The sequence below is a fragment of the Protopterus annectens genome, chromosome 15.part0, assembly GCF_019279795.1.
Source record: "Protopterus annectens isolate FY-2018-M chromosome 15.part0, PAN1.0, whole genome shotgun sequence".
In the NCBI taxonomy this organism is placed as follows: Eukaryota; Metazoa; Chordata; order Ceratodontiformes; family Protopteridae; genus Protopterus; species Protopterus annectens.
In genome coordinates, this window is record NC_056749.1 from 311,349,331 (window position 1) to 311,421,419 (window position 72,089).

The following is a 72,089-nucleotide window of genomic DNA, read 5'->3' on the forward strand; positions in this document are numbered from 1 at the left end:
ATGCCTTAGTGAAATTATCTCAGCTTATGTACTCCATTCCACATCATTATAAATAAGTCATAACCAGACAATTTGCTTCCAGTCAAGGATTTGTAGAATAACTTTTGACAAAAATATTTTAGTGTTTGCCGATTCCCATTCAACAGACTGGATAAATACACAGTTAATATCAGCTGTGTTTCATGTGACAGAGTGATGACAGACACTGCAAGTACTTTTAAGATCCTTTCTAGGAACAGATATGACTAGTACATGGTAGTGAATGACCTGGACATAAAAACCTGAGAGACATGCATACCAACACATTAGAACATTTTATGCATATGATGGATGCAGACAAGACTCTAGCCATGAGTGGAAACCTTCCTTCACGAAGAAAGATGCTTAGGTATAATATACCGTACCAGAATCCTTCACCCACAACCAAAACTAAAGAACATGGTCTCAAGGCTTTATCAAGAACTACAAACAGTTCATCAGATGGTCCTGACATATTCACCATGACTGTAGCTTATAGGCCATCTAGGGCAGTAGCAATGCAGTAAAATATATCTCTTCTTTCAGTGCAATACATGGTGATGCGAATTCATAAATTAACCACAGTGCAATACACGAAGGTCCATAGTGCAGTACTCTAATATTCACAGTGCAATACTCAAATGTCTTTTTCTGTGCAAGGATCAATGCAATGACTTAACCAAGTACCTGTGCAATACTAAAGTGTCATGGAAGTAACTGTTCAATGCAAAAAGTGTTAAAATGTGTTTCTAATTATATGCAGTATTAGTCCATCCACCTGCATGTTTGTAATAGCTAGGTGTTATATGTGTAAATGTCTGTGAAAATAGTCTATATGTTGTCTGCACATCGAGTCTGGAGACACGGAATTTCATTCAGTTTTTGCACTTGTGTGATTTCTGAATGACAGTAAAGTTTACTTTGACTTTAGACTTGGGTGCTTAGTAAACAGAGTCATATATTCTCTCAATGAAATTTTCCTTCATTTATTTATCCCTAAGCTTAACCATGGGATATGTTCTTAAATTTTAGTGGACTGATATGGTTATACCCTTAAAAAGATTGGCCCTAATATGCAACATGGAAATCATAGACCGATTAACCTTATTGCCTGTTTTCTCATTATAGATCATATTGTAACTACTCTTAATTAATTATGATATCAAGAATCTCATAAGCTTGACCCACAATAATTTCATTTCATCAAGGGGTGATCATCCCTATTATAGCTTGTTAAGTTTGAGTTGGTACTGCATACTTGTTTATATAGCTTATCTCAATCTGGCCATAGCATTCAATACTGTACCACAAGCTGGAAATGCAAGAAAACTAACTACATTAAATATACTGGATGACAGAGAAAACCCACAAGGTCTGTGTGGCAGATACCTCTTCAAATAGTGTTAATGCAATGAGAGTCCACAGAGTTCTGTACTGGGTCCTCTCTTCAGCATCTACTTCTCTAATCTCAAAACTGATGAACAGTATCTCGGGTTAAGAAAATTTGCAGACAACCGAAGACTGTATCTAGTTGACAACCCTCCTTTTCAGATAAGCATAGTATTTATAAAATAACTTACCCTAGTTAATAGCTAATGTACAGATATTGAACTTCAACAAAATGCTAAAAAGTATACTAATGTTTCTTTCAGAAGACAGAACTTACCCAGAGTATAAGTAAACAAATAGATAATCGGGGACATTGGCACTTGAGCTGAAATTTCCTTCTCCATCGGTAATCATGTAGTGATTGTAATTAGAAAATCTTTCTACTTAATGCATTAATTGCCAAATCTATTTTGTCTAAATTCAAACATATTAACATTCCCCTGTATTCAACACTTATATTGATTATACATAATAAAAAGTATAATACTCCTTTTAGAATGCATCTCATTTGACAGATGAACAAATTCAAAAAGCCCCATTGATCCCCTACCGAAAGGATTTCTGATCTTAACAACCATAGAGAATCATGCTGATCGGTCAAACTGTCCCACAAAAACAACTTTCCATGAACTTTAGATGAAAATGTTTTGCTGTGGTCAAGCTTGTCTGCACTCCACATGTGGGTGGACATCAGTCAGAGCTTAAACTTAAATATACCCAAAAATAAAAGTCCACATGCAAGTGAAGTGAATGGCTGTAAAATATATCACTCTCAGTCTTCAAAGAATTGGTTCCTTGTTCCAAACCACGATAAGAACACCAACACGCAAAATTCCAGTAAAAAAGGATTTATTGTATGCTAGCACTGTCAGTAAGCGCTTTCACCTCCACGGCTTTATCAAACTACAAAGTGCATAGTCAGTAAAAACATTTAAATACAATAAGATCAAACCCAATAGGTTCAAAATAAAACAATTAAAAATGACATCATTAAATGAGGACACACCTTTCCTGAGTTAACCCTTAGTGGTAAGCATATATTATGGTCTAAATATCCTCTTCCTCTTAAGGGCAGGTTGCACTTGCACTTTGTCATTAATGCCAGGGATTTTATCTGCCCTGAGCCTAATAATCCATTTAAGTTCACATTCTAAAAGGCAAGTATCTACATCCCCTCCCCTAATATTGGTCTTTAATTGTTGCAGTACACTAAATACAAACTCATGCTCAGCTCCCATTATTCTAATGTGTTTCGCTAAAGCATTACTGTCAGATCCAGTTCTGACTGCATATACATGTTCACGCCTGAGCTGCCTACTGGTCTTCCCAACGTAGAACGCTGTGCAGGAAACGCAACGGGCCAAATAGACTACATATGTACTAATACAACTTGTGTCTGTGGTGAACAAGAACAAGAACTGCGTTTGAAAGTGAATGAACAGTATAATAATGTGTTACTGAAGTACAAGGGACTGAATGCTTCAAGCGGTATTGAAAGGCTGTTGGACAATGTGAAATTGTTTGAGAAGCGCTTACTTGAGCAAAAGCGCAGTAAACTTTTAAGAGATATTACGGATTTTAAATGTGGCCAAGTCTTTACTTGGCCTCCGATGCACGGAGCAGTGTGAATACTTTTAATGGTAATATAAGGGGTAGGAGGGATTGGTCTAATAATGTAAGGGATGTTAATAATGTATGTTTAAATGAAAATGTTGTTAATGTGCCTACTGAGATTAATGAGGGCATAGTACAGCTAACTTGCACTTGAATGAGATTGATGTAGTGAACTCTAATAATAGGAATACCCTGAGCAACAAGGTTGTTATTAATAATCCTAATAATACTGATATTTTGAATGTGGGACCTGGGGCATAAATGTATCTGATGGTAGTACCAGTTCGTCCAAGGATACGTCGTCAACAGAAGTATTGTAACAAGTGAGAAAAGATGATGTACCCGTTGTTAGAAGGAAGGTAATGAGTAATGGAGGTAATTCCTTCCACAGGTATTTCTGTAAATGGTACGAACACCAGCCCCTTTCCCAATAGCCAGCAATGGACAATTAGAGACGGAGATCGCAGAGCAGGGGACGGAACAAGAGGAAAGGTTCAGGAGGGGAGCATACAGGACCTACCCTCAAGAGGATGTGGGAAAGGGTAGGGTCCCTAGTAATGAACCTTTCAAAGCGTGATCTCACTAGGTATGAAGAAGAGGTGTTAGATAGAGGCCTGAGTTTCATACCAACCAGAGACAGTGACATAACTGATTCGATAATAGACCTTAAATTATTTCTAAGCAAAGTACAGTTAAGAATGGACTATGGAGGGAATAATGAGAGGTTGGAAGGATAGATAGATTTCCCAACAGCTTGTATATACCCCTTTGCATCCGTTGTTAGAAACCTTTATAAGTTGGTGGAGAATGATTTGCATATGTATTATAATGATATGAAAAAGGAATGAATAAAATGTTAAGTACAACCTTACTTATATGCAAAGGAAGGCTCTGAATGGTTTAATGGAAGATAGTGACATTGTCATTAGACCCTCAGATAAGGGAGGACCGTAGTGGTCCTAGATAAAGAGTATGTACATAGCATGACTAGTTTGTTGGAAGATGAGGGATTTTATACTAAGATAAGTTTGAATGAGGTTGGTATGAAGTTATTTCAAGTGTTTGATGTATTGGATGATTTATATCAGAGTAAGATGATCCCTGATTCGTTGTTTAACTATCTGAAGGTTAGGAACCCTAAGATACCGGAAATAAAAGGCTAAGTCAACTATTCATCCACCCATTAGTGGCAGGACAGGGATGGTTTACGAACCTTTCTCCATCCTAGTGGAGTATTTTCTGAGGCCTTTGGTTGAGAAGAATAAGTATGTTTTGAAGGACAGTAAACAATTCTTGATAGAACTGTATGAATATACGAGAGAGCTACATGAACATGAGGAGTATATCTTAGTGACTTTGGATGTAGTTAGTCACAGTTATCCCTAATATTGAAGGGATTATTAGGTGTCAGAACTATATGAGGAGGAATGGTGATTTTGAAGAGACATTTATAGAAATACTAACTTTATTTTTGAGATAGTATGAAGAGTTGTATTATGGGCACATCATGTGCCAATAGCTACGCCAATATAGTAATGGCAGAATGGGAAGAAGAGGTGTTGTTCAAGATGGATTTGTTTGTAGAGAAAGTGCGGTTTACACTTTTCTTTGTATGGAAAGACGATGAGGCATCTCTAACAATGTTTGTTGATAAGATCAATGAGGTTAGTGGTTATTTGAAGTTCGTCTTGAATTATTCCAGAGATGAGCTTCCATTCTTAGATGTAAACATTATTAGATTACCAAGTGGACTTTTGAATACGCCCATATATAAATCCTGTTTTAGGAATAGCCTTTACATAGACGCTCAATGCACCCAAATTATGTTTTGCTAATATTATGAGAGGTCAGTCCATGAGGGCATCTAGATTGAACCCCAGCCCCCAAGGGTATGAATTAGAATTAAGAATAGGTTGATTGAGAGGTATGATCCAAAGGACATAATGAAACATATGATGGAAGTGGATGCAATAAGAGAAGGTTTAGCGAAACCTTACTTCTCAGCAAGAAATGAGGATATTAGGTTATGCCATACGTCAGCACAGGATGTCTTAAGGTTTCCATTATTTTATACCAGGGATGTAAATAAGGTCACAGATATCGTTAGACAGCATTGGCAGGTGTTGAATTTAGATGAAAGTCTGAGTAAGTTGGTGGGAGAAGGTCCACGGTTTACGATAAGAATAAACAGAACTTGAAAAGTAAGCTGTGTAATAGACCACTAACCAGGAATATGATGGTGAGGGAGCAAGTCCCTTGTAATAATTGTAATCAGTGTCATTTTATAGATGACAGGAAAGATTTTCAACACCCATTAACAAAAGTAGAGTATGTGTTCACCACAGACACAAGTTGGGAAGACCAGTAGGCAGCTCAATGTATATGCAGTCAGAACTGGATCTGACAGTAATGCTTTAGCGAAACACATTAGAATAATGGGAGCTGAGCATGAGTTTGTATTTAGTGTACTGCAACAATTAAAGACCAATATTAGAGGAGTGGATGTAGCTACTTGCCTTTTAGAATGTGAACTTAAATGGATTATTAGGCTCAGGGCAGATAAAATCCTGGCATTAATGACAAAGTGCAAGTGCAACCTGCCCTTAAGAGGAAGAGGATATTTAGACCATAATATATGCTTACCACTAAGGGTTAACTCAGGAAAGGTGTGTCCTCATTTAATGATGTCATTTTTAATTGTTTTATTTTGAACCTATTGGGTTTGATCTTATTGTATTTAAATGTTTTTACTGACTATGCACTTTGTAGTTTGATAAAGCCGTGGAGGTGAAAGCGCTTACTGACAGTGCTAGCATACAATAAATCCTTTTTACTGGTGGTGTTCTTATCATGGTTTGGAACAAGGAACCAATTCTTTGAAGACTGAGAGTGATATATTTTACAGCCATTCACTTCACTTGCATGTGGACTTTTATTTTTGACTTTTTATTTCAAGTTGCAGTGAAGTTAATCTGTTTGGTGGTTTGTGTTGGCTGTTTGATTGTTTAAATATACCCAAGTCCAAGGACACAGCAATGGGGAAAAAGGAAATCACCACTACTGAAAGTTGTTTTTGCAGTTTTAGTTTGATTTATCATCATTGGTAGAAATGGCTGTAGATGGACTGACAGACTCCAAACCTTAGTTACCATGGAAGGCTGAAAGCTCTGTCCATGTACACTGTCTTAATAGACACCTGAAGAGTGAACTCTGTTTACTATGACAGAGATCCAGCATTTGTTATCCTCTTACATCTCAGTAAGTCAAGCAGCATACCTAACACTAGAAGTAGAGACCTGACTCCATTAGAAGATGACCAAAATACAACAGACAGACAGATTCATTATTGATCACCCCACCAACGAGTTAAGTTCCTCTGCAAGTTAAACAGTACAGTACAATTCAATATTGTAACTCAAACTAAATCTTGGTGACTAGATGGGTACTTTCAATTTTACCCCAGGACAAACTATGAATCTATGAATCTATTAATAAGATGGGTACTTTCAATTTTACCCCAGGACAAACTGGTTTCTACCTGAATGAGAAAGAAGGGAATGCCTGAGGTTGGATATTGATAAGACAGCATGATCATTAGACTGAAACAGCCGGAAAACAATTCTAAACTTTGAGTCATTTGCATGATCTAATTTTCTAAGCTATCACTTTTTTATTACTGATTATTCTTTTATATATACTTTGTGAAAGTTTTAAGTGTTGTTGCCTCCTGTATAGTATATAGGGGTTATAAGATGACACAATACTTGAATTAAGCAAGATCTTGAAATCCTATACCTAAAGAAATTAATCTTTGTTTAGGCATTGCACTTTAAGCAAATTAAACTTGGAAAAGTAATTAGGTCTTCAAGGTAAATGTAATGCTTTTACAGCAGAAGCACCAGAAGAATAGAATACAGCTACATTTTTCAACTGAGTTTACTTTTATTAGCTGCACAGTGCCTTGAGTCCTAAATTCCTCTGCTACTGCTGTGACTACTCAAATGAATAACTCATAGCGTTTTTTTTTTTTTTCTAACAGTCATTTCCTGAAACTTATTTAGGGTAATAATTGTGGGATATACTTTCAAGGTAAAGGACCAAACACTGTACTAGATTTCTAGTTCTAGCCCTTTTGGTAGTTCTGTTTGAGCACTTGTGCAAGCAGTGTGCATATGCAGTCTGAATAAAATCCACTGAAGCATATTGGGAATCGTAGTTCTGTCATTTTCATTCACAAGTGGTCTGACTTATGATATTACTACTGAGCTCAGTAAGTAATCAGGCTAGGGGTCAAGAGCGGGATGAGTGATTTCCAAATATAGCATTTTAATTTGTTTTTAGGTAAATAAAAAAAATAACTTAACTCTGACCTAAGACTGCAAATATGCCATAAATACTGACCCTTTACTTTAAAATCCTATCTTTAAACACTAATTTAATGAAGTTCATGTGTAATGGTACTACTTTCAAAATATTTTAAATACAATAGAAACCATTTTGAACTACAATTAAGAGAAATACTTTTCTTTCAGGATTTACAAGTGATCATTCTTGCATTCTACTGAGAAAAAAAATACTTCATGTTATAAAAAGAAAAATATTGAATTTTTAATGGCTGCAAATAATATAATGCATGATTTTGTCATTGGGCTATCTCCACCCCTGCGCTGACACATTTGACAACTTTTATGACTTTCAATGAGCTTTATTACGATATAGCAACAACAACCACATTTATTAACAAGAAACTCAATATTAACACACAGTAAAACAACTTGGCACCACGAGAGACCATTCAGATGCTTCATAAACATTTTAAGGATACAACACCTTACAATTCCTAGGCACTACAGTAGGAAACTCATCATAACTTGAGAGTCTCACAGTTCTTTAACCAAAATTTAACTCTACTGGGCAACATAACACTGCTGACATGAACTAATGAGACTACCGACTGAAACACAATGGTGGGAGGTGGAAGGGCCTACCAAAAAACTACTATTAGGTCCCTTCATCCATCCTCAGGCTGTTCCACAGGCTGTCCATTCCTATGACACTCTACCACCATCTCCTAAATAAATCCTTCAAAAACAAAAACATCTGCACACTGAACATGTCTAAACCAATATCCCTAAGATTTATACCCATCACGATGGAACCAGGCCAGATCCCTATCCACAAAATTGCAATATTCCATTACAAAAAAAGTGGTTAACAAACCTAATTTTCTCCATTGTTTTAAACGTATACACTCCCCTCCATACCAAGTCAGAAATCAATGCCAACCAACTATCTTAGCTCCTGAAATCCCTGCACAGCTGACAAATCATGTATAAAAATATAAGGTACCTCCTTTTATGTATAGACCCAATGTCATTACCTCACAAATGTCTACCTATCTTGACTGGTTTACCAACTAGCTGTCTTACCTGCTCCAAAGCTGGTAACAACTGACTACACTACATACATTGAGAATCATACCACTGAACTTGCCATTATACAGAATCCAGTTACAAACTCATACCACCAAGACAAATTCTGTTTGTCTAGCTGTTCCATGAAAAAGAGAGTGACCAGATATGACTAAAACTACAAAATATCATAGTTTATTTTATTCTATACTAATGAATGTAATTAAAAAATGCCAAAGCTCTCCATCTCATTGCCCTTTTAACCACCTCCACAGACCTACCTTCCTCAGCTAAATGTGATGCCCTTCCGATTTTAAAAGAATGTGTGACATAATTATCTGCCCTCACTCCTTGTATGCTTAAAGCCAGTTATACCCACAAAATTAACCTTCCCACTGTTTACCTTCTTGTCATTCATATTCTGAAAAACTAACCCCTCCTGCTGCTTATCCCATACATCCCATTATTCTCAAAACCCCAAACCACCAGGTATAATAAACATACCGAACTCCTAGGCAGCACCATCTTCTTGCCCACTGCCTGCCTGAGCAGTATTTGATCGGCTTAGCCAAATCACTACTGCTGCCCAAGTAATTCTGAGATTTCCTGCTTCAGCTGATCCAACACTTCACTTTCCCAAAAAGCTCCAATATACATGAAGGTGGCCAATGTGGTCCACAACACAATCAAAATGAGAAAAAAAACACCTTGTACAAACCTGCCAACAATTGCAGCAACATAAGCCTGCCCAAAGGCAGCCCTCTCTTCACTTTTCTTTGCCATACTTTCTCTCAAACATTTAACAGCATCCCCACCTTCCAATCCTTAGTCACTTCCTGTAAAGCTAACAAATTTGCATCAGAACTCAAAGCTGCAAAGGTGAGCCTTAGCCGCCCTAGCTGCCTCTCCAACACTCTCTCTCTCCAACAAATATCTCAGCACTAATTCAACCAGCACTTCCTATCTAATGATAATCTACTAACAAATTGCTTAAAAATGACCAAAGACCATGAGTGCCAAACTAGCCAAGCCACAATAATGAACCAATATCACAAACCTCCATGTGCAGAAAAGTGTGGGTTTCCTGTGCTTTGGTACCAGCTGACAAAACCTGCAAAACTGAAAACAGGACAGGCTATCAGCCACAGCATTGCAATAGCCAAGAATATGCTAAGGTGAAAAAGAATGGCCGATGGTTAAGCCAAACAATATAATCTTTCGGAGTAATAATAATAATCATCTAGATTTTGCCATCTTCTTAATCAGATCTTATGCAACAGCTAAATTATTCAAATGATCTATCACTCTTCTGTTCCAAAAATCCTCCTCCCACATTATCAATGATGGCCAAATTAGCATCAACTCCAAAAAAGTAATGTTTCTGTGACCATCATCATTCTACTCCATTGGTCATCTTTCAACAAATCACCTGCCACTGAAATATCCTCCCGTACTTAAACCCCTTGCTGCATCCATAGACAATTCAGTATCCAACAAAGTAAATCACTCATCTTGCCAAAAACACTTAAATACAGGCTCAGAGAAACTCTAGCTACACATACATGTCTTCCCTGCCCTTCCTTCCAGTCTTCACAAATTGATACTTCCTCTTCACTCCCCATAACAAATTGGCCAAATCACTCACAAACGTATGCCCTGACCCAACCACTCTGCATGCAAAATTCAATAAACTAAGCACCTATACTGCCTTATAAACCCTCAACTTTTCCTATCAACCAGTAACTCTATCCTTCTTCTCACCTTCTCCAGCTTGTTGTTAAGCAGCTTAAATATTTTCAAATTTGCACCCAGCTTCAACCTAAAAATGCTAGTGTTTATCTGGAATATCCACTTTGTTCTTTGCTAAGAGCACCCCAAGCTCCTTGCACACCAAGTACTTTTATTCCCATGACCACCAATTCTTTACTTTCACTAATCAGCATAAAATCATCCAAATAATGTACCATTCTCACGCCACTTGCCCTCAGCTGCCACATCTAGTGCAAAGCTGTGCTGATCGTTTCAAATGTAGCACATCTAACGGCACAACCCATTGGCATGAACTTGCCAAAATAAAACTTTCCACTGTGGTGCATACTCAGTATTGGACAGGCCTGCTCCCTCATTGGTAATCTAAAAGGTGACTCAATATCCAGCTTAGCCAACCAAGGGTCCTTGAACATTCCAATCACTCTCATCACCTCTGATCTTTTTATATGGGTATTGATTGAATCACCATCTGGTAATGACAAATGTATTAATCTAATTTCTCTTGGAGATTTCTTGAGCACCAACTCCAGTAGAGATATGTAAAAAATTATTAAATGTGGGAAAAATCAAAAGGTCCTAACAACCTACCCACAGCTGACCCTTATCTAACAACTTCTGAGCTACTTCTTCTTTCCTTATTAAGAATGCCAAATTCTTACAGATCTGCCACAAACCCTCAACTTTAATTTTCACCTCAAAACAACAGTGAAACCCCCAACCCACCCACTCCATGGTGTAGCTCTGCAGTAACTGCCCTGACTCAGCTCAATAGGTAACTGCACCAGTCCCCTGACCAGTACAACTGCAAAAAGGGATCACTCCCCTGTTGCCCCTCTGCCAAATCCCCCCTCTCCCCTGACCTGGTCCTTGGCCTGTCCTGTAAGCATACAGACTCATACCACCTGGCATGTCTTTCTTCCAGCATTTGGCTACCAAATGTTAACCTGAACAACAAGAACACAAATGCAGAAACATACATTCAGATCAAGAGCACTTCCTCTCATTTAATGGTCAAAATGTTTCTACCTTACTCCCTGTTCCCTCCAACTGTTCCCTGACTACACCACCTGACCAATCTAGCATGGTCTCCATGCTGGTATCAGGATGCATATGCTCCTAAAACAAAGAACTAGCCATGGCCTGTGACAAAAAAAAAGTCTTGACCATACCATAGCCAGTCATTACCTCTCATAAGCCTCTGCAATTCACTGAGCATTAAGAAATAAGAAAATAGTATTAACATGTGGGGTTCCTTCTCAAGTATAACTGCCATGATATAAACAACCCCCCTGAACCTAAAAACCCCAGTGTGGCAAAAGCTGCTGTAAAATCCTTGACCCCTGGTGACTCAGCATCTGCCACCCACTGCACATCTTCATCTATGAAGTCAAACACCTCAACAAAGTCTTCCAGCCAGACCATCTCCCTTACAAACTGCAAGATATGTCTCATAATAAGCACACATTTGTCAACTGCCTCACTCTGCTGAATGGTTTGTCCCCCCACCCCCTTCCTTTCCCTTCGAAATTTGCCCATAACTACTTCTATAGCCTCAGTTAAAGTGTCTTCTACTACTTGACTTCCCAAATCTAACCGGCCCAAACCTGGCAAAACTGGAAAATCACAATGTCGTCTAGAGGTGCTCCTAGATCCAGTACACTCCTCAGCACTTTAGTCCCTTACCTAATTGTCTTCCAATGATCTACACCCTCAACAAGCTCTGTAGTCTCCACCTACCACACAAATTTAAGGCATGCATGAACACAAGTAAAGTGACCTCCAACATGCATCCTAAGTCCCTTTGCCCCACCAATATATTAATATCATTACTTGCTGACTGCAGTTGAGATGTTAAAGACACCTCACTCTTCCCTGTCCACTTTCTGCTAAGTCTTGTGGCTCCTCCAAATGTGAGTCTGTGTCACCCTTCGAGCTCTTCTGTTTTTCTTGGCTCTAGACTTGAGGCCTCTGTAACTTATCAATCTACTCAGCTTTAATGATTGCATCCACCTCTACTTGTTTCCACCTGGATGATCTTCATGGACACTTGCCACTTCACTTACGACCTCTGAAACAACTCATCTACCTGCAACATCAGGTCTTGCCTTTTTCTCACTAAGTCCTCCACTTCAGCCATCCACCCTTAAAATAAAACAAAAACACAACAGTGCATTAAATAAACCATCTCTTTGTAATGGCCTGTTCCTACCTATCCCCATCCCATAATTTACAACTTAAGACACAACCTCTTAACATTTTTATTTTCTTCTTGGGGGGCTGGCCACAACCCAAACCTCACCCCGAGCTTTCACTAAGAACCAGCGGGACCCTGTCCCTATGTCATGCTGAGCCTTTGATTTTTTCAATAACTTTTCATATATATATATATATATATATATATATATATATATATATACACACACACACATATATATACATAAATGCATACTCTCCCTCATTCTCTCTCTCTCTATATAAATACATACTAATATATACTACCTTTTTCATCCATTTATTATCATTTTTATTTACTTATTTATTGTTTCAAGAAAACAGAAGCAAACCATCTAGAGAGCATAGGCCTCAAGTAGTTATGGGCAAATTTCGAAGGGAAAGGAAGGGGGTGGGGGGACAAACCATAAGGATTCCCATCAAAGACCCTTTAAACTGAAAGTGCACTGCCAAAAATAAAAGTATGTACATTATTATGGGTTCCCTTCGACTCTTGAACTCCTAAAACCTCAAGATTCGTATGGTCGAGACCATATGATTGAAGTTTTAGAATGTCAACATTTTGAACTGAGATCTGCATAGAGTGCAAAATGGGAGATTTCCCTTTTCCTCGCTGTAGTGCAATCTCAGAGTTGGTATATTTAAACATTTTTTTTTTTGGATTTGTTTTGGAATTTCGATATTCCAAAACACTGATCCTATAGTCTCAATCATATGACATTCGATGTTTTGTTATTTTGAGATTCTGAAGTGAATCCTTATTAATATACACATTATTATAAATTGCAAGGTACCCTATTAGTAGCAAAAGTCAACACTTTAATTTTCCTTTAAGTTAAAGCAGCATAAGGCTAACTTAACAAGATTTCCCCTAACAAGCTAATTTGCTTTACACCTATATATTATCAAATTTTATTTTTACTACTATTATTGCTACTAGTGGGGAAAAAAATCTTAGTCAAAGAAAAAAAAACTTCTTACATAAACGACTGCACATTTATCAAGTAGTAGTGTGGCAGGAGTTACTAGTGGGGGTTAATTGAACTGTCCTTATTAAACCATGAGTGAAGACTGGCTGAACAACTGTGAATTGACCTAAATAAAGAAATAAAATTGAATGATGAAGCCGGCACTACAGATTCATTAAAGATATAGGTTGCAAACCTTCAGAATATCTGCTTGTACCCATTCCACCCTTGTAACCCTAAGCTACTACCTACCTTTGTAGCACCCAAAGAGAAGAGTTCGACCCATTAAAAACCACCATACCCTGCAGTAAGCCTATTCTTATTCCCTCCTGCCAATGAAGAAATAAATAAATGTACACCCACCTCCTAAAGAGGAAAATACCTGAGCCTTATAATAGAGAACCCAGGCAATTTGCCTGGACACTACTGCCTATCCTACCAACACAAACTAGTGTCAGAGATGACTCTCCTCCCCACAATCATGATCATATGTATCCTACTGCCCCTTCTCTTCCTATATTGTGACCTCACTCCAATCCCCACTCTCCTTATTACCCACCCTAAACAAATTAAAGGCAAAGCCCAGGGACAAATCAGTCTTCTAGTTGAACTCCATTTCCAAACAACAAACATTTATTTCGTATTCTTCTGGAAAGCATCTGTACATGACACCAAGACTAACAGATCTATTGGAATCTTTCTCACCTTGGACATATGTCTAACTCCTCCTGATAATGATTGCTGCATGATATGAAAAATGATCAATTATAGGTAACTTTGTTGCCATGTTTTCAGACTGGAGCCACTGAATCCCCTGTTGTGATATATATTGAATGGTTCTGAAAAGGTTTGGACAGTGGCAAGCAAGGAGCCCCAATTATAGTCCAGATGACCAGGGCTTAATTAACAGCCCCATCACATTTTGTAATATGAATATGATACAACCATCATAAGAAGGAATAGTATATTGTATCCTCATAGAGATGTGTCGGTGTACCTAATTTCTTTTGTATCTCTCAGATTAACACCCCAAAGTACAATTTTGTGGATAGGATTTCATGCAGTTTGATGACGTACAACATTATTACATGTTATTTTTAATGAGATTTTTTTTATCTCCTTCAGAGAATGTATCATTACTATGCCAGAAGAAAGAGATCAATTTGTTTATTCGTTTATTATATTAATTAACCTTTTGTTGACTGGGTTAGTACCACTAGGCCAGCATTTTCTTCCCAAGGGAGACCAAATGTGTTTTTCATGTTGTTACACCATTACTGTATTCATATTCTCCAAATGAAGAATGATATATACTTAACTAAACTCCTTACAAAACTGGAAAGGGACTGGTTTTCTCTTTCCTGTATTACCATTTCCATTTAAACAACTATAGTCAAGTTTACAGAATCAATTATTTTCCTGCCATATCTTAACTTACTCAATATACTATCACTACTCATGTTTTAAATTATCTTACCGTTGAAACAGTTTAAAAAGAACACAATGCCTACAGGAGAAAGTCTCTTTGCTAGTCCAGTCATTATGCATACCTACATATGTATGGGATAGCTTGAGGTTTAATACAAAAAATGGTGGATATAAAGCTACGAGTCAAACTCTTCTCAGTGTGCAGTAGGCTATTTACATATAGAAAAACTGCCCCAAGTTTGTTCCTAAAGTGGCAAAATTGCATTGTAGTACAAGTGGTGCTTCCTACACAACCCCCATTGAGCCTATATTAAGAAAACAAGCTCATTTCCTAAAGTTTTAGTGGCGATATTTCTCCTTACTGTCACTTGCTCTTGCTGAGTAATAATTTACCCATGAACAAAACTTTGATGAGCACAACCACGATATTCTTCATCCTGACAATTACATTTAAAACATATGTGAAGGACTCTCTCTCTCCATTAACTTCCTTCTTCACTCTGGCTTGCTAACTTTTTCTGTCAGAGCTTTTCAACATCCACCACCCACTTGCTTGTTTCATGGACTATTCCCTTTGGGAATAACATAACACAACATTAGGCAAAAGCTTCTTAGTCATTGTCCATAAAGACTACAAAATAAAAGAACATCCCTTATCCTCAATGATGAGAATCCTAATTATTTCTCATCTATTTAGCACAATCTGGGATAATATCTGTCCACAATTCTTTATTTAAAAAGCATATCTTAATTCATTCAACAACACACACAACCAACATTTGTCTGTTTAAATACACTGTAAATTGATGCCAGGGATATACAGGTGTCCAAAAGAAAACAAATGGCCCAGCATTAAGCAATTTCTCTCTGTTAACTGTTGAGCACACTTAAAATGTAGCATAATCAAGTGCTAATATGTGGTCATGTGTGTTAGAACTTCTTGAGTAATGCAAGCTGAATTTTGCCCTTCCGGTTTTTACTTTGTTGTACTGCTGCAATGGAATTTTCAGAACTGCCACTTACAAAATACTAAGAGAATAACACACTGCACAAATCAGCATGAAGGACATAGTACTGAGTCATGTTATAATAAAAAGAACCCCACCGTATGCCATAAATAGAAGTGTATTATTATTATGGTTATTGTTTTTATTTATATCATCATCATCATTATCATGAAACATTACAGGCTCAAATGTGATGAACTACTGATGAACTTTGTAATGTACAGTCAGTGTGCGTCTTATATTATATATTTAAATAATGGGATAGTTGTGCCTTGTGTATTTATCATTTCCTTGAGATACTGCAATCTTTGAATTAGTATATCTACATCTATTTGTGTGTGTGTGTGTACTTTTATATACAAGACAAAACCAAAGTAATTCACTCTATTAGCTACATCTAGAACTTAAAATGCTGTGGACCTTATAGCTCATTTCAGCTGTAAAAGACACCACCACCACTGTCACTATCTGACTTGCTACCTTAGAATATGTGCAACAGTTGCAGAGACCTAATATCGGGTAACTTTCTTCCTGCAATTTTTTGCTTTCAGTGATATTTCAGTGTTACCTGTAATGCATCAACACACTGGATCTAGGTGCTCTCTTGAAAATATCTTTATTTCCAAAGAGATGAACACTTTCATCTTTTAATGACTTCTTCAGAAAAGATGTGAATATGTATCAAACTGTAGCTTCAGGATACAGACATGAGGAGGTCATTCAGCACCAATGAAAACTATATCAACATAGTTTCAAGACAATATGAAAAGAAACTACAGCCACATTATATAATTTTATATATATATATATATATATATATATATATATATATATATGGCTCAGCAAAGAAATGAAAACAAAACACCTTTCCTTTTTCAACAGAATGTAGTGTATATTTAAGGAATCTTTTTCTGAGGAGGTCGTGTGGCCAAAAGTGGTAAAGGAAGCAAACGATGCATGGCTCTAGATATATGGCAACAGTTTCCCACAGGAGTCCGTACAGTGGTCTATTACTCATGGCACCTTGTCCGTAAGGTGTTTCAAGTGGATCCTAAATTTTGCCAAAGCGCCTCACTTTCTGAATTAATTTAAGGCTTATATGCCATAGATGCTCTGAGCCCTATCAAATAAGTTTGCAAAATATAAATATCATAATTGACAGAGAAAACCTGTCACAAACAGAAGACTCGGGTACTAACTAATATGGCGGCCAGTTTGAACTATGCTTATGCTTGTATTGTGAAATTCATAGCACAGTTCTAGCTGCAATGCTGATTAGAATATTTGTTTTATTTGGCTATCCAGAACGTCTTTTGTGAATACTATTACATCCAACGTATTTAAAAATGCATTACTTTGGTTTATAAGTACTCGGTTCATAATCTACACTACAGCCTGGAGGTGATGCAAGATGTGATGCTCCTCTTCATGGCCAGTGATCAAGGAGTCTCAGTCCCCACCAGAGATACTGGTGAGGGGCATTCACTTGCAACAAAAATAGATACACATATTTACAGATGCAGCTGTCTGCATCAAGCACAATTTCCCTTATGAGCACACAGGGAACAGACTCCCATCCTGGGGCTGGGTTTCATTCTCTCTCAGCAAGAAAAACCACATCAAGAACAAAACTAATTTATTCTGCAAAGCTTTCGTCTTTCCTCAGTGCATATAAGGATGTTAACCTGAAAGCTTTGCAGAATAAATTTGTTTTTTTTTTGTTTTTGACGTGGTTTTTCTTGCTGACTTGACTATTTGAACTACAGATTTGACCATTCTTGCAGTCTTTCCCTCTCTGTCTCTCACCAGGCTATAAATAAGACTGTAGACTGATCACAGCTGTAGAAGTGAGTCCTCAGCCAAGTGTTCCAAGCTAAGTCTTCCACCACTTTCTCTGTGAAACCAGTGGTCTGTGTCCTTTACTCTAGGTAGTTGACACCTTTTGATTTCTCACACACAAATACACACCTGGGAAAGGCTGGCACAGATTTAAGAGCTATGCCACTCTGCCCAGACAATAAGGTAGATACTGCCACCAGTACACTCCAAAGACAGCTAGTCTAAGGCTCTCATCATGGTACCCAATTATACTGAGTAAATGTAATACTAACACAAATGATAGTGTTTGACCAGTGCAGCAAGGCTTTCAGGAGTAGCCACAGTGCCACCAAATAATTGTAAGTAATCTCAGATATTAAGATAATCTCTAAAAGTCCAGTTACAATGAAAAGTTTTAATATATTTAATAATAAATAATAAAAATAACGAGAATTCTAAATATCTATTTACAATAAACACCAGAGTTTCAATCACAGGAAATATTAAAAATAACACAGATGAGAAGGCTCACACAGCTGCAGAAAAACAATACTTATCAAGTCTCACTATATTTTCCTGATCAATCTAAAGAATTACTGTTCCCTAGTTCACTTATTAGAGCAAGGTAAGATAAAGTGGGTGAGTGGTCCTTCTTTGTCAGGTTTCACAAACAGACTGCTCTGAGACTTTTGTCTCATCTAGTATAAAAACATCATTTCAGTGCTGGATTACAGAATTACATCACAGTCATCTGGCCATCTGATTCTGGTTCCACACTACCCCCTTACTAGAAACTGAACCAGAATCTAGCACACGTGTCATAATAACCACACAGTTCACTGCTAAGATGGGTTACAGCATCTTGAAGCTATAAAAACATTTCAAAAACTTCCACCCTTCCAGGGTACCAAATAGTTCACCCCCTAAGGACAATACAGTAGGAATCCTAGTCCTGGTTTTCACAGACATTTTGTACTTTGCTGCACTCATAACTGTAAGATACAGTCTTTATGGCCTAAACCAGGTAATTTAATTTCACATTATTTTTCAAAGTTAGCTGGACTGAGATTAACCTCTTCTCTTCCAGTATCATCTGTTACAATATATTAATTTAACAGTTACAATACAGTCTGACATACAGGTGTATTTCTTTTCTGTTCAGCAGGACCCACTGTTGGTACATTTTTAACACAAGCAGTTTTACAAATACATTTTTCAAAACAAGCATCTGTACAAATCAACTTGATATACAAATGACATACAATTCTTTACAAAACTCCAGCTAGCTATGCTGGCATATGTTACACATCCACTGCCCTACTTTCTCCATGGATAGGTGGCAATATAGCTCATTATCAGACAATAAATAATAAGTTGGTATACTTTCTTAACTGTAATCATCTCTCCTGTTCATCTCACTCTAGTCTGTGACTAAATAAACCTCAAGTGATCACTGGTTTAATTCTTATCAGTACCCATCATTGTTGCTGCATTTGTTTTCTCCATATGACTATAACAGAGCACTTTCCTGGAAACATTTCAAGTCCAGCTGGCTGTTTGCAAATTTTCACATTGGTTATGTAGTTAAAATCAACTTACTGGTGACTCTGTTAATCTCTGATCAGAAATGATTTATGTTACCAAGCTTAGAACTGGTCTCCTTCACTGTATTGTTAGTAAGAACATGTGAACCTCAAACTTCCTGTCTCGATACGAACAGGATACAAACAATCTAATCAAGGTCATATTCTCCCTTAAGTTCAAATGTGTTTCATAAAAATGTAATCGTTATGTCTGAATAGAATGTCTATTTTTTTCTGTACATCAGATGCTCTCCATTCTGCTAACAAACCTATAATTAAAATTGAGTACTGGTCCTGATCGATGTATGAGTAATGTCATTAAAAAAATTATCTGCCTTGCATAATTGTCATTTGTATGTAAACTTTGGTTCTGCTCACTCTTTACCAACCATGTCTATTTCACTAATGCTAATGACTATGACATAGGATTGGTAATGTATCATATATGTTTACTGAAGCATCATCTTTCTTAGCCACATTTGTCAGTGGTACAGTGCAGTAGCATGCTCAGTTATATTAAATGAACATAAGAAATAGACACTTTTACATTCAAGGATATGTAAATCCCATCTTGTTCATGTAACTACTATATTCTCTGGGTTGATGCATACAAAAGTGAAAACATATAGATGACCTTGGCTGGTGATGTATTTTTAATATCCTTGTTTATATGCATCATGAAAGGTAGGTAGGTTTAATGACAAAAGGTTTGTGAGCATATTATCTGCCAAGTAATTTCTGGTAACATTAAAGATGATTTCTGTTTTGGAATACATACACTGAACGGAGCACAGTTATAGTCTAAGGTGAAATGAGATAATCAGAATATGGCAATATCTCAAAACCAAATGAGCATCAGCTATCAGATGAATCTTTTCAAACAGGAATGGCTACTTAGAGAGGAGGATATGTTCAGAGTAGTTTGATAACTTGTTAGTTTCATTAATGTGATAAAGCAATGCTAGCAGTGATTACTAAACATGTTAGTCTAACTAAATGTCCATACAAAATTTTATGAAAGATGAAATACACAGTATATATGATGAACTCCACTTTGCTTCTTCTTTTGCCTCATTTATAATATTTTTGTGGCACGCATGCAGGCAGCAATTTTTAAGTAATGTTATTAATAGGTTTAAAAAGTATATTGTAGCAGTGTTACAGATTAAAACTACAGATACAGATATTCCTTAAACAAATAATGCAATCTGAAATCTCTTTCAGTGAAAGTAGCTTTCCTAAATTGCGTACAAAGCAATTTTATATCATGCCACATTATCAAAGAAAGGATACTTTAGCTGCTTAACTTTCTATGATTATAATCCAGTAACACACGTTAGCACTGTATAAGTGCTTATCTAACAAGTGGACTGCAGTCCTTTGAACTTTCTGCTTTAACTATCCTATCACAGATGTGATATTTTAGCTGAAGAGTGGGTAGATGGCACCTCACATACATGTAGCAGCCTTTCTGTTCTGTTTTTTGGAACATAGTGCAACATTAGATATCTCAAAAAGCCACTGTTCAATTAATAAAGATAGTAGCAATTCATTGGAGGCTGTTGACAGTCTTTTAATTAGTTTTTCAAACTGTATCAAGATTTCTCCAGGGACATACAAGGTATTTCTCAAAGCTTTCTAGGGTAAAACATCACAAAACGAAAAAGGTTACCTGCTTCTTATATTAATTAGTGATTTCAAACCAAATTGCGACTCCTCTAGGGACATACCACACATTTTCTAGAGTCTGTGCTTAAATCATTGCTAGCCTTTTTAACCAAACTGATCACATATAAATATAGTTGCATTTATAATTTTTCATCAGTAATTCAGTAGTTATAGTAAATCAAACAACAGTTTTTATTACAACAGAGAAAAATGTAATGCTTAAAATTATAAATAAAATAACAGATGGGTTGCTATACTAGAAAGAAACTACAATAAGCAAAATATAGAGTCATTACATAATAATGCATCACAAATTGTCATACTCAGTGAGGTATGAAGTGTCACATTACAGTTTTATATTTATGGTTAGGATAAATGATGGAGGAGATATTGGAAATATGAGTAGAAATCACAGAACAGATGAAGAAATGTGAGCAGTGTGCAGATTTATTTGGTGAGACAGTTAAAACGAGTTGTAGTGAAGATGTAGTAGGTAGAAAGTATAAGACAAAGAGATGTTGCTGGAGGGAAAAAACTTGGTGGGGGGTGATAGCAGAAGTAGTAATAAGGGCAAAACAGCAATGGGATAGAAGACAGTAAGAAATTTACACTGAGAATTTTTTGAAGACATATTATACACACACACACACACATATATATATATATATATATGCACACACACACACATACAAGGATAATGTAGGTGTGTAAGTAGTTGGGTAACTATTTTCATAAAAGTACAGTTATGTAAGTAAAGTTATAATGGTAGATGTTCAAATGAACACAGCTGCAGTAGCCTAAGTCACAGTATATGGATTATATCCTGACAAGGATACAACAGCCAATCAGCTTTCAAAGCATCAGTGCAACTTCCATGCACCCAAACTGTTAGCTCAAGCTGAGATGTCTAAAATGACAAGATAGGGCCCCAAGGCCTTCACTGCTTTCATGCTGACAGAGAGGGAGGAGGCTGAGCCCTGAGACGACATAACAAGGAGTAAAGTTGTATATGAATGTCCCCAACCTGGAAAAACAACATATTAAAAAAAAAACTAAGAGGGATGGAAGGAGGAAGTGACTACTGCGGTAGTGATAATTTGAACATCTATTGTTATGCTAAGTTTATTTATACAACTGTGCTATGGTCATAATCATACCCCTCAACCTTGCAGTTCAAGAAAGCTGGACAAGGTCCAAAATAATTTGGTGGGAGGGCAGGCAAAGGCCCAAAAATAAGGACAGATTTTAAATACTGTCCTTATAAACTTAGAAAGTTGTTAGACTAACAGGATTTGTGTTATCAGGCATTTTCTGAAGGATATGAAGTCTTAAAACTCAAATGTGTGTATTTATTGGCTTCAGTCTTCAGTGATTTGCCAAAAAAACACAAATTTTATGAGGAACATATCCATAATATTAGGCAAAAATCTAGATGTTCTGTGAAAATCTGGAGAGTTGAGAGGTATGGTCAAAATACTGATCACTGTTGCAGTAGTCTTAGCTGTATGGTTAGATTACTCTAGATTACTACATTTGGGAGATGAAAGGGAATTATCCAAACATTTTAAATCCATACAGGCACAAGCCTTGAATGGGTGCTGCTTATGTTGTTTACACCAACTCGAAAACCTTTTCCATTTACTCATGAATGATTGTGTAGTAACAGGCTTTCTTGCTTCCATTAGTACCTGCTATATGTTCCCAATAAACAAGTGCCTAGAGACAACTAATACCCAATTATCAGGATAGTCAGCTGAAGTTGATTTGTGGTTGGTGATATTAAACATCCCTTTTCTAGTGTGAGTAGATTCATTTTATGAGGGAGCCTGTGGTAATTGCCTGGCCACTACCAAAAAAATGGGAGAACCACTGTTAAAGAGGCTAGAAGAGACACCTCAGTGATTTTTAGAGAATCATTCTAAATCTTCAGAGATACTCTGGTTATAATCTGGATACAAGTCAAAAGAGTGGAAAAGCAAACAGGAACATCCCTGTCCAAGGAAAGAAAAAGTTATCTGTCTTCCAGTGCTGCAGAATTTTGCTAATTGTTTTGAGTGGAGGTAAAGAAATTTATTTAAGAAACTCCCAACAGGCAGAATAAATCTTGGAAAAAAAAAAACTTGATCAAGAATCCATTTGTGGGCGTCTGCTTTTGTCCTGCTCAGCTTGTCTGCCACACAGTTTTGCTCTGATGAGATGTGGGATGCTTGTAGAGTGAGAATGTGCAGTAAACCTGCATCCCAAGCTAACACGGCTAGTCTGCATAGGTTCCGAATTGCTTGCTGATGTAATACATTACTGTTGCACTGTCTGTAACAACTTGAGGTCCAGGGTACATAAACTGATTCAGCGAGTTGAGTGCCTTGATTAGAGCAAGCATCTCTCTCAAATGTGCGTGCTTGGATCTGTACTTGTTGTCCCAAATACCATGCACTGTAATTCCCCTTGATACTGCTCCCAAGCAAAGTCCAAAGCCTCTGGAGACAAGTGGAATGTGGGATTCAGGGATATTTGCTGTTACCAAGTGATTTCTATTCTGACAAATCCCAGAAATAGAATTTGAAAAGATAAAAGGTGTCAGTGATGGGACAAAACAGACTTCAGATATCACTATTTTTCTAAGGTGGAGTCTTGGCAGGGCTATCATTAGAATCATAGATGCTGTGAGTCACCATCTCCTGAGGCATTTCCTTGCAGAGATGGAAGTCCTTTGAAAAAGATCTATATACACATCTATTATTTTCCTGTATAACTGAGGTGTGTAGCAGACTTCTCTGGAACACAATCCCATGTGAAAGCATCAAAAAGACCTTTAAATCTTTTCTTGGAATCTCAGTTTTTGTAAGGATCTCTCATCCAAAAGAGAAACTCAGGATGCTTTCAAAAAGACTCTGTAAAGAGAAGCAAAGCTGTCTAAATATGGAAAATGTGGATACTCTAAGCTACAATGAACTAAAGCCAGACCTCAACACTTTCTTAATGTTCTTGGTGTAGTGGATAGTCCAAATAATAAGGCAGAGAGCTGAAAATATGATCCTGACACAGAAAACCTTAAGAATACCTTTAGTCTGGATGAATATAAATGTGATAAGCATCTTTAAAATCTAGTTTTACTAGAAAATTTAAATGTGGAAGAAGGGGTAACAGGTTGTATAGTGACAGCGTTTTGAACTTGGGCACCATCACACATTGGTTTAGGAGAGAAAGCAAGTCCAAAACTGATCTCCAGGCATTTCTTTCTTTGGCACCAAAGATATCCTTGAATAAAAACATGTCCCAAAATGGGAAGAAGGAAATATCTACATTACTCCCTTAGATAACATACAGTGAAGGATAAGGGAATTAAAGAGTGGTATCTATTGGATAAGGAATAACTCCCTGAAGGGGTAATGTCCCCTTATTGCCATCTGTAACTCTGATGAATGATCTTCTCAACTTTTTTGTCTGAAACTTTTTGCAACAGAGAGACAAATGGAAATTAAAAATTTCTGAAAGAGATTATGGACTGAAGGGGGGGCATGGTCACTTTAAATATTAATTGCTATTTTTCACTTTGGGGGATGCCTGCCTTCTTTGTGGAACCCCTTGGCCATGCTTCTTAAGTGTCTGCTTACCAGCGTTTTGCTAAGACTAATTATTTTCTTTTGAGGGCTGAATAATATAAGAGATTCTTTGAATCAGTTTACCCCGGTCATCAGACTTTTTGAATAACCTGTGCAGCAGAAGGTCCAAACATACACACACACACAAACACTCACACAAGAATTTAGAATTTAAAATCTTTTTTTTTAACATCTTCTGGAAAGTTCTGAGAATTCAGCCAGGCAAACCTCTTCAATACATTACCAGTAGCCATAGTCCTGGAAAATGTATCAACAAAGTCATATATGCATTTTAAACAATGAGTTGTGACTTGTCAAATGGAAAAAAAAAACTAAACCATTTAAATTAGATTTTTCATCAAGAAGAAACATTCCTCATACTCATAATTAGCCATAGGGAATTTTAACATTTAAGCATGGCAATTAAAAAAAAAAAATCTGAAAATCAAAGTTGCAGAGGCATACATGTTGTGCCTACACTTCTCAGTTATTTTACTATCCTTGTCATAAAGGAAAGGACTAGAATTAACAAAATGTTTAGTAGCAGTAAAATTAGCTAAAGTTATAGCAGTTTGCACAATTTCGGATGGGTGTATAAAAGCTTGAAATACCGAGGAACTATATACAGTCTATTTGCTTTTGTAGGTTGGGCACACATATTCTCAAATGCTGACATCAAAAGAGGGATAGCAGAAGGCTCTAGAAATTCCGTTCAATACCCCATAGTGTTTCTGAGGGACAGAGAAAAGTCAGTGTTCTCCCACTGAGAACATTGGCACATTATGGAAATAATCTCAGAGAAAGAGAATCCCTCACAAGGAGATTCATATACCATGCTCTCCTCTGCGTTTAAATCAGTAATCTGAGTAGAAAACCCTGCATATGTCCCTTTCTTCTTCCTATCCAGATTCAGAAGCTTTAATCTCTTCAGGAAAACAGGAATCCCTTTTTCTTTTACCAGAAACCACCTCATATGTAGGGCAAATAGCCTAAGTTAGACCCTGAGCTAGATTAAACTCCTGCCCAGGGAAATTTCAGCAGTAATAGATACATGTTTAGTTTTCTGTTTCTTTTTGACAGGAGAAATTGGGGCCAACACTGTTGTTATTGGTGGCAGCAGAAGCAGCTTCTCCAGGGATGGGCATAACATTTTGACTAAAAAGGGAAATCTTCCCTGCCCATTCTCCTAGAAGTGACAAGATTGTCTCTCCCTTGCTCACTGAGTAGGCCTCATCAGCTGCAGAGGACATGGATTCCACCCCATCCACTGTGTCTATAGATGCTACCCCGGTGGGATATTGCAGAAAAGATGATTGGTCTGAGGAAGCAGCTTTAGCCACAGCAGAATCATTCACCAAATTACTAGTCTACTGTATTGGCAAAGGTTATTTGCTTAACTTTTTATTTTTGTGGCTGGAATGAGGACTGACCATGGCGCAGGCAGTTTCCTCCTTGGTCAAACAGAAAATGGTGCCTCATTCCCAGGGAAATCAAGTATCTCAAGTCAGTAAAAGTTCAAAGTCATGAAAAAGTTACTTTTTCCCAGTAAAAACTCAGTAAAAAGGCAGTTTAATACAACTCAGCATCCCAATATGTAAAATAAATAGCCTTCCCAGAGAAATATAATAATTTTAAAATGTTTGTAACAATTTTAAACTGACAGGGAAAAGTGCATTCCCATTTAAAAGTACTGTTAATTTTGCATAGTCTATTAAAACACAAATTTCTAGATTAAAAATAACTTCCCTAACCAGGAAAGTAAAATTAAACAATAAATATTAAATGTGGAAGGTTTTACTCAATGCCAACTTACTTGCCTAGCAATGGAACAGCACAAGCTAACCATAGATAATTGAAAGCCAAGAGGAGGTGTCTCTTTCTTGGCAGGAGTACTCTGAAGGGTTTGGGACACAAACCTGTCTTTTAAGCAGCTGAGCACAACCTGCCTAATGGTTTGGGTGTCTGGAAAGTGCCCTGAAAGTTTTGAAGCTGGTCGTCTGTTATATCCTTGGGAGGAGATAAACTATATAGCTAAGGGTACTATTACTGTGATCAACATGCTATCATCATCTAAAACAAGCTATGTTTTGTATTGCCATATCTTATCAATAAAACTGCTGTGGTTAAGGGTGCAGAGCAGGCTGGCCTGAAATAACTATCATGATGTCTTTTTTGCTGTGCTACAATCACAGCTTTAGGCTGGGACATCAAGTTGACACTGTCCTACTGAAGATCTTGAAACTATCCAAAACAAAAACCAAGTGACAAGGGAAATCTTTCTGGACTTACCAAAAACATTGGTATTATTAATCATGAATAGCTCCTCACCACCATATGCATTTAAAATTTTAGATGGTTTCTCCTAAAGTAATTTCATGGATATATCACTGAAAGGATTCAAAGGCTGAAATGCAGAAATAGTGTAACATACCTTTCTGTATTCATACTTATTCCCTTGAGGGTCATTAGCTCAGACTAATCTCTTTTTAGTTTACAATGCTGTTATGTGAATGAACAGACGATTTGCACATCCTTCAAAATGGATAGAGTATCCTACTGTCTCTTCTGTTACACAACAGATTTAGCTGAAAACAAAATCTCCCTTCTTCAAAGATGAATATTATAAATGGAAGCTTCACTAATGTTGCATGAAAGTTAAAAAAAAAAAAAAAAAGTCTTGAGAGCAACACCTGCCATTCACTGTCCCTGTCATATATGTTTAAGATAACACAGCAAAATCTTATGAGATCAATTGGATGCTTGCTTATGCCAATAATAATTAAAACAGTCATTACTTGTTTCTGCTTACCTGTACAGAGAAAGAGTACCAGTTACACAGACTCAGCATGGCCATCTAATCTCACATGTGCACATCACAGTGATGCTGTCTTGCAAGAAGGTGCTTCTATCACAGGTATGATCAATATGCCCACAGTGAGACCTGAAAACGGCTTATGTTCCTGCAATATCTTATGCATCAACTAAGGTTCACATATGATGGCAAAAATCCTGCAGGAAGTTTAATTACCTAATGTTCCAGTCAGAGCCTCCAAAACAACCTGATGAATATCACAGGCATGAAACACCCCGTTGTCCTGCACCCTTAGGTGATTCAATCACTATATATACTCTCCAAAGCTGCACAATATTCTGGGATTCTCCATGCAGCGGTATGAAAAATTCTGCATTCATGAATGTTTTAAATCACATCTGGACACAAATATGTATAATGAAGTTGTTTAATTTTTACTTGGTGGTTTCAGGGTTCGCTCTACTTTTTTCCTTAAACTAATTCAGTGGCATTCCTTTGTCATCAGACAGATTAAGAAAAATAAGCAGATACATAGAAAGATAAACTGACCATGTTAAAAAAAAAAGAACTACTACGTGGCATAAATTTGAACTGCTTTGGGGAAGCAAGCAGTAAAGATATTTTCAATGCATACAATTATATTTTTACTGTATATATGTAATATATATAAAAATACATGCAATGTAACTGGTGATAAATGAACAGGCGCGTGATGCCTATCAATGTAGAATGGCAGGTGAATAGTATGGCATAGATTTCATATTTCCTTTTATTTAACCAAGTAAGCCATCTAGACACAAGTGACTCTCTTCAGTGGTGACATAGTATCACTGCTTGATTGACACAAAGGATAAATACAGACTTAAGGAACTAAATCCAGGATAAAAAAAATAATCTCAGTGACAACATATAAACTTAATTTTCTGCAGGAAACTGACAAATGGTATTCACGTACACTTCTCTACAAACTACCATTATGACTAAGTCCTGTAAATGACTACAAATGGTTGCAGAAGTTGTAAGAGGATCTTTTTTAGTACACAGACGATCCCTAATCTCTTTTTAGAGTGTGGCATTCTGGAATCACTACAGATACAGTGTAGAATGGCTTACAGTGAATTGGTCCATATAGATCCTGTCTGAGATGTAGGTTGCAATATATGACTTTAAATCATGTATGGTTTACAGGTGCATATTTTTGTGCCAGACTAACGGATACTAGGGAATTTTTAAGCATAACCATGCATCCAGAATCTCAGACATGTTCTGGTACCCTTGATACATGTTAGCAGGGGCTTGTGAGATGAATCTATTTACAACCAGGGGCCTGAGTTGAAACCAAGAGGGCATCTTGTAAACCATTTATCATCCAGTGTTTAGAGCAATGTAGCACAAAAGACTATTTTATTCACCTTTTTGGCATTTAAGTTAAAGTTATTAATTAAACATGTTCTGTGTCTGTGTTTTTCTTATGGTAATGAATACTAATCTTAATAGATGTTATTCTTAATCAGCCTGCATGACATCAAGGCATAATTTATTATTGTGTAGAAGAGATTGCATTAGCCATTACAATTAATAATTTGCAGCTATAATTATGTAAGATATGTATCTCAATTGAAGATGAATGGCAGTCTTTGGTCTTTGGATAAGGAGTTGCAAGCAATGGAAAACACTATTTACAGTAGCAGCTCAAAGAATACTAAAAATAAATGTAATATTTGTATGTTCCTCTGCATGTCAGACATCTGGACAAGTTGACTGTTGAAACCTATTTCTTAATATTTTTCTCCTGAGTGATATTCATTTATATATTTTGTCCCATGACTGTAGGACTTTTTGTCATATTTTGTTGACTGTAGGAGATATTGTATTCTTTAGGTGCTAAATAACAATAAGAAATATAGTCAAAATTTAGATATGTATTTTGGAGAAGTAACTAGGTGTCATTTATTAAAGTATTTTGCTGCGGTAGCGTTGTCGCCTCACAGTAATAAGTTGTCCTGTTCGATTCTCAGCTAAAGCGTCTTCTGTGTGGAGACATGCATGAATGGGCGTACCTTCGTTGAAGGTTGTGCATCAGGCCTGGCAAGTCGGTACGTAAAAATCTACTGCCAATCATTAGCGGACTGGAGTTCCGCTGTGGCGACCTCTAACCGGGAGAAGTCGAAAGATACAACAACAACTACGGTAATCAAGCCATTGAAAGAACATTATCTTATGCAAAGTGAAAGGAACACACATCCTTGAGACCACATACGAAATATTTATGCTAAGCATTTCATAAACAATCTTTATTCACAATATAGGTCATAGTACATATTTTATTAGTTCATTGTTTTATAAATTATTATTACTACTACTACTAGTCAATTAATCTGGTTAGATCATTTGAAGCCCACCCAAAGTAATACCAACATGTTTCCCCTTTCCATAAGCTTTTCTGGAGGCAGTCCATGAAAGTATTTGCAGTTTATCATTCAGTAATGCAGCTATAGTTTAAAAAGGGTCAGGCAGTTACAGTCATTTGAAACCTTATAAACTAAGCAGAGTTTTTTTTTTCTTTTTGCACACATTTTGCCTCTGTTGCATGACAACCATTATCTCCATTTTGGACAACTGGGCCATTACTTTATCACTAATCAGGGGTCAATCAGGAGGGATAACCATTTAGGGATGTTTTAAATATTTTCTCTGTAGCCCTATATCTATTCACTATGGACACTCAGCTTGCAGGGCTGATGCAATTGGCTGTTGATACCAGCTGTTTATCATTAACACAAGGGACACTGCCAGCAAGAAGTCCTGCCCCCACCCACATCTTAGAAAATGATTTCCCTACACTCCACTGGAGAAATCACATTTCCCTATGTGCCTGCTGTCCTTCCCATACATGTAGAAGAGGTGGGTAAGATATGTCCTTTTACTTCTCCCTCCTTACCTGTCTTGTCTATTGCCAGAATGTTAATCAAACCCTGGTCACAGTAAGGTCTCCATTCCTCTATGCCACAGAGACAGGTAAGTAAGCTATGCAAAGGTGACCCCCAAAGAGTCTGAATGAACATGTAAACATACACATATATAACTTTAACATAATATGCATAGAGCTCGCAGTGAGGAACTAGTGCTGTCTTTTACGTCAGATCAAGTATTAGGCTGGTTACATGATAAGAGGAAAGCTATATTTAGATATGGGCTTGATAAAGAAATAGAAAGGGGTGATAAAACACCTGAATGTAAGTATAAATTTTTGGTAATCAGCTGAGTGGGGTTGTAAAGTTTTCTTATGACTGTGTAGACTGTGATCAAAGGAGAACTAATTGTCTAGAAAAAAGTGACACGGTCCCAAATGACTGTATAAAGTAAGTCACTAATAGTTTTATTAGTTTTGAATGGATTTCTTATATGTGCAAAAGTGCTCTTGTTTTCCATATGACACAGTAGTAATAGTCTGCTTCATTTAATCTTAGACTATGGTCTTTGCATAAAGTGTTTATAGTTGCTAGAACTTAGAATCCAAGAGTCCTCAAGAGAGCTGATGATAACTCCACATTTACAGTTAGTGACAAAGTCAGTCAGCCAAGCATCATTAACATCAGAGAAATAGATATGGAATAGAAGAGTGGTCCTAGTAGACCCCTGTGGGAAAATACTGGTAATAAGTCTTCTAAGTGTGTTCCTCCAGTCCTGATTTGATGGGCTCTGTCTGAGAACCAGATTGGTATTCAGTGGATTAAATCCAGGTTTATCTTTAGTTTCATTAGCTCACCTATAATGCAGAGGGGCATGAAAGGATATGCAAGACTGCAAGCAAAGGAAAGTAGTATTGCTGAATTTAATTCATCCTCATTTCTTGGTGAGTACCTTCATGAGGTAGACCCTGTTTTTCACAAAAATCTCACCAAGATGACACTGATATATAGACTGTATTTTACATAGCATGTATCATGGACAGAAGCAGGTCAATAATAAAAAAAATTAAAAAAATGATAGCTGAGTGCACAAGAGCCATGATAAAAAAGTGCCCAATCCTGGTGGCACACTGGTGCCAAGACTGGAAAAAAATGACAGTGTAGAAAAATCAAAATATGGAAACATTCATACAATAGGGCTAGGCCTGGCCCCGGGGGGGGGGGGTGGACCCTCTGTAGTAGAATGAAGTAGCAGTCCACAAAAACAATCAAAAACTGACAAAGATGAAATTATAGAGTAGACTACTGATAAGAAAGAAATTATGTATTGTTAGTATTGCACAAACCCCCCCAGAATTTACAGACATAAGTTATACAAAAAGATCGAAAGAGAAATTAGAGGAAAGAAAAATACTTCCACAAGAAAAACTGTCAGAATCCTCAAATAAAAATCTGTGTTTAATGCAACAAATTTGTGAATATCATCATACACTCCAAGAAACATTGATATGTTTGGAAAAAGAAGCATCTGATTATGTGTGAAATATAAACAAAACCTAGACATTTTTGAAAAGTATAAAAAAGAAACCTGGACAAGGGAAAGGTAGATTTGATATAGTGCAATATTTACACAAAGTCAAAAGCCAAATTAATCAATACAAAAAAAGGCACTCACAAAGATATTCAAATATAAATACAGGCAAAAGCATTCAGATATGGAAAATTTCACAATAAAAAAAAGAATACCACAAAGAGGAAATGTAGAAAAGAAGATTAGTAAAGTAGAAGTTAAAAAAGTGAAGGATTTGGTGTAGGAGGTCTAATAGGTTACATCACAGCACACCATGATAGGCCGAGTCCCCGAAGTAAGAAGAAACAGGAAGATCAGGAGACACCTGTAGAAGAAATATGGATGTGGGAACTAAAGAGAGATTTAATATGGTATAATATTTATGTAAAGGAGAAAACAAAATTAATCAATACAAAAAGTGCAGCTGCAAAGATATTTGAAGAGAAATACAGGCAAAGGATCCGGACATGGAAAATTTTACAATACAAAAAATAAGAAGAGAGAGGAAAAGTAGAAAAGATGATCAGTAATGGAGGAGTTAAAGAAATAGAAACCAAGGTTATGGAGTACCTCCAAAGTGAAGGATTCAGTGTAGAAAGTCTAATTCAGAAAGCACTACAAGATAGAGCAATGGAACTCCACCTAAAGGGAAATCAGTGGAACAGGAAGTGATTGGTAAGGTGCCATATGAAGACAGTTTGGAGTCTTCCACAGCAAACTGGTATAAACTTTCATTTGAGGCTGGACAGCAAGGAAAGGAACAGGAAACTGTGGCAACTCTGACTCATTCAATGTTGAGGAGTGATAGGCCAGTAAGATCCCATATGCCAGAGCAACGAATGACACAGGATGAAATTGAAGAGAATGTGCCACAGGAAGATGTTATAGAACTCTGTACAAAATGCCCACAGGAAATGGAGAACAAAAAAAATGTGTCCTTAGTTTAGAAAGAAATGAGCTAAGAGAAGAGTTGCTTGATTTAAGAGAGACAGACATATTCAGATCAATGAAAAATAGACTGCAGAAGGTCAATAAAACCGAAAAAGTCAAAAGTCTGATAAAACAAATAAATACAGTAATTTGGACTATCCATAGATATTCATGCGATGTAACAGGATATGTTACTGTGCAGCTAAATTAACAACAGAAAATTCTGCCACTAGAACATAGGGTAGTAAGAGAAAGGAAGGGGAGAAATTGAAGACTATCGTGGAAGTATTGAATAGAGAAAACTATAAAGCAATTAATACAAGAAGTGTCACTGTTAGAAGAGTTTAGAAAGGGGAACAGATCAACAAAAATACCCAGAAACATAGACATGATAAAAGCAATGCACATTATTTTAAAGGACCAGGATTTGTCTTGCACATTCACAAATAATAAACTAAAAATTTCAGCACAGGCAGAAAAACTTAGAAGATGCAGGAAGATCTTGAGACATCTGAAAATGAAATATGGACATGGGAAAGAAAGATAGATTTAATATTATGTAATATTTATGCAAAGGAGAAAGCAAAACTAACCAATATAAAAAGAGCAGTACCAAAAGATATTTGAAGAGAAATACAGGAAAAGGAATCCAGATATGGAAAACTTTATAATACAAATAAAATACGACAAAGGAGAAAAGTGGAAAATGATATTATTAATGGAGAATTTAAAGAAAAAGAAACTAAGGTTATGATGTGCCTGTGAAGTGAAGGTTACAGTATAGAAACTCTAATTCAGAAAACACCACATCAGCAAAGAACAACAGATACCAAAATTAAGGGGAAACCAGTGGAACAGGAAGCAATTGATCACATGCCATATGAAGGTATTTTGGAGCCTTCCACAGGAAACCAGAATAAATGTTCACTTTAAGCTGGACAGCAAGGGAAGAAACAGGAATCTGTGGAAACTATGATGCAGTCAATGCTGAGGAGTGATAGGCCAGTGAGCTCCCATATGACAGAGCAATGGATGGCACAGGATGAAGTTAAAGAGAATGTGCCACAGGAAGATGATATAGAACTTTGTGAAGAATGCCAGCAGAAAATGGAAAACAAAAATGCGTCCTTAATTTAGAATAAAATGAGTTAAGAGAAGAGTTGCTTGATTTAATAGGCATATTAACATCGATGAAATAAAAACTGTGGTGGTGGTGCTGCGGTAGTGTTTTCGCCTCACAGTTAGACGTTGCCCATTCGATTCTCAGTTAGAGTGTCTTCTGTGTGGCGACATGTGTGAAGAGTGTTCCTTCGTTGAAGGTTGTGCATTAGGCCTGGCAAGCCAGCACGTTAAACTCTACTGCCAATCATTAGCGGACCGGAGTTCTGCTGTGGTGACCCCTAACCGGGAAAAGCCGAAAGACACAAAAATTAACATAGATGAAATAAATAGACTGCAGAAAGTCAATGAAACTCAAAAAGTCAGAACTTTGATAAAATAAATGATGAGCACAATAATTAGGACTGTCCATAGAGATTCATGTGATATAACAGAAGTAAACAGGATATATTACTGTGCAGCTAAATTAATAACTGATAAAGTGCTACCACAAATACAGGGAAGTGAGGGAAAGGAAAGGAAGAAATCGAATACCATCACAGAAGAAAGTAGCGAATACAGAAAACTATAAAGCAATTAAGTGTTACTGTTAGAAGAATATAGAAGAGGGAACAGATCAATAAAAATACTAAGACAGATGCAATAAGAGCATTGCACATAATTAGAATAGATCGGGATCTGTCATGCACTATTGCAAATAGAAAATCTAAAAATCTCAGTACAAAATAAGCAATTTATTGATGACCCAAAAGAGTTTTATAGAAAATTGGGAAACAAATTAAAAGGAATTGAAAGAACCTCAGAAGAAAAAAGAAATAGATACATCTTGGAGAAGTATCTATGAATATCCTCTGGAACATAAAGGTGTGAACTGGATAGAAGTAGTAAAAGAAAGAATAAGAAGTTTAAAGGTACAGGATATGAAAAGGGAGGAAGTAACAGCCAGAGAGATTGAAACAAAGTTAAGAAAAGCCTCAAAATGGAAAGCCGCAGGCCAATATGTAGTACCTAACTTCTTGTTCAAAGTATTAACATCTTTGCATGAAATTTAGCCATGAGTAAGAACTATTTATATGTACACCCTGAAAAGATACCAACTTGGCTAACAACAGAAAAAACAATGCTCCTACTTAAGAGTGAACCTGCAAGCTACCCTAAACATTATAGACAAATAACTTGCCTTCCGACGATGTATAAACTATACATGGGAAATTATACAGACAGAGTTTATAGTAATTTAGAAGAAAACTCAATTATGGCAGTTGAACAAAAGGACAATAAAAGAAAGTCATACGGAACAAAGGATCATTTGCTCTTTAAAGTCATAGTGGAGAACTGTAAAAAGGGGAAGAATCTAAGTGGGGCATTGATAGGCTACAAAAAACATTTGATAGTATCCCACATTCATGGGTAAAAGGGTGCTTAAAAATGTATAAGATACACCCTATACATTAGCATGACCATGAAACAGTGGCAGACCACTTTGCAATTAAGCTATGATAAAGGACAAATTATTATTCCAGGGCTAAAAAGTCAATGGGGGATATTCCAAGGTGACTCTCTGTCACTGCTACTATTCTGCCTTGCACTTAACCCATTAAGTTGTCTATTTAACAGCTATATTTGGCTCCTAGAAAATAACAAAGTGTAAAAACTTCTCATCTTCTCTTTGTCAATGATTTAAAACAGTACAGCTCATCAGATGAGGAACTGAAAGCACAACTGCAGGTTTTCAACTTTTCAGATAATATAAGAATGTCATCTGGTCTTGATAAATATGCAAAAGCAACCTTTAATGCAGGAAAACTGCAGCAAGAGGCTAACATCAGTTTGGGACAAGACTGTCATATAAAAGTACTTGAGTAAGAGGTAGTGTATAAATATTTGGGAATTGATGAAGGATCAGCAATAAAACATGAACAAATGCAAATAAAACTTAGTAAGGAATACTTTAGAAGACTTAAATTAATCCTGGAAACAGTGTTGACATCTGGAACAAAATCCAAGGTATGAATTAATTTGGTCTTCATGTCCTAACTTACAGTTTTTGACTGATCGACTGGCCCCAAAACGTTTTGGATAAATTAGATAGGAAAACAAGAAGGGTTCTTCATGCTCACCAAGTGATTTATAAAAATCAGTGCATACCAAGACTATATATATTCCCCATTCTGAAGGAGGGGTGGGACACCTTAAAATTGATTACATGCACAGATCTGTAATCGTGGGACTCCCCAAATATCTGCTGACCTCACAAGATCCAAATGCGGTGAAAGTTTTGAAACATGAGGAGAATAAATCTAAGATGACTTCCCTACTTAGGCTAGCAGAAGCATATCAGCGAATGTAAATCAAACCACAAGTGGATAAAAACCAGGCAGCAACTGAATGTGCCAAAAAAAAAAAAAGAAAATATAAGGTGAAGGACCAGATGAGAAGGAAAGAAATGTGAAAAATGCATAAATTTAGTTGCAAGCATAGAAACTTCTAGAAGAACCTCATGTAGAACAGGAATGAATGCAGGAATGATTAAGAAGAGGCAAATTCAAACCAAGAGAAGAAAGGTTAATATTGGTGGCACAAGATAGTGGGCTACGTACACTTTGATTTACAAAGTCCATTGAACATGTGGGAGAAACAGACAAATGTAGGTTTTGTAAAACAGAATGGGAACCAGTTGCACACCTCATTGCTGGTTGCGACATACTAATGGCAGAAGGACTGTATACTGAAAGGCATACTAATGTTGCACTGGGGTTTGTGCAAACTTTATGCTACTAAAATGGCTGAAAAACACTGGAAACATGAACCACAAAGTACGATAGAAAATGATTGTCTTCATCACATGGGATCATCCATTGTCAACAGTTCAAAAGATAGATGCTAGAAAACTGTATACAGTGGTCCAAGAAAAGAACACAAAAGTAGCATTTATCATTGAAATTATCATACCCAGTGACTACAGTTTTGTGCATACAGACAGACACAAAGTCACAAAATATCAGGATTTGCAAACAGAAACAAGTGCAATGTGGAAGAAAGATACCCAGATAGTTCCAATAGTAGTAGGAGCAATGGGTCTTATAAAAAAAGAGTCTACAATCATATTTAGATATGCTACTAATACATGTAACTGCATGCGAATTGCAGGAGTCGTCATTACTGGGCACATTGCAGGTGCTGTGAAGAGCACTTTTGGCTGAAATCAAAGAGTGAAACAATACTAATTTCATGAACCTTAATTGTAGTTTGACTTAGGAATGGGGTCCATTCCTGTTATAGTATTCAAAATCCAGAAGATTTGGAGAAATTAAAAAGTAAGAGTCTATAGGAATGAGAAGTGTACTAATTAGTTCTCTGAGATTAGCTGATACATGGAACAGCCTAGCAAACTACTCTAAAGCAATCACTAGTTTAGACATTTTTACGAACAACCTGGACACACATTATGGGAACAGCTGTTTTGGTATACTGGCAGGCTAGAAGGGCATTAAAGCTGGGACTGAAATATTTGTATGTATGTATCTATTATTGAAGACTTCACTAACAGTTACGTAAAAGCCATCAGTATGGGAAAAAACAATGTTTTCCATCATAAAACCATGTGTTTAAGATCAGCATGGATGTTCAGAAGTAATAATAAATACCTTTTGAAGCACTTTCCCATAGATGTCTTAATTATAGGATGGAAGTGATATCGTCAAAAGACCCACTCTAGAATGTTGATACATTTGCTAGCCTGCATTAATCAGGAGCATTTCTTTGTATTTTTTTTTTTTAATTTTTATTTTGTTTTCATTATAAACATACAGAAATGTAATATAATAAAACAATAACAAAACTATTCACAATATTTATATTCATCCATGATAAACAATCATTTTATCCATGAGAAGTTATCAGTATTTGTTCAAAAGGTTTACCAATTTTTGCCATACTGTTTTATTAGTAGTAATGTTATGAATTCTATAACAAATGGTTTGAAATTCTTTTTTACAAACAACTTTTGCTAAATTAATAAAATCTCTAAAGATCAAACCTTGTTTACTTTTCCAGTTCAATGTAATAACTTTGCTGGCAATTGCAAGAATTGACCAGAGTAACTGAATCTGAGATTTAGGTATTACATTACGTACAGGAACATTGAATAGGATTAGTGAGTTAGAAATATGACAGTTATCAGACCATAAAACATTTACAAAATATCTGAAGTCTTTCCTGTATTGAACAGCATTTCTACATTCAATGAACTTGTGAACCCCGTTGACCTCTAGTAAATAATCACATTTCCAACATTTACTTTCATTGTTTTTGAGTATAAGATTTATTTTATGTGGAGTATAGAAACTCCTACTCACAAATTTCCATGTATACAATCTCCAATATAATGAAGAAGAGGTACCATACGTAGAATTCAATAACAATTTTTTGGCTTCATCAGATGTTTGTTCTCCATTAATCTTTACATAGTAATTCCAAAAATCTGAGTAAAACTTTAGAGTGTCTTCTCTTAGTTTATTACAGATAGGTAAGATACTTAATTTTGATTAACTGTTTTTTCAGGACACCTAATAAAAAGCTGAATCAAACTAGTTATAGATTCAGTCTCTGGGTTGAGTGATACTCTCATTTTGTTTTCTATAAACATCTGTAATAAATGTATAAACAACCAACTGTCTTGACTATTATCAAAACTACATAAAAGAGAGTTTAGTGGTTTAATAATCATTTTCAATAAATTGATGCCAGAATATCAAGTTATTTCCCTTTAATTTTTGCATCACATTGATGTTGAAATAATCTAGACAATAAGGGGAGTATGCTATAGGGAATATAAGAAATAACAATTGTTTAATGTTGTAATTACAATCAATTATATTTTAAAGTTATTAAATATTTAAATAATGCCATAAGAAAAATGATCAAATGTCTTAAAATAAACAAAATTCATATAAAAGCCAATAGACTCTACTTATTCTATACTGTTCCTTAAATTGATTTTCTATAGTTCTGACATCAGTTATATGAATCTCATGTATTGTTTTCCACCCAGATATTCAGGTAGGTGTGATCCAATGTAATATTACATTGATTATAACTGATTTGTAATAAAGATCTAAGCTAGGGAATGCTATCCCATTACTGTTCCAAGCTGTAATGTGCCATTTATATGCAAACCTAGGTTTTAAGGGGAACCATAAAAATTTAAGTAGCATGGAATCTATTTTTTTAAATAATAGTTTGGGAGAGAGTAGTATCAATGACTGTATATAAAACAAAACTTTTGGGAACATTATCATTCTAGCCTCGATTGTGAAGAACATTTTATTCCATCTTTTGATAAGTTCACTAATGGTGGTTATTAAATTATTGTAGTTTAGTTTAACAGACTCTTTCCATGTACTCCTTATACTGACGCCCACATATTCTAATACATCATTCTCCCAATTAAACAGTCCATTCTCTTTTAGTTTTTTGTTCACTTTTTTGTTAATTGGTAATGTTTTCAATTTATTATGGTTAAATTTAAGCCCTGAAATTCTTTCAAACATGCTTAAGGCATTTATAACATCATGCAAAGAACTATCAATATCACCCAATGTTAACATATCATCAGCAAATAGTTGTATCTTAGGACAATAGTCCTTATTAATTTGAAAGCTTTTTATATTTTGCTTGTTTCTGATACATGTAGCAAAAGTGAGACTTGATTTTGCTTGGGATGGCACGATCCATGCATTCTTGTAGCTGCCTGTAGAATGCATTAGTAAAGGGTTTTGCAGCTTGGACAGTGTTATCCTTCAGTATGGGGGCTTTGAAAATTTCCACCTCGGTCTTAAGTAACATGAAGTTTGCTTTTGAAAAGTTTTTCACGGTGGCTTTCTTGTCCGGGGGTGGGGGCGGAATATGGATATCCAAAGTTATTTGTTTATGGTCAGATCTAATCAGCGAGGGGTTGACCTCTGGTGTGGAACACCGGTCGCCCATGTTGGTGATGACCAGGTCCAATATGTTGTCACCTCTGGTGGGAGTGTTGACCAGTTGAACCAGGGCATTTGAGTTTATAAATTCTAGGAAAAATTGAGCAAGGGAGTTAGTACTTGAGTAGTTTTCCCAGATAATGTTTGGGTAATTGAAATCACCCAATATTAGGGTGTTTGGTAGGACCTTTATGTTTCCCACTGTTTCAAGAAATGTGGAATGGGGGTCCTGGGACATGGTGGGTGATCTGTAGCAAGCTACAATTTGAATTGCAGTTTTGCCCATTGTTAGTTGCACGTGGATGATCTCTGAAGCATCGTGCTGTGCCACTAACCTAGAGGTGGGGGTATCCTTGATGAATATGGATATGCCCCCTCCTTTTGTATTTTGGTTTGGGTTCTGTGGCCAAAATGTATGGTACAAGTTGCAGCCTGGTAGTGCTGGGGTGCTCTCTGGAGCCTTAAACCAGGTTTCTGTTACTGCACATATATCGATTTTCTCCATACTGAGGAGTAACTCGAGTGCGTGCATTTTGAGGTTTAGACTTCTGGCACTGAGTAGCATAACCCTCAGTTTTTTGTTACTTGTGCTATTTACGGTGGTGAGTTTGTCTTTTGAGCCTTGCCTAAAAATGGCACTATGGAGGTGGCAAGAGCCTTGGCAAGAATTCAAAAGCCTAAAGGTGACAGGTGCAAGTTGTCTCTAGCGAAGCAGCGTGGCTTGTCGATCCCCTTTGAATGACACCAGAAACTTAGCCAATTGTTGAAATTGAAAATGTTTTCTTTATACCGTGGTATCATTCTTGGTGAGGGCAGGATGCTACTCAGGGTCAGGGTCATACCGGCCTGGGCTACATGATCAGAGAGCTCTTCCATGTCTCTTTTCATGTAGTCTAGGGAGGTATGGCTCAGGTCATTCATACCAACATGGACAATGACATAGTCATATTTGTACTTTTTCTGGAGTGATCCGAGTGCTTGTGTTATGCGGTGGATCCTGGCACCCGACAGGCAGCTAACAATAACCTTTTCCTTATTCAGCCTAGTGAGTGGGACGTCTGTGTGCCTGACTATATGTTGGGTATGTTATTCTGCCTTAAGGGCTGTGATTGCATGGCACACTAGTTTTGTGAAGTATATGTTTCATGGTTTGTGTTGGGGGGTGAAGGATGCTTGAGTATTTGCTTTGGAGATCTCTGTTACTTTTGCAGATTTTTATTTAGAACCTCTGAGTATGTTTCCATGTATTTGTGTGCGTTTTTTGCCGGTGCTGGTTTAATGGGTCTATGTAAGACTGGTGGGTGTGATGCAAGTATTTCCCTTCTCCTCTTGACTGTCTGATCCAGTTTGGGTTGAGAGAGCTTAGCCTCTAGTTTGGCTGTATAACTGCATCTCTCGCATGTAGTAGTGTTTGGTGGTAGGAGGAGGGGGGGTTATCTGTGTACACGAGGCAGTTGTAACATTGCCTCAAAATGTCCAGATTCACCAGTTGGACTGGAGAGTACACCTGAAACTGCCCTTTGGACATGCCTGGATAGGAAAAGTGAACTGTTTTACTGGATGGCTGGTAAGGTCGAATAGAGAGCTTTGTCCTACTGTACAGTACAGGAGGGTCTAGTGCTAGGGTTTATAAGTCCTTGCTATAAGTTTTGAGCAAGTGCCAGGCTGAGAAATTAATGGCTTGAGTGCTTAAGTTGAAAGCTTGTCTAGTTCCAAGGTAAAATTTGAAGAGGAGATTTTGTGGAGCCGGGAATAGTTTTACCCTAGCTAACCAGTGCTGCCCTGCGCACAAAATCGGGCAAATATGGTATTTATAGCAGGGAAATGAAAGAGATAGAAATTAGCCCAAAATGGCCAATAAACTACTAATTTATGGGCTGAAACCACTCCACCAGGGACAGATAGGCTGCTCAAAGCTCCCCTCTCTCACAGGTGAACAGAGAAACTTCCTTCTATCCAAGTAAGGTATGGGCAAACACAGAGATTTGTAACACAGCCCTGAATTCAGCACTAACTTGAAAACTGGACTATAATAGCTTAGAAAGGTGGGAAGCAAGTATATATATATATATATATATATATATATATATATATATATATATATATATATCGGAGTATATATATGAGCGAGTTAGGACTGGATTTATTTAATGTGCACCTGGTTTTATTTTTGGAAGGTTTGGTGAAAGTGTTGCAGTAAGAGAGGAAGAACAGCCTGTATCAGGCTGATGGGCAGAGAACCGGATCAGGCTTTTCCCTCTTCTGTTCCCTCTCAGGTGTTCGGTGTTAGATTTGGGGATGGAAGTGAGTGGTGATATGCTTCTTCTAATAACTGAGAGTAAGTAAGCAGTTGAAGTAATGCTGCTTATTTTGGGACAGGATGAGTGGGATACACTGCCCTGTTAAACTGTTAAATGGATGTTCATTGTTGTGACTAAAATCTAAGAATACTGTTCAATCAAGTTGTGATTAAGAAAGTTTTAATAAAGGTTGTTAAATGCCATTTCGGTGTAGTGGGAGTTATTTCAAGGGGATCGGGAAAAATATCATTCCACATTTATCACCACACTGCCATTTTCCCAACAGAACCTAAATAACAAAAAATAAAAAATCTGCATTTTTGTCTCTGTTCATCTGTTGACCACTAATATGTTGATAAAGTAGTGCATTTGCAAGAAAATACTGTGACTCTCACTTAGTTTCAGAAAATATTAACTAGGAAGAGAAGTGTTGTTAGTAAAAAGAAAGTATGCAATGAAAATCATGCATTTCTTAAAGATAGTTACTTGGTTTGCAAGGGAAAAATGTACAAGTTATTAAAAAATAATGGAAACAACAAATAAAACCAATTAAAGAGCACAATAGTAATAGGTCACAATCTAATAAGGTTCTAATGCAACCGCTTTGCATTACTTGTGAGATTTCTTTTCCTAAAGGCATTGGTTAATATTCAACTGCACAAAGGAAAACAATTGCATTTTTTTGCAGAATAAACATTATACATCACATACTTTTACGATCCATTCAACATAGCAGGAGAATGTTGAAATCCATCTCTGTCTCTCTTTTTTTATATACAGGTGAAAACTTGAGAGATTGCTTACTATGTAACAAGGTACTTGCAAGGAATACAGCATATGAATACATACAAGTGAAATACATTTACAGGGAATGCTTGGATTTTTACTTTTGGCCTTGAAAGCAGTGAATGACTTAAACGTGTCACAATACAAGTTGTGGAAGTTAAAATGGACACAACTTTCAAATGTATGATAGGTTTAAAAGGGTCTTTACAGGAAAGTAAAAATTGATGACAGCTGGTTGTCAGGGAAAACTCTAGGGATATCTTGTCAAAAGAAATAATTGAGTACGACCACTCAACCAAAAGGCCTTTATCTTATGAAAGCTTCTGCTTCATTTTTATCTTGATTTAATTCTGCCACATAGTAGGTAGTCTTTTGGGGTTGCAGAATCTGTCACAATTGAACAAATATACATGTCTGCAGCAGCCCTGTGTTGACAGCACCAGTTTTAAGAAAACTAAGTAATGCATATATTTTGCTGAATTCCACTGTTTCCTTTCTAGGCATGTAGCTTTACATTATCCATGTAAATTATAGCACAGTTTGCCTTCACTTAAAGCTTTATTATTATTTACATTAAAGGGGACACAGACAATGACAAACATGACTTTATAGAGGGCAGGTAAGTCTCCTGTGAAATACACAGGCCTCATTTCACATCTAAAATGAAACTTCCATTAAAAGAATTGCTCGTTCTTTATTCATAACATCTTTCCCATGCGTGCAGCAGCAAGACATTTGAAGTGCCAGCTAAAGTTTAAGCTCAGTGGGTTATCTTGTATTTTGTGTTGAAAATCTCTGTATTTTATCCATCCATCCACAATCCTGTTCCCATTTTTACACACGGGTTCAAAAGTGAATGCCTGCTCCACTGACATACAGGACTCATTTATTTATTACTATATATATATATATATATATATATATATATATATATATATATATTTTTTTATAATTTTTTCCAGTTATCTTCTTTCTATGCGTATGCACTGTTCAAATCTTTTGGTTTCAGTGTTTCCTTTTTACACATCACACATTTACCTGTAACATGGATATTACCTACTTAAAATAAGGTCCTTCAAATACTACATGAACCCATGAAATCATATTTTGTTATTTTAGCAAAACGTATCTCTCATGCATGAATCCAAATGTGAATTCTTGCTAACTAACATCACCATTGCTCCAGTCCAGCATCTGTCCCAAGTGAGAAACTGAGGTATTTATATACAATAGGACAATAGAGTTTGTTGTGCCATGTATTCATCTCATGGCACATTTTTTTTTTTTTGTAATTTTTGCTGTTTATGTAAGTGGTCGTGTTAAATTACATTTGGCCTGCATCAGTTTGACTGTAATGTACTGTTAGGTGATATCCTCTGTCATTGCAATTGTACAAATGTGGAGTCAGCATATTTCATTTTTTTTTTGTGAAGAAATCCACATAAAAGCAACGTTTTTGGTTATTTTATGTGACTGCAAATGTAACACGCATTTCATTTATGATAATTTCAGTATATATTTTTTTTTACATGAAAGTGATAAAGGATTAACTTTTCTGATATATCTACTATCAATGAAATTTCATTGGAGATGTAATAACATACACTCGTGCATATAAATATATATAAACCTTCCCTTAGCAAAAACCTCACAACTTTTCGATAAAGGCTAATCATACTAAAATGTCATTCCCCTTGTTCATACTACATAATTTCATCATGGCTTTACATATTGTTGAGAGTAGCACAGTAGTGCTGTGGGTAGTGTTGTTGGTTCACTGCAAGAGGTTTCTAGTATATTTCTTGCTCAAGTACTATCTGTGTGGAGTCCACATGTGCTCGCTTGGGTTTTCTTAGGTGCTTTGGTTTCCTCCAACATTCCAAAGGCATGCAACAAGTAGATCGAAAATTGAAGTTGGCAGTAGGAGTAAGTGTGCGTACCCTTATGTGGTATGGAAGAATGACTGCAGCAGGACTAGTCAAACCAGTCATGTGAACACTGGTTATAGGCGATAGTCAGTGTTGATATGACACCCCTTCACCACAAATAAAATGGGGAAAAAAAGCGGGGTCGGTATCTGATCTTAAAGAAAATTTAATGTGCTTTTCCCCCAAATTATTATATTTCATTATTTTTTTTATTCATATTGTCAAAGGAATTAGAACTTGTGTTTAATGCATTATATGGACATGATATATCTTAATTTTGGCCAAGTTTTGCAGCTAGAATGTAGAATAGTCAGTCACTGTGGAACAGAAAGAAAACAGCCCTCATAGCTATAATTTACTCATCAGAGTGTGGAGGTGAGTTATAGGGAACTCACAAAGAAGGCTGTCATCAGGATTTTGTCCTATGTCAGGTTTAAAATGTATATGACAGTGATGGAGAAATTCCTTCCTGTCACAACTTCTCCCTGTTGATATTCTCCATGGGCCAGCCCTGATTACAGAGTAGAAGATAAACACAATAGGATTCATTAAGCTTTAGTTTCTCTGTGCTCTGTGGTCTTCTGATAATGTGCAGCTACATGTATTAGATTGTAACTTGTCAGATACAGTTGATTCATTCATGCAGTCAGTTTCAATAGTCAAAAACATTTTTTTTTGGCTGCAGGAATTACATATGTCTAAGATATGCAAGATGTGGGTATCAGGTACTGGTGTTTGAGTTCCACAGGAAAAAAACATTGGCAGATAGAGGACATGGATTCATGTCGATTACTGTATTCTGTATGCTGATTTCCCCTTCTACCTTTGCATCTCATGTGTCATTTTGTAAAAAGCAGATGACTGAAATTCAGATGCCATTAAGCGATGAAGATATCTTTTGTCAGCCAAAAATCTGTACAATGTTTATGTCCATTTTTCCAGCAAAGGCTGACTCTATCAGCCTGCCTTTCTTTGACAGTCAATCCTTATCTATATATTAATCTGCTATGCTGTGCTTTACTGTTATTAGAGCTTTCATGTACAGTCAAAGCACAATTCCTCACTAAGTTTCCTGAGAGGATGCCAAGCATTTGTCCATGTAAGAGTAATCATAAATTTGCTGCAAAGTATCTGTGTAAAGTACAGCTGGCAGATACATTACTAAACAGGGCCACGTATTGACTGGTTTGACTAGCTTATGTATATCTCACTTCATTTCTTTGTTCCGTTTGACTATTCTGAGAGAACATATACCATTTGTTACATAATTTAGAATTATGATCTTGAAGGTATAAGTGTAAAAAAGCAATTAGTTCATTCCTATGACATCTGTAACCAAAAAGGAAATCCAGCCACAAAGGTTTCCATCATCTTCTTTCGGTTGTTCCCGTTAGGGGTCACCACAGCAGATCATCTGTTTCCATTTCTTCCTGTCCTCTGCATCTTGCTCTGTTACACCAACCACCTGCATGTCCTCTCTCACCACATCCATAAACCTTATCTTAGGCCTTCCTCTCTTCCTGTTACTTTCATCCTTAGCATCTTTTTCCCAATATACTCAGCATCCCTCCTCAGCACATGTCCAATGTAATCTTGCCTCTCTGGCTTTGTCTCGAAACCTTCCAACCTGGGCTGATCCTCAAATATACTTATTCCTAATCCTGTCCACCCTCGTCACACCCGGTGCAAATCTTAACATCTTTAACTCTGCCACATCCAGCTCAAACTCCTGCCTTTTTGTCAATGCCACTGTCTCCAACCCATATAACATAGCTGGTCTCACTACCCTCTTGTAGGCCTTCCCTTTCACTCTTACTAGTACTCATTTGTCACAAATCACTCCTGACACTCTTCTCCATCCACTTCATCCTGCCTGTACTCTCTTCTTCACCTCTCTTCCACAATCATCATTACTCTGAACTATTGATCCCAAGTATTTAAACTCATCCACCTTTGCCATCTCTACTCCCTGCATCCACACCATTCCTCTATACTCCCTCTCATTCACACACGTATATTCTGTCTTAGTCACAAAGGTTTCCAATCCCTTTTTATTAACTGGTTTGTTATATGAAAAAGTACATTCTTTACTTTTCTAAAGCACTCTCACCCCAAATCTGTTTTGCTGATCAGCTACAGAGCATGCATTATGTGTTAAAAATAATCAGCCCTGATTTTTCCATTGTAATCAATTATTACTTTGTGAAACTAAATAAAGGCAACTTGATAGATGCCACTTTCTTTTATGATTTCAGTATCACAGATAAATATAAGAAAAAGGAGACTACAGAGCATAAAGACCTTCTTTTTACCAAAGAGCTCGGCGACAAACTAAGTATCTGAGCTAGGAATATGGCTTCAAGTACCTATTGCAAAATAATTGCAAACCACATTCATTCATTAATAGATGGGAAACACATAAATGATATTATACAATGACTGGCCATTAACATTCAAGAAGTAGCACGAAGCAGTGTGTCCTTTGTAAATCCGGGCATATACCAATGGAAAAAGGTCCGGTCGTTCAGACTTTCTTCCATTAATATAAGCCATAAAAAAAAAATCACTTTTCTTACACCTAAAAAAATAAGTAAATAATAACAAACTTAGAAAAACAGACTTGAAACCAATGAGAGAGACGGGACAGACAAAAATAAAATTTTAATTAGGTAAGTTATGCGGAACTTGAGAAACATATCGGATTATCTCTTTATTTTCTATGTCCCGTCTCTCCCTTACATTCAAAGATTCCTGGTATTTTTCTTTTTTAATTAAAAAAAAAAAAAAAAGGCAACAGAGATCTTTCTTTCTCCGTTGCTTCCTATACACAGCAGCCCTCACACAGTACTGATGTATTGCATAAACGTGGGAACAAAAGTCCCATACGCATGCACAGTACATCAAAAAAGCACCAGGATATCAGAGGAAAGTGGAACACCACCATGGAGCTGTCATACAAAGCTATTATTTAAGAAAAGCAATTAATTTTTTCTTAAATAATGTCATTGTATGATAGCAATAACTGACTCCATGGTGTGGTATATTGAAGATTTACCCACGGTTGTCTTTGTTTAATCACTCGGGCTTCATCCTTGTAATTAAACCACACCAACCATGGGTAAATTTTCAATATACCACAACCACACCATCAGATATTGCTATATTAGTGATTAGTGCTGTACTTCACAACACATTAGTGACTAATACTAATAGCGATAATAAAACACCAGGATTGAAAATAGTTAAGTAGCTTCAGCCTGATTTATGAATAATGTACAGTGAAACACTGTAATGATGGACTGATATTTTCACAGAAGCATGTGTGTGTTAAGGCTAGCTTTGGTGAATGCAACTGCCAAGCTACAAGAAAGATGGGGTGCAAATTACAGCAAAACAAACACAAAAAAAAGTAAACAAATTTCCAGGCTGTGAAACAGGAAGTCTGACAAAAAATATGAGGGGGGAAAGGTAAAGCATACATTTCTTTGGATGGGTAATACACTATTAATGCTTCACTTTTGACTCTCTGAACATGCACCCTTTAGAAGTGCAGGCTAAGGAGGCATGGCCAAGATGGCTAACTGAGAGCAGCAACTGATGAAAACTCTGACTGAAAACTTTTCTGTGACAGAAAATTTCTCAAAACATTAAAATTTGGAGATACTTCTTAACTATATTTTACACACTAATAGTCAGAGAGAAGATTTATATCTTCAAGTTCTTCAAAATGAATATTTTTTCTGTCAGAATTTCTGCTGTTTATTTAAGACAGAGGAGATTTCAACATGAATCACTCAAGAAATAGTACTCTGTATTCTTGTGTTAACAAAAGACATCCAGCCAATACCAACTAGTACTAGGATGTACTAGTAAAAATAGACAAAACTGATATCAAACTACAATGTTTCAAGCAAAAGACGAGAAAAAGGATGGAACATTTTGAAATTCTTATGAAACAACAAGGTGCACAAATCAACAGAATGTGAAAGACTTTCAGTGAAGGAAGAATAACTGAAGGTGAGTCTCAAACTGAATTTCTTTTTAAACAAGTAATAATAAAAACACAGACAAACACAACAAAATAACTGGCTTATAGAAAAAAACTTAATGATTAAGAAAATAGACTGAGACACTGTTCCTACTGTGATAATCACAAGGCTGATTCTACTGCACATCTCCTGGAGCTGCAAGTGCACTTCCAAGCTATGGGGCTCACTTGCTCACTTAGAGTCCAACTAGAAAAAATGGATTATGAAAAAGCAACCTTATCTTGGAAACTAGCTTTCCTACATCACCCCCATTGGCCTGACTAAACTACAAACACGAATATTAACAACACTAGTTTCTTTACTTAAATACTGCATTACACTGGAAGGATAGAGCACCACTCACATGGGAGGGGTTCAAACAATCAGCTACTAAACACCTATTATACAATTTTTCTCTAAACGCTGCACGCCTGATTTGGCCAGCACAGCCCGTGCCCGCGAATCCTATATAATTAAGGTCCGAAAGGTCCCTTTCACCCGACTTTTTCCAATTTAAACTTAAATAAAATATAGTGAAGATAAGTTTAACAACATTACGAAGGTTTTTAAAAAAAGCAACGCAATTTTTTGCTTTTTTTTTTAAATAAACCTTAAACTTTAAACATTAACACAGGAGGGAAGGAAATAACGGAGATCTTGATCCTCGCTTCTATTTTTTTTTTTTGTTTTTAATAGTTAAATGGGTTGGGTTTATGCAGACAGCTTTAAAATAAGTAACGGAGATCTCCATTGCTTATTTTAAATTGCTGGCGCTATGTTAAAAACCCACATACATAGCTTAAAAAGTGCTTTCAACACAGCCTGATGCGCTGTCCTCACAGCCCACAGCCTGATGTAGGAGGGCATAGCAGACATATACATCAGAACCGTCAATAAGAACGCCAGCGGCGCAAAGGCAAGATTAGGCAATATGGTATTATACACGCAATTGTTTAAGAAAAATTTTCTTTCATAATAAAATAATGTTGGTCTATCAACTCCCACTTCTGTTTAACCACGTATGTCCCATTAATTACTTCGGTTTACCACCCAGGCGTGGCAAACCATCACCTAAACCGGTTAACACTCCAGGCGTTACCTACACTATATTAGCTCACAAATATTTAACCACCCTCACTTTACAGAATTTTGGAAATCCCTTCTTGAACATATTCTAGCTTGAAGTTGGTATATATAATAAATTATGGAATTTTGGCATATCTGTAAATAGTTCTTACTGTTTTGCATTTATGTTTTATTATTCAGCAATGTATTCTCTGTTCATATTACTACCTGTCTAGTAATACTGTTACATTTTACTGTATCTGTTTTCACAAAAAAGGAAATAAAAAGATTTTATACAGGAAAAAAAATGAAAATAGACAGACAAAATAACATTAGAATTTAAGGTATACCTGAAAAGGATGAGGGAGACAATGTAATAAACTTTGCAACTGCTTGACTACATAATACAGTACATCTACCTGAAACTTTATATTTTGGAATTGAAAGAACACACAGGTACCTAAGAGCATATTCTAAGAAGGAAAACTCACCATCACATTCAATTATAGCCAAGTTCTAGCTTAGAAAAAAGATCGAATATTAAAAGCAGCATGGTTCTGCCCATCTATTAAAATAGGTTAACATGTAGTTAGATTTGACAAGGACTACTCCAGTATAGTAATGAGTAAAAGAAAATCCTGTTTACTGATCAAGAAACTTACAAAAAACAATATTAGAGGCACTTTGGTGTTTCTTGCAAAGATCAAATTATTTTTTTCTCTGAAGAAAACAAACCATTTAATATGCTGGAGGAGGCATCCACTTTTGTTAACAGCAATACAATTCTTAACAATACTGAAGAAATGGAGTAGAGCAGTATATATCCCTGAATAGACTTGAGTGAACAGAATTCTTGGAAAACTACTTATAAAACTAAACATCCTAAAAAAAGGTGATTCTCATTCCCTGACTGCAGGTGTATTATTTTCTGAAACAAAACATTTCACCTTTAAGTAAAAGGTTTGTACTGGGCTTTAAGATTCTAAACATATATAAGTATGTATCTATATTTTAAGCTAAAACATTTTTATGATGAGGAATATAAAGGGTTAGTTTTATTGTTTTACTATATTTACAGTGAAACAATATATTTCATTTAACTAAACCTATAAGTGTGTTTCTAAATGTTAAACAAACACTTCCTCTAAGAGAATATCATTATATTATAAGTAATAGAATTGGCAACTTTAAAGCTATTGTAAGTTAAGAATTTTATTTGTTCAACTTTACTTAGTATCTGCATTGCTAGGTTAAATGACTGTCAGATCCAAGTAAAATGTTAATTAGAAGCATTAAACTTCATAGGTGTGTACTAGGCTAATGGCCCAAGAGCCTTGACAAGCCTTGGCCATACAAATGCCCTGTCATCTTGCACCCGACATTAGTTCCCAGTGCCTATATCAAGCAGATCCACTAGAGTGATCCCCATGGTGAACTTTCTATTACCCATGCACTCTTCAAGATTTCTCTTGAAGAGGGACAGCAAGGTATTCTGCTTGACAAGTATGGGAAGTCTATTCCAGAGCATGGTCAGTCTCTGAGTAAGGAACCTGTCCCTCCAGCATGTTCTGTTGATTGTGGTAAAGTTGCAGAGGTCTCTGCAGCATGTGGTGCGGAGGGATTGGGATTTATTTAGATGTAGCATTTCTAACAGAGCTGGGTCTGAGATGGCTTTGTAAGTCGAGCAGAGATCGCTTCTAAGTAGGTGATATGAGACAGAGAATAGCCGGAATCTTTTGAGTCTGTCCATGTAGGACATGTGTTTAATGCCTAGGATCCTGTTCGTGATGTACTTCTGTGACCTCTCCAGCTGCTGCAGGTGTCTAGTGAGTTACATGCCAAATGTGGCATTATACTCAATAATTGGTTTAATGAGGGAAGAGTAGAGGGAGAGAGAGAGAGAGAGATGATGACCTCTTTCTTCCTGGATGTAAATCCCTTGGTAATGAGATGTGCCACACAGAAGGACTTTCTGACCACAGTGGCAATGTGGTGTTCAAAGGAGAGGTTGCTGTCAACTTGAGTCCCCAGATCTCTTATAATGCCTTCAGTTTTCAGTGTGCTCCCATCATTGGGGTAATTAGTGGGAACTGAGTTTTTACCAAAAGGGATGACGACACATTTTTGGCATTAAGCTTAAGGCCATTGTTTTGACACCAGTCATTGATCTCAGTGAGGCCTTTCTGTAGGACATCTGCATCACTTGGGGTGTTAATAATGGCTCCCAGCTTGCAGTCATCTGCAAACTTGGTCAGACCCTTTGTGTTGGCCTGAACTTGTGAGAAGTAGATGCAGAACAGGAGAAGACCCAGGACTGATCCCCATGGGACTCCACTCATGACTAGTCGGCAATCTGAGTTAGAGTTTGCTACTTTCACACTGTGTTCTATATGTGAGCCAATTTGCAACCCACCTAGTGATATAGGGGTTGATGCCTAGTTTGGTGAGTTTATTAATAACTCCCAAGTGAGGAATGGTATCAAAATCCTTGGCCATATCAAAGTAGTCTGTATGCACTGCCTTACCTTCATCAACAACCCTGGTGACTGACTCAAAGAAGTCAACCAGGTTGAACAGGCATGATCTCCCCTTCACAAAGCCAAATTGTGTTGGGTCTAGAGTTTTGAGATTTCTTATAGCTTTGTTAATCAGGTCCATGATGCTGCACTCCATAGCTTTACATATCAGACTCATCACACTAAAGGAGCGATAATTACCAGGTTCTGTAGTTGCTCCCCTTTTATGGAGAGGGATGACTGTAGAAGTGCAGCATTCAGAAAAGGACAAAGCCTGAGGTGAGGTTGTGACTGAATAGGGAACACAGATGTGGTGCCAGTTCACTTTGTAGTTCATGTAGAACACAGCCAGGGATATTATTGTGTTCAATGGAAGCTGTATTATTGGCCTTGGATAATGCAGCTCTAACCTGTGCTGCAGTAATGCTTGGTGCCTGGCATTCTTTCGGTATTGTGATCGGTCCTTTGGGTGGGGAGGGGTAAAGTTGGCACTGAATCTGTCAGCCAGTATGTTGGCAATATCTGTTAGCTCAGTATAGGAGGTACCATTGTCCAGTAACTCAGAGCAAATTAGAGTATTACTGTGGATGTTCTTGATATGGCTACAGAAGGTTTTGTGGTTGTTTTTAGTGTGTGCCACAATTCTACCTTCATAGCTGGCTTTAGAGGATTTGATGAGGGATCTCAACTTTTTGTTGAGGCTAATAAAGGAGTTTTTTCCAGTCTTGGGACTTCACCTTTTTATGCAACAGTTTCTTCCTTCTGTTGTAGAGTTTATTAATGGCAGGGGACCACCAGATTCACTTCCTGTTTTTGGAGGAGAGCATCTTGGTTCTGTTGGGTATGGCTAGTTCCATGTATTTATGTACATGTTCATACAGTGCATTATTGCATGATTCGGCAGTCATGCAGCTATTTTCCATTGGCATGGTACCATGAAGTTAGCCACCTCTGTTTTTAGGAGTCTAAAGTTAGCTTGGAGAAGTTTTTCAAGGTGGTTACCTTTGCGGGTGTGTGTGGGTGAAATGTGAATTTCGATGGTGATTAGTTTGTGGTTGGATCTGACCAGGGAGGGAATGACTATTGGTGTAGAGCAAAGGTTGCCCATGTTAGTAATAACCAGGACAAGAAAGTTGTTTCTTCTAGGGGGGGTCAGAATGAACTGGTCCAGGGCATTGGAAATGATTAATTCCAGGAAGCGTTGGACCAGTATATTGGTGCTTGAGTAGTTTTCCCAGTTGATAGAGGGATAGTTGAAGTCTCGTAGTAAGAGAGTGTTGGGTTGGACCTTGATAGATTCCAGGGTGCTTAGGAATGTGGAGTGAGTCTAGTGTCATGGCTGGAGACCTATAGCAGGCTACAACCTGGATCGCCATCTTACACATTGTTAGTTGTACCTGAAGTATCTCAGATGCGTTATGCTGGGCTACTAGTCTGGAGGTGTGCATATCCTTTGTGAATATAGAGACACCACCACCTTCACAGCTTTGGTTCATGTTTTGGGGCCGAAAGGTGTGGAATGAGTTATAGCCTGGTAGTGCGGGGGTGATTTCTGCCACTTTAAACCAGGTCTCCATTACAGCACAAATGTCGATGTGCTGGTGATTTCATTTTCTTAGTTCCTGTGTAACACATTCCTTTCACAGATCATTTATGGAGCAATTGACACTTGGAGAGAAAACTTGAGAACAAAAAAAAAATGTTCTGTCTCTTCAGAATGCTGGATTCTTCCCACCTTGAGATGTTCTGAAGAAAATCTAGACCAGGCATGGGCAAACTACGGCCCGGGGGCCACATGCGGCTGCTAAACGCTTTTGATTGATCCCGCAAAACTTTTGGCCTTCATCACTTCTTTTTTTTTTTTTTTATTTTTTTACGCTCGCACTGACGCGCGACGTGCGCACAGCACCGCCAGGCTACCAGCCACCAGCCAGTCGGAGATGAGATGAGCTCACATCATCATTCGGCTCGCTTGCTAACAGTTAACAGAAAGCGAATGATGGAACAGAAGAGGTGGACAAGTGCCGACTCAGCGCCGAGCCCACAGGCATGGCAGGGGCCGGGCAGGCGGGGGCCCGGGGGCTGGGATTATCGGGGGGGCCCCAGGCTGGGAGGCAGCAGCAGGGGATGAAGAGGAGCCGGCCCTGAAATGGAGGCAGCAGCAGCAATTAGAGGCAGCAAGGATGAATTGAAGTGAAAGTGCTGAGCACTAGAGAGGACCAGAGAGAGAGAGAGTGAGTTGTGTGTGTGTGTGTGGTGTGTGTGTGTGTGTGTGTGTGTGTGTGTGTGTGTGTGTGTGTGTGTGTGTGTAGCGCGAATGCAGGTTTCGAGTGAGCAGTTCCTGTGTGTGTGTGTGTGTGTGTGTGTGTGTGTGTGTGTGTGTGTCTGTGTGTCTTTGGTGTGTGTGTGTGTGTGTGAAGGTGTGGTGAATGAAGGAGAGAGAAGAGTGTGTGTGTGAGTTTCCATAAGTCCTAATATTACTTTTGATTTAAAATGCCCAAAAGAAATGTCTAGTTTGATGATATGGTCCAGAGGACCTGACACATAGTGTCACTGAGTGCACCTCAGAAGCCATTGTGTTAAAAAATTCATATATGTATAAAAATAAAAAATAAACATTTTTTTTTTTTAGGTATTGTATGTCATTGTTGCGTTACCTAAGGTAAAAAGATGAATCTTCTCACCTTCCAGATTCTCACAATCTCAATATTTTACTAGGTAACTGGGTTTTTGTTTTTTTTTTTACAGGTATTAAGCTATTTTTTTTTGCTGTTACTAATACAGTTTTTTTTATGCTTTTTATTGTTTTTTTTTTTTTTTTTTATTTTTTTTATTTTTTATTATTTTGGGTTTCATTGTATTGCTTGTACGACAGTGAGTCCTAGTGGTCCAGCTCACCTGCCTGCTGAAAGTTAAAAGTTTTGTTCATTGGGAATTCATTGTAGTGATTTGTTGTATTGATTTGTCAGTGATGTAAAATGACGTGCAATATTTAGTCCCATAGTCTCAACATCATCCCATTATGTATTGCTATAAATTATTTATAAATTGTAAGTGTTTGTATGGGGTGGTTTTTCCCCCAATGGGGTGATGTTTTCAAGGCATGTCATCTATGCTCTGCTCCTGTGGCCCCTTTGTCAAAATGTTAGAACTCCAATGGCCCCAAAAAAAAAAAAAAAAGTGCCTCCCTGATCTAGACCATTGTTTATACACACACACACACACACACACGTGAGAAATCTCCAGTACTGCAAATTAAACAAGGATATACATTTTGAGGCTGAAAAGAAGCAGCACACTCAAGCAACTCTGCAGTCTGCAGCTACAACCCCACCCATACAGTATAAGAAGGAATCAGTACTGCAAAACTAAACAAGGATATACATTTTGAGCCTGAAGAGCAGGTACAGTCCACCCAAGCATTCTACTTGTGTGTGTTATGATAGTGAAGCTTTAACATTAGTAGTGTTACTTAGCAGTTCTCAGCTTGCTAATAAAACTGACGTTTGTAGTCTTGTGTCCCCCCCAGCTACAGCAGTAATCCTAACTGTCCAACAGACAGTATACACTTAATTCAGACCCTTCATATTCTCTGTGATTAAATTAACCCTCAAGCAGCCCTCTCAGTGTTATCTGCCTTAGTTTGTATCACTTGAGCCTCACTTGTTTATTTGCATCTCTATACATTTCCCTTCATTGCTAATGTATCTCCCTACTCTAATCTGTGCACAAACTGGCTAGTAATAAGGAAGTCAGTGTGAAGATATACTCCCAACCTTAATAAACTTTGCTGTCTCCTCTCCTTCACTTTACAGGCAGAGTTTGAATTATTACTCACCTCCTCTGAGGCCTTCAATTGAATTATGCTTGCTGGTAAGCCATTAGACCTCAGGAATATTTTAAAGTGTTCAGATTTGTAAAGTAAAACTTACTTTTTGCCTCCCATTACTTTTGTCCTGGTGGGCTCAGCTCCGCTCCGTTCACACTAGCTAACACTCCAGCTCTCTCCACCTTTCCCCCAATTTCCACCCACCCATATTACCTCTACATTTATAGTAATCCCAACCACACCCACACCTCAACCTCACATCACCTCCACCAATCACAGCTCCTCAAGTCAGATCATATTACACCACACCCACTTGCTCCACCACACAATGCTCCCAACCACTCACATTCCTTCTAGGCATTATTACATCACCACAACACTATATTATGCACTCTCGTATACAGACACCACACATTATAATAATATCTGCCCACAATTCTTTAAGAACTACATAACTGACCTTTTCAAAACTAAACACATATGCTCTCATTCCTTCTCCAAAAAACACAATACTTCCTCACACTCATCACCAAACTCAAACATCTATATCACCATTTTAACACTAGGCTCACCATAAGTGGGGACATCTACCCCAACCCAGGCCCAAATCCATCCTGTCCAACACAAACTTCTCCAACCCAATTATCACAACATAATACCCCCACTATCTTCATCCCTGGGCAAATCAACAACAGCAGCATAACCAACCATCTCTTAATGCTAAATATTAATATTCGAAGTATGAAAAATAAAATACCTGAACTCCAGGCCACAATAGCACACTACTCTCCAGACACAGTTGCTTTAACAGAAACCCGTCTAAATAAAAACATAACTAACTTAGAAGTTCTCCCTACTGGCTACAATATCACTAGACAAGACCAACCACTTCATAAAGGGGGTGGAACTGCCGTACTGTACAAGTTCAACTTAACTTTACATCAAATACCAAACTCCTACCCCTCTCCCAATAATTGGGACATAATTAACTCACTTCAATTTCACCTTCACCCTAAAAAGATCATCACCATGATTGTGATTATATTCCACCTGGTAATACACCTGCTAGCCTTGAAGATGACTTATCCTGGTGTTCTTCCACATACTCACAAGAAACCCTTATTCTGGGGGATTTCAACCTAGATTGGTTCATCTGTATATCAAAACCACCAATTAATCTAATAAATCTCCATGGCTACCAATATCTAGTCCAAATTCCAACTAGATGTGATAAAAAATCTAAAACGGAATCCATCCTTGACTGGTTCCTAACTAGCAACCCCACATTGTACCCCCACACAGGCAGTCTCCCAGATACCTTAAGTGACCACAACATAATATACCTTATACATTGTAGAACAAGCCTATGCAAAATCACTAACTATAAATCCACTAAAAACACACAAAATTTCTCTCCTGAGGTCCTCAATAATCTACACTATAACTGTGACTGAACCCCCCCTAAAATTGTCCCACTTGACTAGGCTGTACCATATTTTAACAAAACATTTCTACAACACCTAGACACTGTTGCTCCATTGCGCAAAATCAAGGTTAGAACCTCTACGAAACCAAACAAATCCTCAAGTCCAGAGGCACTGCCTGGCTTTACTATCAAAAAACAAAAGAAACAAAGTCCAACTAGGTACCAAGAACTGCGCAACCATGCAAAAAAAATGCATTAGGCTGGACAAAAAATCCTACTGCATGACATTACAAACTAAATACCAACACAACCCCCAAAAGTTTGGAAAAATGTAAACCAGCTACTAAAACCCACCCAAAAGGCTACCCCCAAACCAGCCACCCGTGACACTAAAGTTCCCATCGAAACACAATTCATCTCCCACTTTGTGAACTCAATTATTTCCTTATTATCACAGGACAGTTCAAACCTCATTATCCCCCCCCCAACACAAATAATACTAACAGAAGTTTTACCCTCAAAACAGTTTTCATCACCTCAATCAAAAGCATGCTCTCCAAACTAAAAACCTTGTCAACAGCAGCCAACCTACTACCTAGCTATTTCTTGAAACTTACAGCAGATGCTATTGCTATCCCAATCTTCACTCTCATAAACAGATCAATTGTTGAAAACTATGTGCCCAAACTCTGGAAAATATCCTATGTTACACCCATACATAAAGGTGGGACCTACAATGAACTTAATTATAGAACCATTGCTATACTCTTCCAACCCTGGCCAAAATCCTAGAAAAATGCATCCATACCCAGGTGCTAAAATATCTCCTAGAAAACAACATCCTGTCACCTAAGCAACATGGTTTAAGACCTGCCCATAGTACCACTACAGCCCTCCTCTGCTTTGCAGACACAATAAACCATTTCAGAAATTAAGGCCTACAGGTGTCAACTGTTTTTCGGATATGTCTGAAGCATTTGACACAGTCTCACTCCAGATCCTGCTAAACAAACTAAACCAATATCACCTATCAAATTCCACTCTTAACTGGTTCCAAAGCTACTTAACTGACAGATACCAGGCAGTGAAATAGGAAAATGTTGTCTCTCTCTCTCCTCAGCTGCCCATAACTATAGGTGTCCCACAGGGTTCTATCTTAGGACCACTACTGTTCACAATCTTCACAAATGACCTCCATACGTCCACACAACATACATCTATCATTCAGTATGCAGCCGATACTACCTTAATCTGTGCTGAACAAAATATTCCCTCCCTTCTGCAAACAACTCAGCTAGCATTCTCTGACATTGAAAACTACCTTACCAAAGCCCAATTTATCCTTAATCCAAAGAACATGCAGCTTATGATTATAACCAGTTCCAACAAAAACACTGATAACAGTCAATTCACTATCTACTCCAAAAATGCTTCTCCAATCGCTCCAGTGGCACAGGCTAAGCTATTGGGAATAACCATATACTCCCACCAAAGATTTGATAGTCATCTCAATTTAAGTATTAAAAAAGTACATGCCAAACTGGGGTCACGCTACCAAAACAAACAATTTCTTATCAACAACACAAGATCAGCCATTGCTCACTCCCAGCTTGTGTTCACCCTACTCTATGCATCTCCCATTCTGACTAAGCTCAACAATACTGAACTTAGCAAAATGGAAGCCTGCTTATAACAAAAAATTCCCGCTCTGCTGCAAATATATAGAACTCATCACAGTACTACTTTGAGCGAGCTCCACTGGTTTGAACTGCCCAACCTCCTAATCTACAATAAGCTCTGCCTCTGTCACTATCTATTATCTCCCCAATAAGTGTCCTGCCCTCAGAAACCTAGTATAGCACTAAGCCAAAAGGCCTATTAGATCATGAAGCAAACTACTACTAGAAGTCACCAACAGCTATAATAGCGTTGGAGACATGCTATATAGTAGTCTAGTGGCTAAAAAATGGAACTCTCTCCCCACAGTGGCAATTCAAACCAGTGGAGCTCGCTCAAGCAACAGAGATCTCCAAAGCAGAAATGCAAGCAACCTCCACCCCCCAACACAACCCAAATGACACATAACTCACAGACTCAGTGTTCCACTCAACCACAGCCAATAGGGCAAAACAACATACCCAACACACTAGTCATAGGTGACTCTATAGTCAGGCACACTGATGCCCCACTCACCAGGCTAAACAAGGAGAAGGTTACTGTCCAGCTGCCTGTCAGGTTACAGGATCTGACACACAAACCGTGCACTCGGGTCACTCCACAACAAGTACAAATATGACTCTGTCATTGTCCATGTTAGTGTGAATGACCTGAGATGTACCGCCCTGGACTACATGAAAAGGGACATGGAAGAGCTCTCCGATCTTGTAGCCAAGGCAGGTATGACCCTAGTCCTGAGCAGCATTCTGCCATTACCCAGAATGATGCCACATTACAAGGACAACATGATTGACTTCAACAATTGGCTAAGCTTCTAGTGCCATTCTGAAGGGATCCAGTATCTGTCTGCCTGGAATGACATGGTTGACAGACCGCGATGCTTTGCCAGAGATGGCCTGCACCTGTCACCCCTGGGATTCCAGATACTGGCTAAGGTTCTTGCCACCCCTATAGTGCCTTTTTTTAGGCAAGGTTCAAATGACAAATTCACCACCGTAACAGGAACAGACAAGCAAAAACTGAGGGTGATGCTACTCAATGCTAGAAGTCTAAATCTCAAAATGCACTCACTGGAGGCACTCCTTAAAATGGAGAACATCAATATCTGTGCAGTGACTGAGACCTGGTTCAAGGCTCCAGGGAGCACCCCTGCACTACCAGGCTATAATTCATACCACACTTTTCAGCCATGTAACCTGGACCAGAACACCAAAGTTGGAGGTGTGTCCATATTCATTAAGGATATCCACACCTCCAGGCTACTTGTTCAGCATAATGCAGCCAAGATTATCCAATTGCAACTAACTCTTGGCAAAACTGCAATTCAAATTGTAGCTTGCTACAGATCACCCACCATGCCCCAGGATTCCCACTCCTCTTTTCTTGATGTACTGGAAAATATTAGGGTTCAACCAAACACCCTAATAATGGGCGATTTCAACTACCCCACCATTAACTGGGAAAACTACTCATGTACCAACTCCTTCACTCAACACTTTCTGGAATTCATAAACTCCAATGCCCTGGATTAACTTATCCACACTCCCACCAGGGGCAACAATATCCTACATCTAGTCATTACCAACATGAGTGACTGGTGTTCCACACCTGAAGTCAACACCTCATTGGTCCGATCCGACCATAAGCTAGTTACCCTAGATATCCACATCCTGCCCCCACACACCATTAAGGAAACCATGGTAAAATATTTCTCCAAAGCCAACTTCATGCTTCTTAAGACAGAAGTAGTGAACTTCATGACACCCATGCAGATGGATAATACAGTTACGACTACTGAATCCTACACAATTGCACTTTCTAAGCACTTACAAGAGTGCATGGATCGTGCTATCCGAAACAGAACCAAAAAGACGCTATCCTCCAAAAAAAAGAAAGCCAATCTGGTGGTCCCCTGCTATAAACAAACTGTACAACAGAAGGAAGAAACTGTTGCAAAAGAGAATTAAATCCCATGAGAGGAGGAGCTCCCTGGTCAGCCTAAGTAAGAAGCTGCGATCACTGATAAAATCCTCCAAAGCTAGTTATGAAAACAAAATCGCCACTGATTCTAAAGACAACCACAAAGCATTCTATAGCTATGTCAGGAATCCCAATAGCAGCACTCCGATCTGCTCTGAGTTACAGCACAATGGCACTAAATATACAGACCCAACTGATATTGCCAACATCCTGGCAGATAGGTTCAGTGCTAACTTTACCCCCTCTCACCCCCTAGAGCGCCCATCTCTATACTGGAAGAATGCAAAGTTCTTGTAATTACGGCTGCACAGGTAAAAAAAACACACTCTCCAAAGCCAAGAACACAGCATCCATGGGACCAGACAACATCCCAGGTTGCATTCTACATGAACTACAGAACAAACTGGTACCCCATCCAAGTACCATGTTCAATCATAGCCTCACCTCAGGCTTTGTGCCTGCTGAATGGCGCACAGTGACGGTTATCCCACTCCACAAGGGGGGAGCCACCAGGGACTCTGGGAACTACCGCCCCATTAGCCTGACGAGCCTGGTCTGCAAGGCCATGGAAATGTATCATCATGGAACTTATAAACAAAGACATTGATAATCTCCAAACTCTGGACCCCTACCCAGTTCGGGTTTGTAAAAGGCAGATCATGTCTCCTAAACCTGATAGACTTCTTTGAAGATGTCACCAAAGCCGTAGACAAGGGTAAGGTGGTTCACACAGCCTATCTAGATCTTGCCAAGGCTTTTGACACCATCCCCCACTCTGGAATTATAGATAAATTCACTAAACTAGGTATAAAGCCCTATGTCACAAAATGGGTTGCCAACAGGCTCACTGACGGAACCAACACTGTGAAAGTAGATTCCAAATCTGACTTCAGACCAGTGACAAGTGGAGTACGACAGGGTTCAGTCCTGGGTCCTCTCCTGGTTGGTATCTACTTCTCTGACATACAGGCTAACACAGAAGGTCTTTGGCTAACAAAGTTCACAGATGACTACAAACTAGGAGCCATAATTGAAACTCCTAACGATGTGAACATCCTACAAAAGGGCTTCACTGAGACTGTTGCCTGGTGTCAAAGCCATGGCCTCAAGCTTAATGCCAAAAAGTACACTGTCATCCCCTTTGGTAAAAACTCTGTACCCATGAACTACAACATAGGCAGTAATATACTTAACACTGAAAGTGTGATAAGAGACCTTGGGCCACAGGTGGACAGTAGTCTCTCCTTTGATAATCACATCGCTACAGTAGTCAGGAAATCCTTCTACTTGGCACACCTTATCACAAAAGGCTTCTCATCCAGAAAAAAAGAGGTTATTGTTCCCTTGTCCTCACTCATTAGACCCATTGTACGACGCCCCTTTTGGTATGTACCTCACAAGACATCTACAACAACTGGAAAGGCTGCAGAAATTACTCACTCTCAAAAAACTCCAGCTTTACTCCGTCGTATATCGCCTACTGAGAGGTGATCTCTGCCTAACATACAAAGCTATGTTAATTAGCTATTAACAAATGTAAAATAAAATAAATAAATAAATATGTCAAACCCAGAGCTGTTGGACATGCTCCCATTTAAGGAAATCCCAATCCCTCCAAGCTACATGCTCTAGGCAACTAAATCTTGTCACCACAATAAACAGAACATCCTGGAGGGATAGATTCCTGTCCCAGAGATTTCCCATACTCTGGAAGAAACTACCTCTCTATATCAAACAAAGCTGCTCATTAGCACTCTTCAAGAAAAATCTTGATGACTGGATGGGAAATAGGAAATTCATCCCAGGGATCACTGCTGTGGCTCTGCTCGACAGTGGCACAGGAAAATAATTTTCTTGGGTGACAAAAGCCAGGGTACCTTTTTGGCTGGGCTTGTATAGGCCCCAGGGCCAATAGCCTAATACCTACCTATGAACCACTAGCATATAAAACACATTGTCCATAGCCTCCTTTAAAAACCTCATTAGGCAACATCTCAAGCAAAGTTGGCAGTACAATGACTGCTTCCCAGGCTAGTGAAAGCAGATAAGGTACACATACTAAGCCTAGAGTACTTGATAACAGTTTTCACTCTTACTCACAAACACTGGCTAATGTACAGTGTATGTAGTGTACCTGTGTACTATGTATGTATTCTACCTATGTGCCAAATTTCAGCTGTACACTACAAATATATTCTTCTTCTTTCGGCTTTTTCCCAGTTAGGGGTTGCCACAGAGGATCATCTGTCTGCTCATGATTGGCAGTGGAGTTTTACAGTGTCAAGTTGCCAGCCCGACACCCAACCTTCCAAAGAAGGCATGCACACACTCACACCTAGGGCCAGTTTAGAGTGTCCAGTCCACCTACTGCATGTATTTGGGATGTGGAAGGAAACCGAAGCACCCGGAGGAAACCCACGCGACCACAGGGAGGACATGTAGACTCCACACAGAAGGCACCCCAGCTGAGGATCGAACCAGAGAACCTCTTGCTGTGAGGCGGCAACGCTAACCACTGCACCACTGTGGCCACCCACACTACAAATATATTAATTACCTTTATTTTTAAATTAATGTTTTCTTCTTTCTTCTCTCTGCTGTAACGGTTGATGTGCTGCATACCATTATAAAAACATGTCTATTGTAATTTGTTTGTATCCTGATCATGTCTAAATATCTAAATGTATCTGTAATTATTTTTCTGTGTGGAGCTTTTCTCCCCAGGCCTCTGCTGAAAAAGGGCCTTTTTGCCTCAATCAGCCACCCCTGGTTTACAAATGCAAAATAAATAAAACCTCTTTTATTAGAAGTGAGGAACTGGTAAGACAATACCTCTAGTAATGTTTAATACTAAGATGGAGCAAAATATAAGTTGCTTACATTTTACATAGTAATAGCTTATGCTATAATGTTATTAACTCTAACTATACATAGGTTCATAGATGTGTACTAGGCTAATGACCCTGGAGGCTTTACAAGCCTAGCCCATAGGATTAGCCTGGCATCGTGCCACCTGACCATAGCTCCCACTGCCTCTGTCGAGTAGAGCCACTAAAGTGATCCTCGGGGTGAATTTTGTATTTCTCATCCACTCATCAAGATTTCTCTTGAAGATGGCCAGTGAGGTGCTCTGTTTGAACTGTATAGGAAGTCTATTCCATAGCATGGGCAGTCTCTGGGTTATGAAACTGTCCCTCCAGCACATACTGTTGATTGTGGTAATGAGGATGAGGACTCTGTAGGGTGTGATGATGAGGGATTTAGAGTTCTTTAGATGTAACATTTGTAACAGGGCTGGGTCAGACATGGCTTTGTAAGTCAAGCAGAGGTCACCTCTAAGTAGGCGATATGAGACAGAGAATGGTTGGAGTTTTTTTTTTTGAGTCTGTCCATAAGTGTCACAAGTGTTTAAGGCCTAGGATCCTCTTTGTGAGGTACTACTGCAGCCTCTCCAGTTGTTGTACTTGATGATTGGCCTAATGAGGGAAGAGTAGAGGGAGACAATGACCTCTTTCTTCCTGGATGCAAAACCCTTAGTAATGAAATGTGCCACATAGAAGGACTTTCAGACCACAGTGGCAATGTGGTGGTCAAAAGAGAGGTTGCTGTCAACCTGTGTTCTGAGATCTCTTATAACACCTTCTGTGTTCAGTGGACTACCATCGATGTGGTAATTCATGGGAACTGGGTTTTTCACAAAGGGGATATATACATAGTAACTGTACATATGAAATGCAAGAAGTAAATTCAGATGTTTAAAAAACAGAGGAAACACTGCAACCATCGAAACAAATGGTTAACCCAAAAATATATCAAATAAGCTGCAAACAAAGTGTGACATTAAAGCACGGTCCATCCTTGAATAATACAAAAGCAAACTCTTCAATAAAAGAACCAAACTCTTTAATCACATATAAAAAATGGTAAGGGCTTTCAAAATGAAGTACATTGCTTCATCAGACCATTATGCAGTGACAATATAGCAAACGATTTAAAACAAAGAGAAACACTTTCAGCAAATCAGAATGCTAGGTAGACCACATGACATGTACTGCAATCAGCGGAAACCCTACATTTAAAAGGCTGTCCTGTATATGGATGTAAATATTCTGGCTCTGTACTGGTAAAACTGTAAATATTGCAGTAAAAACATGGTCTCCTTCCCCAAATAGGAAGAATTTTCATTTACAGTAGTAGCAATTTTAGGATAGCATAACATTCTTCTGAATGATTACTTATTCTTATACCAGAACCTGGGATTCTGTCTTATTAGGTTCTTATCATAGGTTCAATAGTTAATAATGGCCAATGTTTAATAATATTTGTAGTATCATTACAGTTGCTGTTCTAATATATAGACATACATATGACATTTCTATTAATAACTTGTATCCTAATATCCAAGTAATTTTCAGAAAAATAGGTTCTAGCAACATTCTCTTTTAAATGAATAACCTGTTCCAAGGTAGCAGCAACATCAGCGTTTCTATAATCTCTCTCTACTACTTTATCTTTCAACAGGGACAGTTCTTCCCTACACCTATTATCATTCACATGGAGTCTAGTGACTAGCCATCCTTGTCCTTTCAAATCATTGCAGAAGATATGATCACGGTGTATGCTTCATCTGTGGAGGTATGTAACATGGTCTTTAATGCCTGTGGTAATACTTCCATCTGGCAATCTAGTTATTATCAACATCTAAAAAACTTACGTATACTAAACTTCAGAAATGAGAGAGAATTAAGATGATCAAAGAACACAGTCAGTTCATCAGTGTGCCGCCTCCATAAAAGGAAGAGGTCACTAATGAAACGCCAATAAAACAAAACATTACTCTTAATATCATTCACAATTAATGATGGCCTTGTCCTCCCAGAAAGCCAGCAATATATTGGCATAGCTATTGGCACTCAAAGTTCCAATAGCTACCCCATCATTTTGCAGATACCATTTATCAAACAGTAATATATTATTCTCTAAAATAATCTGCATAAAAAGACGTAATAAATCTATGTTCATAATATTTCAGAGCTTCATCTTGGTATTGATTCAGTATCTTAGTAAACAGGGATTGAAAATCCATTGCGACAAATATAAATGGCATATCAACAGGATATTTGTTGGTAGAGTAAAAAAATTGTGTAAAAAATGTTTTGAGTCCTTTAAAGCATAAACATTTTTATCAAACACAGGTCTTAAACGTTTCTCCACAAAGACCAAAATTGGTTCTGTACATCAATTTCTCCAAGCTAGAATTGACGTAAATGGTAGTTTATGTGATCCATATGTATTTTTGTGAGGCACTGTATGATCAGGATTAAAGATTCATCTATTCTCAGATAATTGTACAAATCAGTATTAATCAACCTACTAACCAGGCAATCATCCAAATCAGCCAAAATATGTTTTTCCATTCTCAACATAGTATCATGGTCTCCAAATAAAAATCTCTGTCCATAATTGCCAGCCTGATGACTATATTATGATCTTCAACCAGCATCCATAAGGCTCGTCTCTCACCAGCAGATAAATTATTTGTACAAGTCCCTCTCACATAGCTTACCAAATGCATCTAACAGCAGATGTATAGTAGGCATAAAAAAACTTGGTTTCTTAAATGCTTTTTCATCATTAGTACATTCCATGCTGGAAAACATCAACTTCAAGCTCACATTTCTAAGGAACATTTTCAAATCAACAATCATATCTGATAATATGGCTTTATTAGCTGGAATAAAAGACAGACTCTTCTCAAGCACTGATATCTCATCTAAAGAACGTAGCTATAAGGAAATATTCCAAATCAAAGATTCTCCTTTTGTGGTCACATTTTCTAAAGCAAACAATTGTTGCCCAAGTCCGTCTGGGGTTTCCTCTTTGTTTGACCCCCTGCTCCATGATTGACTGTGGACCCTCATTTGATCTTGAGTGATTGGTAATGGAAGGGTTTGGAAAAATCTGCTAATGGAAACCAGCATTATTCAAAGACGTATATACTGGATATGTTGTTTTCTTTCTCACATCACAGCAAAGGTATAGTGATATTATTAGTTATATTTGTTGTTGCTTTTTGACCTAATGTAATGACAAAGGTGGTGCCAACTGCCACCCTATCCTGATTTTGTGAGCCCATATTTCAAAGGCAATTGACTGTTGAGAAAGGGTGGATGCATCGGACCTATTTGTAGTGGAAGACTTGGTATCCCTATTCTGAGAGTCTATAGTATCCAATGCTTGTTTGGATATAGAGCTATGATTTTTTGGCCAAATTCATGCCCATTCTTAAAGTCCTTAGCGTTTCTGCCATGTTTTCTTTTCCTTTTTTGTTGAATAACCTCCTTTCATACATTATAACTAAGTTGTTGGCTCTGTTAATTTTTTTTATCAAGAACAGATGCAGGAAAGAGCACATACAAACTGTTTTATTCTTTTTCTCAAATTATCCTGCTCTGTGGTAAAATGGTCAAGTAGCAGTCTAATATAGCCAAAACTTGTGCCAAGAGCAAGTTGTTGCCATTTAGCTAATAGAGATGGATTCTGGTTGCCATAAGTCGGTATTCTAAGCACCATTAAACCATGAGGTACTATACAAAATGATAAACAGGCTTCAAGATGCTGTATTTGTGTTTGGAGCTTTTTCAGTCTAAATAAGTCATTTTCTAAAGTGCCAAACTGATATGAAATGTATCTAGGTCAACATCAGTATTATAATTATATTATCCTTCAATATTATAGCTTCCATTCAACAATGGGTATTTACCAAAAGCGATACACTTCAGCAGCTTATCATTTCTCAACTCATGCAAGCTAATATTACCAGTCTAATTAGGAGGATTATAGGCAAGCTTGAAATTATCAGTAATACCTTTTGCTATGGTCTACTGGGGTTGTAGACAATATAGAATAAGCACAGGGTTCACCCCAAAATATACCAAACAAATTAAAAACAAAGAATGATACCAAAGCAACATCCAGCCTTGTATAATTCAAGCTCATCTTTAAACCTGTCAACTGCCCAGTTCTTGCTACTTCCTTGAAACCATACATTCCTAACCGCTCACTCAGATCCCAAAACAAAAATCTCCTTCAGGTCGACAAACCTGCACGAACTCCTGGCCATCTACTGCTGTCCCACTCCTTAGCTAAACAGTGGAACTCTCTCCCCGCACACCTATGCAACCTACCTAACCATAAAAATTTCAAATCTTAGCTATTCTCTCATCTTTCTTCCAAATTGGTATGCCTTTGCCATGCTACAACTTCAACTCCTCCCCCATTCCACCTTGCACTGACTCATCCAACTACCTCTAATATTACTTCATCCCACCCGAAACAATCCATTCCCTACCAAAAACAAATTTTCTCTCTAATATCTATTGTTCTATACTCTCCAGTCTCAATTATACTATTACCCTCTCCATGCTTAATATTTTCCTAACCTACTAATAGGTAGTAGCTATATATTTTGAAACGTTAAATCTACAGTTGGGTTTATAATAAAAATATTCACTTTATGTAAATGTTGAAATTTCTATATTGAATTATGTCTTTTCATTTTTGTAACATTGTGACAAGCCAATTGCAAATATCATGGAGCTTATCTGTAAATGTTTAATTAGGTGTATGGATGGTGTCCTTTTGTAACATGTGAAATGTAACTTACAATTATTGTGGAGCTTTTCACTCCAGGCCTCCACTGAAAATGGGCTCTTCTTGGTTCAGTGGACTTCCCCGGTCATCAAACTTAAATAAAATAATAAAAAAAATAATAATAATACAAAAACAAACTCTTCGATAAAATAACCAAACTCTTTAATCACATATAAAAAATGGTTAAGTATTTTCACAAGGGAGGACATTGCTTCACCAGACCAATACATAGTAACAGTGTAGCAAACTATTTAAAATAAAGTGAAACACTTTCAGCCAATCAGAACCACCACTGATCAAAAAGGTGCAATAATACAGCCTATAAGATACAAGTCTCTTATAAATAACTTCCTTCCAAACACAAACAGAAATAACAAATATAAAAATACCTACATTTATTAAAATTCATATAATATTATGAACATCCTAACAATATATATTCAGAGAAACTTCACCACACAATGTAAACCTCTAGATTTTAAAAACACCTTTAGACATTCTCAGTCACTTAGCTCTATACCTCTATCCCCTAGCATACTAATGATCAATTTTGCTTCAGCGGTTTCCATGTAGTTTCCAATGTCACCTTTGTGGTTACTCTACTGAATCACATCAATAACTAAAAATGTAAAAGCATGGTCTTTACTAGTGTCCCTCATGTGCATAGCCACAGCATTACTAGGGGAAAAAATTCTGATGTACACATGTTCTTTAATATGTTGCCTTAAAGATCTACTAGTCTTATCCAAATTAAATGTTTAACATAGCTGGCAGCATGCTAGATAAACCATGTGACATGTACCACAATCAGCAGAAACCCTACATTTAAAAAGCTGCCTTTATCTGGATGTAAAAATTCTGACTCTGTATTGATAAAACTGCAGAAATTACAGGAAAACACAGTCTTGTACCCATATAGGGAGAATTTGCATTTACATTAGCAGCAATTTTAGGATAGCACAACATTCTTCTGATTGATTTCTTATTCTTATATCAGAATCTGGGATTCTCTCCTATCATGTTCTTAATCATAGTGTCAATAGTTAATAATGGCCATTTTTTTATAATATTGGTAATATCATTACAGTTGCTGCTATAATACATAGGAATACCTATGACATTATTTTTCTTAACATGTGTCATAATATCCAAGTCATTTTCAGAACTACAAGAAGACATGATTATAGTGCATCCTTCATCTATGGAGGTATGTATTCCTGTAACATGGTTTTCTATAACTGCCTGTGGTAATATTTTCATCTGCCAATCCAGTTATCACATCTAAAAAAAACTTATGCTAGGGCTTGAACAGAATATTAAATGTCAAAGAGTTAATTTTTGTATTATTCAAGGCTGGACCATGCTTTGGTGATACTCTTTGTTTGCAAAGTTGGAGATGTGTTACTGATTAGTACAGCTTAAAAGAACTAAGATGAATGAGAAACATACAGAGGAAATTAGCAGCTGCTACATGCTGTGAGTTGTCATTGTCACATGCTGTAGTCAAATTCTGATGTATGTATTGCATGTAACGCTTAGATCAGAATATCAGTTTGCAACAGCTAAAAACATGCCTTCAAATTAAATAAGCAGGAATTATTTAATATATATGTCAAGACTGCTTGTAATACTAGAATTAAAAAAAGGAAACAGCTTATGAATAATGCACACATACATAGTATATATTGCAAAGTCATGGTGGTGCAAAGGTAACGTTGTCGCCTCACAGCAAGAGGTTTTCCCATTCGATTCTCATCTGGAGCACCTTGTGTGTGGAATCTGCATGTCCTCCCCACAGTCGAGTGGCATTCAAAAGACATGCATGAATGGGCGTACCGTCGTTGAAGGTTGGTCGTCGGGCTGGCACCTCGGCACCATAAAAAGCGACCGCCAATCATTAGCAGACTGGAGTTCCACTGTGGTGACCCCTAACTGTGAAAAGCCAAAAGATAAACAACAACAACATAGGAGATTATTGTATTTCTTGTGCAAGATAAATAAAACAGCAGTATCAGCAAAAAAAGAAATATGAACACACATACAACCTTTAACAGAGAGCTTCTGATTAAATATCTCTTTAATGGGGAATTTTAGAAATAGAAGATATATAGAATACAGTAAAATACTAGTGGGGAAATAAGACATAAAAATATATTGAAATAAACAGCTTTTAAGAAACATGTCTATTACATATACCTTTATATGACAGAAATGTGAATAAACAAGATCTCACATAATTTACATAGAAAATCACAAATTATTGGAAAGAAATGTGAAAGCTGAAATTTGAAGCTTGGCCATGTGACCTTTGAAGTTTTGTACATGTATGTTGTTAGATTCACTAAGACCACCTGAAATAAATAATTTCATGAGTCAAAGCTGAAACTTTTTATGCTGAATCCGTGCATCCATTTTGATGGAAAGTAAAGTAGATTTTTCAGTATGTTTGAATCTCGGAAGGAAGAATGAGATTTGAATTAAAAACATTGTGACTTCTGAATACAATATAGACTGCAAATGCTTATTTTTTAAATCCACATAAATAGTAAGACATTCTCTTCAGCCTCAGAAAGTTAAATATTTTTGAAGTAGTTTAATAAGCTGAATGATTTTTAAATATTTTGATATTTGACGTATTGAGTGTCACAGAAATTTAAGATATAGAGAACTGAACTTTAAAAATTAATTCAGAGCTTATTGTTAGAGCTATGAAATGTGTGTCTTTTGACATATTCAATATATATATGTACATTTATTTCTCTGTTCTGTTATAATTTAATATGTTAAGATTACCTATCGCTTTTAAGTTTACAGATGCCTATCTATTCAGGTCCCACTCTGCTATACTTATTTATTTAGAGATCTAGTTAAATAATGTTAAATGAATGAATAATTTAGGAATATTTAATGGGTAATTTATACCACTGTTGCATAAATGGCTATATGATGTGCTACTTGTTGGATTATATAATATTTGTGATTAACAGAAGATGATTATTACACTTTTAATTAGTAATTAGAAGAGTTTTACATGGCAAGATATACAACCAAATAGTCTGTTATTTTGAT